The sequence below is a fragment of the Candoia aspera genome, chromosome 3, assembly GCF_035149785.1.
Source record: "Candoia aspera isolate rCanAsp1 chromosome 3, rCanAsp1.hap2, whole genome shotgun sequence".
Classification (NCBI taxonomy): domain Eukaryota; kingdom Metazoa; phylum Chordata; class Lepidosauria; order Squamata; family Boidae; genus Candoia; species Candoia aspera.
The window spans coordinates 108,154,100-108,214,692 of record NC_086155.1 but is presented as its reverse complement, the minus strand read 5'-3'; the positions used below and the strand labels follow the sequence as shown (position 1 = coordinate 108,214,692).

The 60,593-nt window shown below is 40.7% G+C and overlaps 4 protein-coding genes across 5 annotated transcripts; 1 reads left to right on the top strand and 3 right to left on the bottom strand.

Annotated features, from left to right (window-relative positions):
* Positions 1 to 303: 303 nt before the first annotated feature.
* On the bottom strand, positions 304 to 16,097 carry MYOC (myocilin). Its single transcript, XM_063299892.1, has 3 exons — positions 15,536 to 16,097; positions 2,855 to 2,983; positions 304 to 1,131 (listed from the first exon to the last, which is right to left on the bottom strand). The coding sequence occupies exons 1-3, from the start codon at positions 16,095 to 16,097 to the stop codon at positions 347 to 349; spliced, it is 1,476 nt and encodes a 491-aa protein (XP_063155962.1). The 3' UTR covers positions 304 to 346.
* A 1,452-nt stretch (positions 16,098 to 17,549) lies between these two features.
* VAMP4 (vesicle associated membrane protein 4) lies at positions 17,550 to 30,303 on the bottom strand. 2 transcript variants are annotated; one of them, XM_063298535.1, is made up of 8 exons: positions 30,171 to 30,303; positions 28,031 to 28,124; positions 26,582 to 26,628; positions 26,188 to 26,238; positions 23,081 to 23,181; positions 21,538 to 21,617; positions 20,423 to 20,474; positions 17,550 to 19,818 (listed from the first exon to the last, which is right to left on the bottom strand). In XM_063298535.1, exons 2-8 carry the CDS (start codon positions 28,094 to 28,096, stop codon positions 19,790 to 19,792), a joined length of 426 nt encoding a protein of 141 aa, XP_063154605.1. In that variant the 5' UTR covers positions 28,097 to 28,124; positions 30,171 to 30,303; the 3' UTR covers positions 17,550 to 19,789. The 2 variants fall into 2 exon arrangements, with proteins under 2 accessions (XP_063154605.1, XP_063154606.1); XM_063298536.1 differs by lacking the exon at positions 30,171 to 30,303 and adding an exon at positions 29,758 to 30,096.
* A 1,197-nt stretch (positions 30,304 to 31,500) lies between these two features.
* Positions 31,501 to 39,859, bottom strand: ITPA (inosine triphosphatase). Its single transcript, XM_063298534.1, has 8 exons — positions 39,721 to 39,859; positions 38,655 to 38,712; positions 38,513 to 38,577; positions 37,598 to 37,671; positions 34,683 to 34,714; positions 33,706 to 33,821; positions 32,126 to 32,202; positions 31,501 to 31,739 (listed from the first exon to the last, which is right to left on the bottom strand). The coding sequence occupies exons 1-8, from the start codon at positions 39,787 to 39,789 to the stop codon at positions 31,616 to 31,618; spliced, it is 615 nt and encodes a 204-aa protein (XP_063154604.1). The 5' UTR covers positions 39,790 to 39,859; the 3' UTR covers positions 31,501 to 31,615.
* A 57-nt stretch (positions 39,860 to 39,916) lies between these two features.
* Positions 39,917 to 54,484, top strand: METTL13 (methyltransferase 13, eEF1A N-terminus and K55). Its single transcript, XM_063298533.1, has 8 exons — positions 39,917 to 40,265; positions 41,944 to 42,697; positions 43,549 to 43,748; positions 44,531 to 44,726; positions 45,409 to 45,576; positions 46,590 to 46,802; positions 48,368 to 48,499; positions 49,395 to 54,484. The coding sequence occupies exons 1-8, from the start codon at positions 40,104 to 40,106 to the stop codon at positions 49,667 to 49,669; spliced, it is 2,100 nt and encodes a 699-aa protein (XP_063154603.1). The 5' UTR covers positions 39,917 to 40,103; the 3' UTR covers positions 49,670 to 54,484.
* Positions 54,485 to 60,593: the final 6,109 nt, after the last annotated feature.

Sequence of the window (60,593 nt, the reverse complement as noted above, 5' to 3'; positions counted from 1 at the left end):
GAAGCTAAAGAGAAATTGGAAAAAAAAGAGAATTTATATCATTTTGATAGCCATATGCCTTTCTGTTCTAGTTAGCAAAGACTGTAGCATGCATAGGCTAATATTTTGAAGAAGACACACAGTGCTCTATTAAGAACAACAGAGTGGGAAATTACCCATGAGGTGCAATAGACTATTTTATTGTATGAACTCATTAAAAGGATTAAATGTTGATCCCACATTGCATAGTTATTTATTTCCAGAGGCATAGCTCAGGAGCAATTCTGGGTGATTTATGTCATGCTGGTAATTAAAAAAAGTCTTGCTGCCATATAATATTTTTCCATTATCAATCTCTCCAAGGTAATCACATCTTAGAAAGTCTGGTGTCATATGCAACCATGTGGAAGTTATCCCAAGCCATTATTTTCTTCTCTGTAGGGTTGTAGTCTACCATGCTGATGTATCTGTAGCGACTCTCAAAGCGGATCTTCAGTGGTGCACTGTTCTCTCTACTTGTGCGGTAGATGAAATTCACAGTGGCCTCAGGGGATGAGTAGCTGCTAATGGTATACAAGGAGCCACAGATCATGAAAGAGTTAGCCACAGACTGCTTGTGAATATTGGTTTCCCACATCTGTATAATTTCCAAAGTTTCTGGGTCCAGTTTGGAAAGCACAATAGCCCCCTTGGCATTTTCAGTGCTATAGATCACCCACAGTCCAATCTCATCAACTGCTAGATCAATATCTGTGTATCCACCCCAGGAATAGGGGAATTGCCCATGGTAGCCAGCATTGGGCAGCTCCTTTTGAACTTCAATGACTTCATTCTTCAGGTCATATTTCACCATTATTCTAGACTTGTGCCTCTGAAAATAGAGGAAGCCCCAATAAACAACAGCTCCAGTGCTCTCCATGGACCTGGGCAACACATGCACTTTGGAAGGGTAGCCTTTCACAAACTGATCCATACCATCATATTCAAAGACATGGCGGACATCCACACTGACAGTGTCAACTCTCCAAATTGTCTCATGGGTATATGGAGAGACAGGTTGTGGGTCCTTCATCCAGACGCCATACTTTCCTGTAATGGTGTCAGCCCTGCGGAAGGTCACTGGTGCACCAATCCAAACTAGCATTCCACAACCTAATTCAGGAAATAAGCAAGACAGTTAATCTGTCCAACTAAAGAATATGCAGCTATAAACTGTTGTTTTAAAATTTGCTGATCTCCAGATAGAATCCAGAAAGAGGGATGTCCCTAATTTGGCAGAGTGGCCTATATGAACACATGTAGCTGGGTTAATCAGACCCCTGTTCTATCTAGGCTAGTAGTGTTTACTTAGTAGTGTAACTAGCACCAGCACTTTTTAAAATTCTGAATAATATCTGCAATGTTGGCAGTTGTGGGGGGACGTAACAGTATTTATCTGTTCCTAAATTGAGTACATGGTGTCCTATTTTAGCCCAAAAAGGTTTCAAACTTCATATATGTACTTAAATAAAAAGGTTAGCTACCCTTAGTAAAAACAGAGTTATAACCCTTTTGACTTTTTTTTCTGATAAGGACAATGAGAAATGGACATAGGAGTTAACATTTTCCAACATTCTAAGTCAATGCAGAAGAAATGAAACTCAGAAGAAATGTTCACTCACTTATGGAACTGGGTTTTTTTAGATTTTTTATCCTGCCTGTATTATTTTTTGTAAATAACTCAAGGCGGGGAACATACTTAATACTCCTTCCTCCTCCTTTTTCCCCACAACAACAACAACCCTGTGAGGTGAGTTGGGCTGAGAGAGAGTGACTGGCCCAAAGTCACCCAGCTGGTTTTCATGCCTAAGGAGGGACTAGCACTCTCAGTCTCCTGGTTTCTAGCTTGGTGCCTTAACCACTAGACCAAACTGACTCTGCCTAGAACTTCAAATCTGGAACATGTGAAATGTAGGGTTGGTTACTAAAGTTTGTTCCATGGGAAGGGAAGGGAGTGAAAGAGGAGAGAAAGAACTTGTTTGAGTGGCAGGGAGCTTTTGAACCAGACATGGTCTGTTTGTTATAAAAGAAGAGAACAAGAAACATATGGGGGGAGGAGTGCTAGATAGTTAGCCAAGTGCTAATATATTAATTAAGAATGCATTTTCTCAAAGTAAGCCCTTCGGAGTTCAACTGGCCTTATTTTCTAGTTAAAAGACGATTGCAATATTAATGCATTGGACACTGTGCATATTTACTAACCTCTTTGCAAAAATTGCTGTACTTTTTCCAACTAGTCTTGTCAAATGCCATTTCGCATAAATTTGGAGAATGCTTCTAACACAATGCCATCAAGAGCTGTACTCCCATCCATCTAACCATGAGTTTAGCCTTCTGGCAGGCTACCTGGGTGAACATGTGGAGTTTGAAAAGGGTAGAGGTGAAACCAGTTTGTGCGCCCCAGCCTCATGAGTTCAAGGAAATGCCTGAAATGGACTTTAGCCTCCCCTCATTTGAGTCTCTAGCCACAGTCGGTGTCACAGTATTTCAAGGACTGTTTTTTTCCAAATTGGTCTGGATGCTGTGAGATTGACTCTCTCACCAAGGGTGGGAGCCCATTTTAATATCTGCCTCTACTTGGCAAACAGAGCACGGGACAACATTTTTTGACTATTCGCCACTTCTGAAAAGATAACTTGGCAGGCAGAGAAACAAACATTTCCCTTTCTATCTTTAGACTAAAATGATGAGGATATTTCCAAATTCTAAACTAGAAGCTGAGCAAAATAAGTACTGAGAGGGGAAAAATAATTAGTGGGTTTGAAGGAAGAAAATGGCTGACCCAGGGCTAAAGAAAGCTAAAGAAAGAAACAGGAACCCAAAAAATAGTTAATACCTGATTCTTCAGCTTCTATACTAGAAGGAGAGGGTGAAGGGCCTTCCTTGATGAGATGAGATGCAGAAACCTCAGCCAAGTCTAACTTGAGCTCCTGATAGCCCAGATTTTCAGTATTCCACTTAGACACTACAGAGGGAAGGTGGAATGAAAACAACATTATAGGATGCCTAAAAGGACATTGTGTTAACCATTTATACAACATGAAAGAGCAGCTTTCCAGGTGGGTTGTGATTTTATCCGAAAACTTCATTAGTAGGTGAAGATCACTTTAATATGTAGAAAGCATTTCAGGTATATTATTCCTTGAATTCTTATAGTACTTTTGTAAGGCAGGTAAATTGCAAGTAAGGGAAACTAAGACGATGGTAAGCCTTCAACTGGCACTGTAAGGTCTGAACCTGGAACTTCACTTGGACATAATAGGTCATAAATTAGATATCATATGCACAGAATTGCTCATCAAGAGCTATGGATCTGATGTGACTTCTCACATACAGGAGAAATGAGACACAAATGTTAATTCTACCCTTCCACATGTAGAAATATCTCATCTGTGGCAAAGAGGCTTCTCTATGGTAAAGTGAATTGCAATCCACAAATACTGTAACAAATGTGTTAGGCTTTTCATTGCTTTTGGTCCATCCATGAAGGCTTTGCATACAGTTGTATGCAGTAGTATCCTTGCTCATATGGAAAGCTTCCACAGATAGAGGAAGCTCTCTGCAATAGGCAGGTACCCTTACACAGCAAACATTGCAATTACAAAAGCTACAGAAATAGTCACTTGGTAATATCTTATGCTGATTTTAACCTTCCTATTTAAGCCAAAAGGTGTATAATTAGTTTTTCTGTATATATGCATGGACATGGACATTGATGGATTTGCACTGGAAAGAAAAATAAAACCTTGAGATATGGGAATCATCAACCATTCCAAAATTCAAGCTCATCATGTACTGCTGATGTCCCCTGCATCTGAGAATCTCAATAATTTCCTTTGTTTAGGGTAATCACTGAGAGATCCTGTCCCTCATGGATAGGAACCAAATAAACAGTATCACATCTATCAGCAAAAGGAGACCCCGTGGAGTATAGTGATTAAGGTGTTGTGTAGGACCAGAAAGACCAGGTTCTAGTCCTCACATAGTCAAAGAAGCTGGTCAGGTGTGACCCTGGGCCAGTCACTCCTTCTTATCCAAATCAGCGTCAGGATCTGTGACAAGCCAGCTGAAAAATAACCCCCATGTCATATCATGTATCCACAGGCTTTCCTGTAAGCACTAAGTAAGAAGACCTTACAATCATGCAAGATAGATCCTAAAAAAACACCTGTCTGCTAAAGTATTTCCACATTTCTCCTTTTTCTCTGACACCTTCAAAATAATTTCCCAAAGTCTATTGACAGTTGGTTTAATGTTCCTATCTCCCCTTCTCTCTTCAAAAGACAGTACAGTAAGCCAGATCCCATCACACCCAAGTCAGCAGCTAAAACCTTTTCCAAATTGGCCCATTAGCTAATTAACATCCTTATTTCTCTTCTTAATTTTTCACCAAAGTCCAACATCTGCAGTCCTAAAGCTTGCAGCCAACATTTTTCCATCTTTCCTTCCCTTAGGAGTTGTTTCCAATTCCACTTGTCCTTGTTTCTTCTCAAATGCCAGAAAATTCTTGGCCTAATGTACTCTTTTCTATAACTCACTGCTTTCCAGAAGCAGTCAGACACAGTTTTGCTGGAATGCTTCAGATGTGACTTTTATGTCAAACTATGGCATCCAAACCTAGACTAATCAGAAGGAAACGTAAGGCTTCCTATCACAAAGATCTATTCCCCAGTTTCCATTCCAGCTGCATTGAACTAAATAGTAGGCTGGCTGGGGATTTCTGGGAATTGAAGTCCACACATCTTAAAGTTGCCAAGTTTGAAAAACACTGAGCTAAATGGATCCATCCTCAGAATATTTAGGGCATATACATACTTATGTGGGAGTAACAGTATTCAGTGCAACTTATTGCAGAATAAGCATGCATTTTATGCTCATTAAGTCCATTTTTGCAGTCTCTGATTGAGTACTGTATATGTATTTACATGTATGTGGGAGAGAAAAAAATAGTTTGCATAAGACAGAATGGTTTGTGTGTACATATGCAGGGGGAATCAGTTAATTTTACATATGGAATGAATAGATATAAATTCAAGTAATATTTTTGTCCTGGACCTGCCTTTTTTGGAGACTGGACACTGGCCAATGTGCAGGTTCAAATACATACAAGTAAGCACACCCATGCTGGATGCAGAGATCTCCAGGACTGATTTCAGTGGAAGATGACAATTCTAGCTGACAAAACAGAGAAATTGGCAGTACACAAGATTTTCTGTCTTTGTAGCATTGACAATGTCTAAGCTTCTTTTTAGAGGGGGATCTTCTTAATTTATCATTTTGGGGGGCAATATTTGTCATATTCTGAATTTACCATCTCATTCATGAATTTTTACAGGATTGAAGCAGTGGTGCTCTTTTCCTTCCTCTGATTTTTGCAGGAGGGCAGATCTATTCAGGAGAGAAGGGTGGAAGAGCTGCCAAATCATTTTGACTGGAAGGGCTAAGTGCTGTTTGTATGAAGCACTACGGATAGTTATACAGATGTTTTAAAGGTGGTTAAGATGACTTCTGAGAGAAGGTGATGACTGGGGAAGGCAATGGCAAACCATCCTGCTCTATAGTCTGCCAAGAAAACATCGCGAAAGTGGTGTCCCCCCAAAGGGTCAGACATGACTCGGTGCTTGCACAGGGGACCTGTCACCTTTCACAAGATGACTTCTAGCTAACAGCTGGAAGCAAATGATGGAGTGAGGGCTCCTCCAAGAATGCCCTGGTTGTGGGCTTTCTTGTTAGTCACTACTGGTATCAAGAAGCTGGACTAAATTAATGTAGGCTAGTTAATTAGAAGTACCAGAGATATGTCGGTATACCATCAGAAGATGAGACCCCCAGGTCGGAAGATGGTCAAAATGCTACTGGGGAGGAACAGAGGATGAGTTCAACTAGCCCCAGACGTGATGACGCAGCTAGCTCAAAGCCGAAAGGACGGCTAGCAGCCAGCGGTGCTGGTGGTAAACGGCGAATCCGATGTTCTAAGGATCAACACACCATTGGAACCTGGAATGTAAGATTTATGAGCCAGGGCAAATTGGATGTGGTTATTGCTGAGGTGTCAAGATTAAAGATAGACATTTGGGGCATCAGTGAACTGAAACGGACTGGAATGGGCCACTTCACATCAGATGACCACCAGATCTACTACTGTGGACAAGAGGACCACAGAAGAAATGGAGTAGCCTTCATAATTAATAGTAAAGTGGCTAAAGCAGTGCTTGGATACAATCCAAAAAATGATGGAATGATCTCAATTCGAATTCAGGGCAAGCCATCTAACATCAGAGTGATCCAAATATACGCCCCAACCACAGATGCTGAAGAAGCTGAAGTAGAGCTGTTCTATGAGGATCTGCAGCACCTACTGGACAACATGCCTAAAAGAGATGTTATTTTCATCACAGGAGACTGGAATGCTAAGGTGGGTAGTCAAATGACACCTGGAATTACAGGTAAGCATGGCCTGGGAGAACAAGATGAAGCAGGACATAGGCTGATAGAATTTTGCCAAGACAACTCACTCTGCATAACAAACACTCTCTTCCAACAACCTAAGAGACGGCTTTATACATGGACTTCACCAGATGGACAACACCGAAATCAGATTGACTACATCCTTTGCAGCCAAAGGTGGCGGACATCTATACAGTCAGTAAAAACAAGACCTGGAGCTGACTGTAGTTCAGATCACAAACTTCTTCTTGCACAATTTAGGATCAGACTAAAGAGATTAGGGAAGACCCACAGATCAGCTAGATATGAGCTCACTAATATTCCTAAGGAATATGCAGTGGAGGTGAAGAATAGATTTAAGGGACTGGACTTAGTAGATAGGGTCCCGGAAGAACTCTGGACAGAAGTTCGCAACATTGTTCAGGAGGCGGCAACAAAATACATCCCAAAGAGAGAGAAAACTAAGAAGGCAAAATGGCTGTCTGCTGAGACACTAGAAGTAGCCCAAGAAAGAAGGAAAGCAAAAGGCAACAGTGATAGGGGGAGATATGCCCAATTAAATGCAAAATTCCAGAGGTTAGCCAGAAGAGATAAGGAATTATTTTTAAACAAGCAATGTGCGGAAGTGGAAGAAGACAATAGAATAGGAAGGACAAGAGACCTCTTCCAGAAAATTAGAAACATTGGAGGTAAATTCCAGGCCAAAATGGGTATGATCAAAAACAAAGATGGCAAGGACCTAACAGAAGAAGAAGAGATCAAGAAAAGGTGGCAAGAATATACAGAAGACCTGTATAGGAAGGATAACAATATCAGGGATAGCTTTGACGGTGTGGTCAGTGAGCTAGAGCCAGACATCCTGAAGAGTGAGGTTGAATGGGCCTTAAGAAGCATTGCTAATAACAAGGCAGCAGGAGACGATGGCATCCCAGCTGAACTGTTCAAAATCTTGTAAGATGATGCTGTCAAGTTAATGCATGCTATATGCCAGCAAATTTGGAAAACACAAGAATGGCCATCAGATTGGAAAAAATCAACTTATATCCCCATACCAAAAAAGGGAAACACTAAAGAATGTTCAAACTATCGAACAGTGGCACTCATTTCACATGCCAGTAAGGTAATGCTCAAGATCCTGCAAGGTAGACTTCAGCAATTCATGGAGCGAGAATTGCCAGATGTACAAGCTGGGTTTAGAAAAGGCAGAGAAACTAGGGACCAAATTGCCAATATCCGCTGGATAATGGAAAAAGCCAGGGAGTTTCAGAAAAACATCTATTTCTGTTTTACTGACTATTCTAAAGCCTTTGACTGTGTGGACCAAAACAAATTGTGGCAAGTTCTTAGCAGTATGAGGATACCAAGTCATCTTGTATGCCTCCTGAAGAATCTGTATAACAACCAAGTAGCAACAGTAAGAACAGACCATGGAACAACGGACTGGTTTAAGATTGGGAAAGGAGTACGGCAGGGCTGTATACTCTCACCCTACCTATTCAACTTGTACGCAGAACACATCATGCGACATGCTGGGCTTGAGGAATCCAAGGCTGGAGTTAAAATCGCTGGAAGAAACATTAACAATCTCAGATATGCAGATGATACCACTTTGATGGCTGAAAGCAAAGAGGAACTGAGGAGCCTTATGATGAAGGTGAAAGAAGAAAGTGCAAAAGCTGGCTTGCAGCTAAACCTCAAAAAAACCAAGATTATGGCAACCAGCTTGATTGATAACTGGCAAATAGAGGGAGAAAACGTAGAGGCAGTGAAAGACTTTGTATTCCTAGGTGCAAAGATTACTGCAGATGCTGACTGCAGTCAGGAAATCAGAAGACGCTTAATCCTTGGGAGAAGAGCAATGACAAATCTCGATAAAATAGTTAAGAGCAGAGACATCACACTGACAACAAAGGCCCGCATAGTTAAAGCAATGGTGTTCCCTGTAGTAACATATGGCTGCGAGAGCTGGACCATAAGGAAGGCTGAGAGAAGGAAGATAGATGCTTTTGAACTGTGGTGTTGGAGGAAAATTCTGAGTGCCTTGGACTGCAAGAAGATCAAACCAGTCCATCCTCCAGGAAATAAAGCCAGACTGCTCACTTGAGGGAATGATATTAAAGGCAAAACTGAAATACTTTGGCCACATAATGAGAAGACAGGACACCCTGGAGAAGATGATGATGCTAGGGAGAGTGGAGGGCAAAAGGAAGAGGGGCCGACCAAGGGCAAGGTGGATGGATGATATTCTAGAGGTGACGGGCTCGTCCCTGGGGGAGCTGGGGGTGTTGACGACCGACAGGAAGCTCTGGCGTGGACTGGTCCATGAAGTCACGAAGAGTCGGAAGTGACTAAACGAATAAACAACAACAACAAGGCTAGTTAATTAAAAACGAATCTTTTTAATTGTTGCCTGAAACTAATGCCATTAAATATAGCATGAGGTATTCAAAATAAAAGTAATTGCAGCAGCTGAGGCTTTCTACTCCAGAAAGTTTCACTAATAGACACCAGATCCCAATTCCAGTATCCTATCATTCCTTTTTCTACCATCTGGCTTTTTTAAACCCAGTGGGTAGACTAAGCAAATCCCAAAAAGGGGATGAGGGAAATTGTTCGCCTTTTTCAGATTTCTTTATAAATTCAACCAGAGTTAACATCAATGCCAAAGAAAATGGCTTAACAGAAAGAATGCCTTGTTAGCATCATAACCAAGATGACAAGCTGCTGGCAGTTTCAAGACTACCTGTAACGGTTGCCTAATCCCAAATACTCAGTCTCACAAGCTCGGGCTTAAAGATAACTGATTTATTAAAGGAATAGTATGCAAATACAGAGAAAGCTGAGAATGAGCAAAAGCGCGCCAAATACAAACTTAAAAGCCTTGCCTGTAAGCAAGTTCCGCCCCATCCCTCATCAGGACGCTCCCCCTCCCAGGTGCTAGAAGCCGTTAGACGCGCCTGGGAAAGTAACCTTGAGCAGGAGCGCAAACCCAAACATACATTCCAAGCCTTCAAAACAACGGAGGGTGAAGGAATGGAAAAACCCCGGGTGAAGGAACACGGAACAGAAGAGGACATGTGAAATGTTACAATGTTAACAGCACATTGAAATGAGAACATGACATATTGCCCCTCCAAAAGAAAAAAAAACTATGGAGCAGGTTTGTCAGGGTAGGCAGAGTGGAATTGGGCTACGAGACGAGGGGAAAGCACGTCCGGAGCAGCAACCCATTCAGGATGAGGGAAATGTTTCCAGCGGACGAGGTATTGTAAAGTGGAGCGCTGGCGTCGGGAGTCGAGGATGGATGTCACCTCGAAGTGTTGCTGGTTGTCGATCATGAGTGGAGGTGGTGGAATGGGTTGTGGATGCCAGCGGTCCGACGACAGGCAGGGTTTGAGTAAACTACAATGGAAAACAGGATGTAAACGTTTAAGGTTGTGAGGCAAATCAAGTTTAAACGTAACAGGGTTGAGTTGAGCAATAATTGGAAAAGGTCCGACAAATTTAGGGCCAAGTTTCTTAGAGGACTGTGGGGACTTGATAAACTTAGTGGATAAGTAGACTTTATCCCCGACAGCAAAGGATGGTTCTGGGGAACGCTTTGCATCGGCATGGCGTTTATAGGTAGCTTGGGCATGGAGGAGAGCCAGTTGAATATTAGACCATGAGTCTTTTAGAGAGTCCGCCCAGTCAGTAAGGGAGGCTGGTAGGGGTTGAGGATGAGGAAGTTCAGGAATAGGAACAAATTCACGTCCAAAAACTGTTTTAAAAGGAACTTGACCAGTGGTTTGATGAACGGCATTGTTGTAAGCGACCTCAGCAAATGGGAGTAAGTCGACCCAATTGTCCTGTTGGTAGTTAACAAAAGCCCTGAGGTACTGTTCCAGTGTGGAATTAACCGCCTCTGTAGATCCGTCCGTTTCCGGATGCCAGGCGGTGGAAAGTGACTGTTTTGTACCCAAAAGTTTTAAAAATGCCCGCCAGAATTGTGACGTAAATTGTGTGCCTCTGTCACTCACCAAACGGGCGGGGATACCGTGGAGGCGGTACACGTGGGTGAGGAAGAGGCGTGCCAGCTGTTGTGCGGTGGGGATAGACGCGCATGGAATAAAGTGGGCTTGTTTGGAGAAAAAGTCTTTGACCACCCAAATGACAGTTTTGCGTTGACTAGGGGGTAGATCAACGATAAAGTCCATGGAAATGTCCTGCCAAGGGACAGACGGGGTGGCAACGGGTTGAAGGAGACCTTGGGGTTTGCCTGGTTTGCGTTTTATCGCAGCACATACAGGGCACGCAGACACATATGCCTTCAGGTCTTTGAGTAAAGTTGGCCACCAGAATTGCCGGCGAACAAGGTGCAAAGTTTTTACGTAGCCAAAATGTCCAGCGAGCTTGTCATCGTGGCAGCGCTGGAGTATGGTTTTTCGCATAGCATCGGGTACATAAAGGCGATCGTTGCGCCAGGCAAGATCGTCGGTGAAAGTTAAAATGTGTCTATTGGTTTGCAACCAAGTATCTGTTTTAAGGTGGGAAAGCAACTGTTGTTGCAAATCGGAGGGAATTGACAAGTGCGGCGAGCGGCTGGAAGGCAGAGCGGCTGGAGGTTGCGTTGATTGCGCTCGGGTCTGGCTGCGAGTCACTGCTGCCAAACTTAATTGTTTGTCGGTCCAGACGGTGCCTTGGACCGTTGGCCCTGGGCCAGCATCTTGGGGTCTGCGGGAGAGTGCATCAGCTAAAAAGTTTTTCTTGCCTGGTATAAATTTAAGGGTGAAGTCGAAGCGGCTGAAAAACTCAGCCCAGCGCAGCTGTTTGGGACTGAGCTTTCGACTGGTGCTTAGAGCTTCCAGGTTTTTATGGTCGGTCCAGACTTCAAAAGGGCTTGAAGTGCCTTCCAATAGGTGTCGCCATGTTTCTAAAGCCGTTTTTACAGCAAAAGCCTCTTTTTCCCAAACGTGCCATCTTCTCTCCGTTTCAGTGAATTTGCGAGAGAGGTAGGCACAGGGTTTTAAGGCGCCAGATTGGTCAGATTGTAACAAAATTGCTCCTATGGAGAAATCAGAAGCATCGACTTGTACAACGAAGGGTTTAGAGGGGTTTGGATGCTGTAAAATTGGTTCTGTGGTAAAGATTTGTTTGAGCGCTTCGAACGCTTGCTGACAGGCAGGAGTCCATTTAAGGAGCGCGCCTGGGTTTTTTGAACGTCGCGTATCCCCCTGTCCTTTAGTTTTTAACAGTTCAGTAAGGGGGAGGGCGATTTCAGCAAAATTTTGGGCGAATGCCCGATAAAAATTAGAGAATCCAAGGAAACTTTGTAATTGTCTCCTGGTACGGGGAGGCTCCCATGCCAGAATAGCCTCTACTTTTGCAGGGTCCATTTCAATGCCCTGAGCTGAAATTCGATAGCCTAGGTAGTCAATTTGGGACTGATGAAATGCACATTTTGACAGTTTTGCGTACAACTCTGCTTTTTTCAATTTAGCCAGTACCTGACGCACCAAGTGGATATGTTCTGACATGGTTTCAGTATAAATCAATACATCATCCAAATATACCAGTACCCCCTTAAATAGGTGGTCATGCAAGACCTCATTGATTAGTTGCATAAAAACCCCAGGTGCTCCGGATAAACCAAATGGTAAGACTTTGTATTGGAAAGCCCCAAGAGGACAGTTAAATGCTGTTTTCCACTCATCTCCTTCCCTTATGCGAATACGAAAATAAGCTTCTCTCAAATCCAGTTTTGAGAAAATTTTGCCTCTGGCCAGATGTGATAACATATCTTTGATCAGGGGCAAAGGATATTTATTTAATATTGAGACCGCATTGAGCCCGCGGAAATCGGTACAAAGCCTTAATGACCCATCCTTTTTTGGCCTGAATAGGACAGGGGCTCCTACCGGGGAATTAGCCGGCTCAATGAAACCCCTAGCCAGGTTTTTGTCAATGAACTCCCTTAGCGTAGTGAGCTCTTTGGGAGACATGGGGTATATTTTTGGGTGAGGCAATTTTACGTTTGGTAAAAACTCAATGGCACAGTCCGTTTTTCGGTGGGGTGGCAAGCGATCCGCTTCCTTTTCCCCAAATACCTCAGCAAAATCCTGATACTGATTGGGTAGTCCCTCAAGAAGTTGAAGCGTTTGCACAGTAGTATACGCTACCCCTCCACCCTCCATGTCTTCCAGTAGGTCCTTTTCGGGTACTTTGTAAAATCCATCTGCAAAAGTCACAGTTCTATGCAGCCAGTTGATAAAAGGGTTCTGTTGCACAAACCACGGCATCCCCAAGATTACCAGAGGACCCCCCACAGGAGCTACCACAAATGGCAGCTTTTCTTGGTGGGAGCCCATCTGCAAGGCGACCAGTCCTGTGGAATGATTGACTGCTTTCCCTCCCGCCATAGTTCCATCCAATTGGGTGAAAATCATAGGTCTTGGCAAAGGGAACGTGGGCAGTTCCAGAGCCGCTACGACATCAGGGTGCATAAGGGAACGGGAGCAACCCGAATCTAGCATGGCCCACACTTCCACAGTTTTGGTTTTTGAGCTCAGTTTAACTTTAACAGTCAGTGTGGGGAAATTTCCACTCACCGAATCGTGGTTACGCCCGGTTTCTTCCACCTGCCCTAGGGCGCCCTTCAGGGCAGGTGGTAGGCTTTTCCCGCCGGCTGCTCGAATTGCAACTCTTCTTCCTCTTCTCCGAAGGGTAGTTCTGGGGGGTCCAGGTCCAGTTCCGCGACGGCTGCTTTCAGTTTTCGCGGTGGAGCAGGAGCAGGCGACTTTACCGTAGGTTTCGTCTGTCGTTCCTCTGGACGGCGTCTCGGGCACGACGTGGCTCGATGCCCTTCTTTCCCACATCTGAGGCACTGACCCTTGGAGAACCGTCGCTCCCTCTCCTCTTCCCAGGTTTTTGGTTTGGGGCGGCTGGCAAGTCCAGATGTGCGCGCTCCTCTAGCAAGACGCGTTTGTCTAAGCTCTTTGGTATGGGCATAGGTTTGTAGGGCATTTTCTGCGCTGCCCGCCAACTGAATCCACCCATATAGCGTTTTGGGATCATCTCTTCCTAGTGCCCATCGAAGGATTTCGGGTTCTAGCCCCTGTTTGAACAATTCAATTATTGTTGGCTCAGACCAGTCTTCCACTTTTCCTGCCAAAGCTTTAAATTCCAACGCATATTTGGCAACTGAGAGGGACCCTTGGTAGAGTTTCCGCAGGTCATTTTTAGCTGTTTCTTGAGCTAGGGGGTCTTCGAAATGCTGTTTAAGTGCCCACAAAAAGTCATCGAAGTCCTCTAACTCAGTTGCCTCAGCCTGGCATAGTTGCACATACCAATCCGCTGCCCTTCCTCTCAGCTTGTTGGCAATGAAATTGATCTTGCCATGTTCTGACCGAAAGTTCCGACCCCAATCTTCTATATAATGCTTGGCATTAGTGAGAAAGAAGGAGAGCGTTGTGGGATCCCCATCGAATTTCACTCCAAATGGTGGGAAGGTTCTTGCCGGCTCAGCTGGCTGTGGCGGTGCCGCGAATGTCAGCGTACGCCGAGCCCCCATGGGTGGTCGATCCCTAGGAGGTCTTGCCTCTCGCTCCCCCCCTTGACGGGCTGATCGAGTCTTGCTTCTCCCCCGGGTTGATAGGGTACTGTGCCTGGGGTACTGTGACGGCTCTTCCTCCCAATCCTCCGGGGTGGGCTCTGCCTCTCTGGGTAGATCCTTAAGGATTGTCACTATTAAATCCATTTTATCCTCTAATGCCCTCATACGGGCTGGAGTGACCGGCTCTTCCGGAGGTTGGTTGGTTACCACCACCCTCGGTGACAAGGGGACTTCGGGCTCCCAGGACAATTGTGGAGACCCCCTCCCCGGTGCTCTTTCCATAACAGTTCTATGTTCACTCCTGAGACTCTCCTGCATGGATATCAGCAGCTCGTCTAGTTGGATATCTCGCAACTCCCGACGTGCTGCTCTTTGCGCTCTCGAGGTTAGCGCTGGCCGGATTCTGGCCGCCTCCCGTTCCTCCTCGCTTCCCTCACTTGCGCGAAGCTGAGGTTCTGTCATCGCTAGCGTTCCCTCTTATCCAACGATTGGATGGGGCTAGCGGAAAATGGATGAAATGATTCTCAGCTTTATGTAACGGTTGCCTAATCCCAAATACTCAGTCTCACAAGCTCGGGCTTAAAGATAACTGATTTATTAAAGGAATAGTATGCAAATACAGAGAAAGCTGAGAATGAGCAAAAGCGCGCCAAATACAAACTTAAAAGCCTTGCCTGTAAGCAAGTTCCGCCCCATCCCTCGTCAGGACGCTCCCCCTCCCAGGTGCTAGAAGCCGTTAGACGCGCCTGGGAAAGTAACCTTGAGCAGGAGCGCAAACCCAAACATACATTCCAAGCCTTCAAAACAACGGAGGGTGAAGGAATGGAAAAACCCCGGGTGAAGGAACACGGAACAGAAGAGGACATGTGAAACGTTACAATGTTAACAGCACATTGAAATGAGAACATGACACTACCTTTACAACTCTAGGAAGTAGCAACTTAGATTTTTTTTTCTTTCCTTACTTGCTTTTGAACCACAATCCTGATCTGCTGCTGCCCTTGCCCTCTAAGATTTTCCCATAATCCCAGGCAGCTCAAAACCAGATCATGAGGCTGGGCATACAGAACAGAAGGGAATTAGCAGAGAGTCCTTAAACTATATAACCTTACTGTATATCAGGTGGAGTATAACAAAAGGGAAGTTAGGGATCAAATATTTACCTAAATTGTTTTTAGTATTTTTTCTTCTCCCCCCTTTTTTCTATGGTATCTTTAAATAACAGAATAGTGGAGACCCTGGAACTCAGCTCAGATTCAAAAAGACCTGTAAAATCCTTTTCCTTATTGTTAAAAATAATTTAATGTATTTTGTTTTTATGGTTAATTTTTCATAACTTTCTGCAACTTCTTTTCATAACTTCTTTGCTTTCTCTTTTTTTAAAAAAAGAAATGATTAATTAAAATAAATAACCTATAACGGAAGGCATCTATACGTTTTTAAGGACACACCTCCTAGCTGAAGAGCCTCCAGATTTACCTTCCTGAGGATCTTGAAGGACATCACTGCTGGCTTCTCCAGTCTGAGGACAATGGCTTGCTCTCAGCTGAGCCGCCTCCTGAATGCTTTTCTCTAGCCTTCTTTCCAGCTCCTTCTTTTCTTCTTCCAGCTGCTTCTTGTGTTCTTCCAAAGCTGACTTGTCTTGAAGGAGGTTGTTTATGGTCAATTCCAGCCTGCTGGCTTGGATGTCCCTCTGGGCTTGCTCCCTCTTCAGACTCTCTACCTCCCTTTGAAGCAAGCCAGCTGTAGATAAAGAAGTCCTCCTAACTTGGCTTCCCTGTAGCTGATTCACCTGATTCTCCAGAAGGCCAAGCCGTGCTCTAGTTGACTCTAGTTCCAGGTGCTGAGCTTTGCTTTCCTGCTGGAGATCCTGGATGGCTATCAGGACTTCACTTGAGCCAATACAGCTGTCTTCATTTTCACTGGGGACTGTGAAGGAATAAATGCATCTGCCATCCTGGTCATTGCTTTTGTTAAGATGGACATTACTCCCAAATGCTCCACATGCCATCCAGACCGAAATCAGGCATGTCACCAGCATCCCTGTGATCTCACACACCAGCCCCTCTCCTTTAAAGTGAAGCAAGTTCTTTGAGAAACAGAGCATGGATTAATTCATGCAGTGCTCCCAGACCACAATTTTATACAGTTGGGAATTAAGGGAGGTGCAGTAGAGGGTGGCTTTGCTAGAAGCAGCAGCATTCACAGAACGTTTTACACATTTTAAAACTCTCTTAAAGGCACAGTAGTTTTTCTTAGAAAAGATTCCAAGATGAACTGCCAATTATTGGCTCATGGAGGCAGATCTGCAAGGTTTGTATCTGTAAAGTCAACTTATGTGTTTGGGCATACATACATGACAGAAGGGATTGTTCAGGATTACTCATTCTTTGAGCAATTTCACTTTGCAAGCTTTTGGGACAGTGTGGGTCCTTGTGGAAAAGCAGAGAGTAGGCCTCTTGGCCACAAGTGCACCTGGGCATCGCTTCCCCTTATTCTGTTTTCTTGAAATCCAAAGGAGTAAAACATCATCTGTTCTCCACTGTCACAAACAGGTTGATGGATATGGGTAGGGTGAAATCTCCTGAAATCTCTCTGGGTATGGGGCCCATTCTTCCTGAGATGGGCTGGTGACTGTCTGTCTGTTGCATTTAGCAGCCCTTTAGTGTATCCCATGGATGAGATGCTAAGTGCCACTCTCCTTTATCAAACACGCAACCTCCCTTTGGAGGCCCTTCAATCTGTACCATTTTTTTCTTTGTCATTTCAATTGAGCCGAGTGGAAAACCCTTCTTCTGTAGATTGCAAACCTAAAAAAAGGGTCTAAGCCCTACTTTCTGACTATAAAAGGGGGAGATAATGCTTCCTTTCCTGTGTGCTCCCTCTTGGGTGACTGAGTGACAGATTCAATTGATAGAAGTGAGGGTGACTGGTTCTCTTCTCTTCCTGATTGATCTGGAGCAGCTCCTGTCCGTCAGCCCCTCTAGGTAGACCAGAAAATCAACTTCACAGAAAGACCAGAACTATATTTTATTGAAGGAGACCACAGTAACAGAATCTTGCAAGTCTGGTTTTCCTCCCCTCCCTTTTATACCCCAGTCATTTGCCTGAGCCACTTCGGAATATTATCTTGTTTCTCAGGACTTAAAAAATGTTTGAGCCCCCTTTTGCCTAGGTAACAGTTCTTGTATATTTCTGTCAGTCACCTTCCTTACTCTTTACACCCATGAACAGGTTTAGTCTTGCCCGTAACTTAATTCTAGACCTGCTCTTCCTTGTGGTGGATGAACAGGTTGACTGAAGCCCATGTTTTTTGTTGCCATCAGGTGCCTCTCCCTGGATCTTGATTACAGTAGTTTTCATAACAATAATCATAGACATCAAATAATTCAGATATTAAATAACTGAATTTGGAAAATGGATCAAATAATTGAATTTATATTATCCTACAAATAATATCATATAATCTTCTCCACCAGTGATCATATTTACCCCAAATGTTGAAAAAAATATGAATAGCTTCTTTGCTATTCATAGAATGAAACAACAGGAGGACACTATAGAGGAAAATAACTAGGAAGACTGGATTGAAGGCATAGGAACAGAAAGCAAATTTAGCTGTTATCAATATAAAGGTAGCAATGCAAAAGAAACAATGGGGATCCTCCAGAAAGTATTTTCAGAGAGAAGTATGCAGGATCATGAGGAACAGCAAATTACCAAAAGTTCACAAAGAAGGACCAGGAAAAGTTTACAAAGTGGAAATCAATTTAAGAGGAAAGGAAGATGTCTTAAAAGAAGTTTTTTGAATCAATGTCAGAGCAAAAATATTGTTCAATTTCCGTTGAAAGGAATGAGTAAAACCAAGGACAGCAAAGGATTTTGAAAAAAAGAACCACTGATTCCTTTGGCTAATTGTTTTAAAAAGAAGGAAGTAGGGGTTGGAAAGGCAGCCAGAAGGGGGAAAAAACAAATAAAAAGAAGTTTCTTTTTAAAAGCTTGGGAAAAGTTTTGGAATGAATATAACTGAAGACAGATGGATAAAGATATGGGGATACAATGCAACCATGGGAAAGCTGGTCAGTCTCTCCAGTAGTTCAGGGCTACACACTGATTTCCAAGTAAATATCACACCAAAGCATTATTGCAAAAGAAGTATACTACTCATGACATTTACACAAGAAAAATGATTCATTATATAGAAATCTTTTTCTGTGACTCAAACCATCATTTTGTGCTCCAGCATTACCATAGTGGTTTATAGATCATGGAATATAATTTGTCCAAGTGCTTTAGAAAAAGGTACATTATCACTTGAAGAGGATGCAATGTTTTTCAGTATTGTGTGAAGACATTTTTATTTTGTTCCCTGATATTATTTTGCTGCCTTGCTTTGTGTGATTGACCTTATTTTTATTGTACTTTAATACACTGTTCAATGCTTTGGCAACCTTTTGTATCATGGAATGACATATGAACCATACAAAACACATTATTTCAAATGCACATACGTACATACATATATACACACACCCCTTCACACCTCCATATGAGTATGCTACCTTGCCAACAAACATTTGAAGTTATTTTAGGTCTTGAATCTGGAAATTTAAATGCATGAGGCATGCTTTCATGGTGCACCAATGCTTGTTCCTTGTAATCTTTTTTCATGCCAGTAGTTCTGCACTGATGTTCATGCTTACTCAGAAAGCAAAGAGTATTGATCCCTCTGCACATAGCAATGCATGAGAAAGTTTGGGAAGGTCCTAGCCAATAAGGAGTAATGGAGGAAAGAGAGATGCCAGGGAGTCCCAACACTACTGCTGACAGCCTAGATGAAAACTCAGGCCAAAAGTAGGTTTCAGAAATAGAAAAGAAATGCTGCATTTCTGTCACTGTTAAAAAGTAGACAGGCTGAATGTACAACATATGAACCTCCTCGAACCTATGTTAACGTTGCAGCAGAAATCACTACTATTTTGGTTGCAGTTGCATGAGCTAAGAGCATTCTTTTTTGTCTATATGTTCAAAGTTTGCAAACCTCAAGTTGTCTTAAATGAATTAGCAGTTCCTTTGCTTCAGTAATGTACTAAGAGCTACGTAGTTGCAATCAAAAATAGTTTTTACTGGAATGCTTTTATAGAACAATCATAAGCAAGAATACCAAGAACACAGAACTTCAGGATCCCTTAAATACAGAATGTTGGCTTGCAAACCCATATTTTGGAGATGTTTTCTCCCATAAGAAAGTCATCTTTGCAGGTATTCAGTTGAAGAATTAATGTTTTTTTTAGAACAGTGATATAGACTATACACTTCTTCCCTCCGTTATTCTTTCCTCCACTACTTTACCAATAGCCGTAGGAAATTATTTAAATTATAAATAACATTATCAGTTTGCAATATATATATATATATATACACGTATATATAAATGTTCTTTGAAAAAACAAATGAAATACTGACAAGTATCTGATTCCATATAGGTCGCCTTCAAAAGAGCAACAATGAGGTTTTGGATCCGATGTTGACAGTATAGTTAATTCTCAACTGAAAGCCATCTGTTCGCCAGGTCCTCTGGATGCTCTTGGTAGAACTGGGCACGTGCCTCCCTTGGGAGTGGGGGTGGGATGCACTTCAAAGCTATATACATAATACATTCCACTGAAATCACACAGCTGCTTGCTTTGCTGTTATCCTGAAGTGGTGTCCACGAGGATGTTCATTAGCAAGTCAAGTGTGGTGTTTGAGGATGATGGGAACTGCACAAGACAGAAAAGCACCATCTTTAAATGACTCATAAAAGTAATAGTCAACTAATAGCTTCAACCCTAAAAAAGCTGTCTCTTCTAGTCACTGGAAGTCATTATTGCAGTTATTGGATCTGCGTATTGTGCTAAGCCACGGCTTGCTTAACTATAGTTTGTTTAATGACTTATAACTAAATTGGTTAACATAATATAACATATACAAGAAATTACGTTTATTACAGCTAAATTTGTCTAATATATTAAACCCCAGACAAGCAAACTACATAAACCCAGTTAGTTAATCTTAGAAAGTGTTTACTTCTGGCTGAATGATTCCCATTCATTTTTAAAGCAGACACAATTCACATCTAAAAGTTACTGAATTGAATATCTCAAATATTCTAGCATTAAGAGTGTATCCCCATTAAAGGGAATGATCTGGGGCAAACTCAACGGCTTACAACAGAATGCATCAAAGTAGAAAGACTGAAGGAATGGGGAGGTTTTCTTTTTACCAATCAAGAGTGTCACCATGCTATTTCAAAGGACCATCACCAATGCAGAACATTTTACTTATTTTATTGGATTTAGAAGAGTATCAGAAAGGAATACGAACCAATAATGACTAACAAGACAACAGCAACAACCAAAGCCACAATTGCCTTCATCTGCAAATTAAAACACAGAGGAAAATATGTAATTAATTCCCAACTGTAGACACAAATGATCAGCTTAATCCAGCATGCCAATAATAATGAGTGCATTCAGATGATTTAAAGTGGCTACACATTTTCAAAATAAGCTACAGTAATTTAACCTAACTTAATCTCAGGGATCACAATCATGCTAAGACAGAATGTGGGAGTCCCCATTCAGTGACCGTTCAAAGTTATAACGGTGCTGAATGAGGAGACTTACAACCATTCCTTGTAGTTGTGGCTGTCGCAGCGTCCCTGCAGTCATGTAATTGCGATTCGGGAGCTTAGCAACAGTCCAACAGTCACGTGATCGCCATTTGAGACCTTCGCTGCTGGCTTCCAACAAGCAGTCAATGGGGAAGCTGGCAGGAGGTTGCAAATGGTGATCACATGACTGCTGGACACTACAACCACATGGGATTCACCTAACGACGGCTACTGAGACTGCCACAACTGCCATTGTAAGTTGGTGTGGTCATGTGACATCACGCTTTATGACCGCATCGCTTAGAGACAAAGTTGCCATTCCTAATTACCATTGTTAAGCAAGGACTACCTGTATATTTATTAGGGCTCTTCAGCAATCTAGATTTGAAGGGGAAAAGTTGATTCACAGCACATGGAGGTGCTTATATCATATCTGTCAGCAAGTCTTTCAAAAAGCTGTGTCTTTTCCTGTGCTCACTTGGTTTCCCTGCACTCTTAAGCACCCTTCAAATTCAGATCATGGCACAGGCACAATATACTTTTAGTTAGTATAAAGTGTGAATGGAATAAATCATGGAGTAAATCATGGTTGCTTTTAAGCAGTAAACCACAGCTTGAAATTGAAGTTTGTTTTGTACTACTGATTACTACAACATAATGTGAATATGGACTTTTTTTTGTGGTTTCTTGACATAACTCTTATTTGTTTTTGTATTCTGCTGAAACTTCACAGAACTGCAAAGCATAGAAAAGTACAGGAAATAAGCCAGAACTGGTCAAATAAGCCACAATTACAGTATTTAGGAAACAAGAAAACAAGCCTTACCTTACAGCCTCGCCACCACATTTGCCTTCTGAGCTGTTTGGATCGATTACTAAAAGCTGTTGCATTATCTGACAAGCTTTCTGCACCAGATAAAAAGATAGAGAAACTGAAGGGTCCACAATACTGGTAAGATAAAGCTTTTGTCTCCTGATTTTTGTTTAAAAAAGAACCAATCAAGGGTCTTGCACAGAAACAGTGAATTCTTGCCTTATGGGGCACCTAAGCAAAACAGTCAAACCTTATAGAGGTAATCATCACTTAACATCCACTCATTCAGCAACTGTTCAAAGTTATGATGGTGCCGAATAAGGGGGACTTACGACAGGTCCTCATAGTTGCGGGTGACAGTGCCCTCATGGTCACATGATCACAATTCAGTTGTTTGGTGACTGGCTTGCAATTATGATGTCACGGTGCCCCATGGTCACATGATCACCATTTGCAACCTTCACAAGCAAGGTCAACGGGGAAGCCAGCAGGAGGTTGCAAATGGCAATCATGTGACTGCAGGATGCTGCAACTGCACGGGATTCGCCTAATGACAGCAGCTGGGACTGCCGCTGTAAGTCATGTAATGTTGCTTCTTACGACTGCATTGCTTAGTGATGGAGTTCCCGGTCCCAATTAACATCAATGTGAGAACTACCTGTAGTCCATGTTACTAACAATGCTCTTTTCTGGATAATTTGTTCTGTAAGTATGTCCGGAAATGGAGGCAAAGTTATTTAGGAGAACTTCTGAGTTAAGAAACATTGCTCTTTACTGGTTGTCACCTCTTGGCAGTTACTGTGGATGATTTTAATGTATTCCAGTTTTATTTTTCAATTCCAGTTTTTCCTATTATTGTACCATGAATGTTTTAGTGTATTTGATGATACTACAAGCTACCAAGAGCTTTTGACTGCTGTGGATGGGAATGTAACAAATAAAGGGGATCATCTGTTGCATCCCAATAGTAATAGGCACAATCAAGGGAGTAAGTATCATGATGCCCTCTAGCATGCTGTAATCTGCAACTGTAAGGGAGAGCTGACAAACAAAAGAAATGATCTGTCTGTAGCACAGCAAGGATGGGAGGTCTATTCCCTCAATTAAGCCACCTGACTAGCTATTTTTGGCTCTCCATATCACACTGCAGCAGCTGTTCCATCAGGCTACCTGAAGCCCCTCCATTTTTAATAAATGTTGTAAAAGATTGCATTGCATATTCTATATAGTATGAGTCTGAAGGCAAAGGCTACCCTTTTATAGACCTGTGAGATACTCAAAGAGCTCTTCTGCTTGGAGAGCGTGGCAAAAATATTAAGAAAATACTCTGAGCAATAAAATCAAGAAAAGGTACACATGTTCACTTCTTCCATGAACAGGCTAGGACTCTAAAACAGACACAACAGTATCACTGGACCCCATGCGTGCAATAGGGAACCTAAGAAGTAAGAACAGGTAACGAAATGCAAGTATGCTGAGGACCGATAATAGGAGAGACACTGTGTTCCTGGAACTCTTGTTTCACCTCCTGAAAGAGAAGAGGAAAAGAACCTACCTGACTTATCCTGCAAGTCATCCAGCCGCTCTCCTCTCTCTATCACCTTGGTGATATTTTCTTGCATGACATCAATAACTTCATCAACCTGGTTTTGAACCCTGGTTCAAAAATACCAATAAGGATGCATCACATGATCAAGGAATTTATCACTAGTATTAGCAAATGCTACTGACAGATACCCTGCAAATGTAGTCTAGATGCTGAGCAGGAATGATGGGAGTTGTAGCCCAACTTAGTCCAACAGCTCTGGGTCTGTACTTAGTGCAGTGTTGTCCACATCAAACATTTTTAGTGAGCAAAGACTTTAAATTCTTTATAAAACTGTTAAATAGCAAAAGCTCTACTCTTTTTCAAAAAGGCAGCTGAATTGATAATTATCTGCCCACGCCCAATAGTGAATCATAGTTAAGGCAGAACTTGAATTGAAGTTAGGTTACTGAATAAACTGGAAAACTCGCAAGCAAGCATCTAAAGAGTATACTGTATATCAAAGAATATACTTGTAAGATCCCCACTCATCACACTGGCCATCCTTTCTTGAATTCTCAAGTGCAATAAATATAAATAATATTTATACCCACAACAGTTTCACAAGCAATATTTCAGATATTATGGCATCTTGGTAGATAAGAATAAGAATCTTGAATTGTGTCTAGAAACAAATGAGCAATAGAACAGTGGCTGCAAAGCTAATATACATTGATCAACAAAGAACATCAGTAACTAAACTAGCTGCTATATTTTGTATTAGCTATAGGTAAACATTTTTTAAAAGCAGCCAGATACCCAGCATATTGCAACAATCTAAATAGAGTTTACTGTACCCAAATTTGCCTTCTCTAGGAAGATACAAAAAAATCATGATGTGCTCTTTAAAAATGGGGCGGGGGGGGTAGAAGCTTGTGACATATGGGAACCTGCAGAGTCTTTACAGTATCTTCCCTCCCTCATCTCTGGCTGCTAAAAAACACTACCAGACACTTGCTGCTCTGTCTAAGAATTTAACAGATAGAAAAGTCTAAGAAAGGAAAAAGAAAAAGAAAAAAAAACACTTGGAAGCTTTTTGATGGGAGGCAGAGCCAAGACTGGGCTAAGAGATGTTTTTCCTTTAAGAAAGCTAAAAGGTTCACAAAGTACAGTAAAGAGTTAACTTGTTCTTCCATGACTGACCAAGAACAACTGGCAAAGAATCAGTCAAAGCTGGATAAAGTGCTTCTGGTAACCACATCCCTGTGCCTACCCAGATACAACACCAGATCCAGAAGCACCCCAACCTTTTAATTACTCCTTAAGTGGATATGCAACTCCATCCAAAACAAGCAATAGCTCTAGATCAAAGAAACTTATTTAATGACTATGCTGCCCTGATTTGGTCATCTCCAGATGAAGACTCAGTTCAATAACTCATACTTAACTCCATCAATGCATCCACCATTCAGGATGTCTAGAGCATACATGGCACCATTTGACAGGAATACTGGGCTGGGGATCATCAACACAGTGATGAAATCCAATTCTTCATATGACTTCTACCAGCCAAATTAGAACTAGGCCAAAATGTGACATTTCAAACTAGTACTCCTAGTGACTAGTAAGCCAGATTCCAGATTGAATTTCCTGCATACCAATTTATTTCTTCAAATACAGCAGTGATTATAACAGGCAAAGGAAATGGCTGTCCATGCTACTAATTAGTAACATAATTGGACATTACTTCATTTCCTGTGTTCTTCATTGCATGAAGCTGTGGTAACAATCAGAGCATCACATATTCTATTGGCACTATAAGGGAGACTCTTGGCAAGTTGGGGAAAAAAATAAAACTAAAGCAGAACATAAGCTGAGAATACACTTGACAGGGCGGAGCTCCTTGCCCTCTAATGGTTGTGATATGGGAATACATGATAGTATTCCAGTTCCTTTGCCTTTTCTGCACACCACTGCAAGTGAAGGGATGACTTAATATGCAACACGATACTATGCATTTGGACAGTCCAAGAATTACAGACAGGTCCCAGCTTTCTACCCTTCTAAAGCACTCTATTCCTGCACTACCTCTCAGGCTGCTTGTGAGGCCCAATCTTAACCCTATATCAGGCAATTGGGCCTTCCAGAGCACTGCAACAGAAGGGAAGGGATGAATCAGCAAGAAATGCATCCCTGATGGAACGTATATGGGCCTCACAATCTGGGGAGAATACTGAGCCTGAGGACTGATTTCTACCCATTCTCCAGATCAAATTCCAAATAAAGTAGCAGCAGTAATAAGCAACACTGAGAAAGTGGATAGAATACAGACCACTGCCGCCCTCTTTTTAGCAATTACTGTACATCATCTTTCAAAAATATATATCTCCATGCCACATCATCTGCATCTCTTAAAAGTGGTAGTTGTCTCTTACTTTAATCATTATTAGATTTGATTTCTTAGATTTATATCCTACTTTTCTCCAGGAGCTTTAGGTAATATCCCCCTCCTCATTTTTCCCAGCAACCCTGTAGGGTATGTTGGACTGGGCTGAAAGCTGGTGATAGGCTTGTGGTCCCTAAACGAGGGCTACCTGTATTTCTATAAGGCTGCTGATTCTGTCCTGGGTTACAGTGGATATATATGATGCTGGCTTCAAGCAAATAAACTGAACTGTTGTGTAATGAAGGAGAAGGCTGGTTTTTCTAATCCCCAGCAAAAGGAACTATTGACTAGGACTTCTCCAAAGCATACAGCATAAATTTCTCCAAGCAATTGTGACTCCTTTACCATTAGTAAAATTATTTTCCTACTTTTAATTTATTCCTTTTTCCCTACTGCTTTGAATTTATTTGTTTATATTTTCCTGTGAAATTACATGGTGACAAGAATGTACACACAATGATAGAAGAGGGACGTTTGTCTAAAAAGAAACAAAATTTTAAAATGTTAAAAAACTGCAAGAAATGTTACTTTTCTAATGTACAGTGTTATTATTTTATGAACAGGCTTAGCTCTAATCTTGGAAACAGTAATTCAATTCACTTGCTATAAAAAAGTGCGACCATAGGATGGTTATATTAGCTGGACATGCAAATTTAGCAAAAATGGATTTCAAAAGGCATAAAGTACTTACTGTCTGACCTTGTCATTCTTGGGCCCAAACCTTGGACCTGATGGCCCTCTCCTAAAAAATGATTAAAGAAGTTAAGTTGCTACCTTTATCTCCTGAGATGAGTGGCAAATCATATGGATGATTAACAGACAGATGTTTGGAATCTGGAAACATTACATGTTCAGAAGAAACAGCCCACTCTTGGAAGCTGCATAAAGATGTCTGGCAGGGTTTTCAACCTTAGACTGAAGAGTTCATAGTAGCTGTTACTGACAAAGAACCCCAGTGAATTGTGCAATGCTTTCCCTAGTCTTTAAAAGGAACCCTTGAGATCAAAGCATACAAAGTAGGCAGGAACAATGGTCCATCTAGGATTTGATACAGTTATCTCTGCTCTGGTCTTGGAGACACTTACAAGAAAAAGTCCTCTTCTTCATCTGAATCTTCCTCTAGGAGGTTTCTCTGCAAACACAGAAGATTGATACATCTTTGAAATAAAGGTTTCTACTAATGGGTATTTTCATTCAAAAAGGAACTTCAAAAGAATGTTTCTAGGCTGAGTCTTTAATCAATACAACTTTTGTCGAATGTAATCCCATTGACACAAGGTCAATGTAAGGTGTCAGGTTTCTTCAAAAAGACAGTTCAAGACAGAACTTAAAAGTTTACCATTAGGTCCTCTTTTTGAATAAATTGTATATATTTGTGAATAAGCCCATCCGCAGATAAGCAGACCTTTTTAACCAAAATACCTGAAAAATGTGCCATCCATGGATAAGCTGATCTGCATTTTTGAAGGTCTGCTTATCTATGGAAGGACTTATAAGTAAGTATATATGGGAAATACGGGTACTTTTAAGAAGTATTACTGTATATACCCGCAGATAAGCCCATCCATGGACAAGTCGAATCTGATTTTTTGGATATATTTTGGCACCTAAAATCCTTGGCTTATCCAGGAGTATATATGGACTCTGAAAAATTGCTTTGAAAAGTGGGGAAAAAAAATAAGACTGCCAGTCTTGATTTTGTCAAGTGCCTTGTAAAGTTTTGTTTTCAAGATTTAAAATAATATATAATATTTGCTTCACTGCTTCTGCTTCTTAATATTTCTAGTTAACTTTGCCGGAACTTCAACTTTTTTCCCCATGACCTTTAAAAAAAAAGAAAGAAATTCCTTTGGGGGGAACAAGCCACCCAGCACTGTCAACAGTTCTATCAATCTAACTGTACAAAATGTATACAACTCCCATAATACTGTCTCATATTATAGTGAACAGAGATCAGTCTCATCGTTCAACCAATGGAGGATTGAAAGGACCCTGCAGGTCATGTGCCAACAAGAGCATGATTGCAAAAAGGAAGATATCTGAGCTCCAACAATTTGAGAAACAACAGCTGCAGGGAGTACAGCTTGCTTTTTCCCTTCACACACACACCCCTCCAATGGTTGCTGGATAGTGAATGTTGAGAGACTGCAGTGGATTACATCTGGCAAATCACTGCTTTAGACTTTTAACAGATCTTGCTATTCTTTTGAAAAGTTCAGATCAATTTACATAGCAATACTATCCTATGTATTAAAAAACTAGGGATGGGGATCTGTAGACCCTTCAGATGCATCTGAAGTATAATTCCTGTATCCCTCATTAATGATAGTTCACCAACATCTTGAAAATCACAGGTTCACCAGTCCCAAACTTGAAAAAGAGCTGCTTGCTTTAAATATCACATGACTCGTAGCAATTACATTCTGAATGAACTAGACTTGCAGAAGACCTTCTCACTCCATAACTACAGCCATTTCACCAGCAGGTCAGCACATTTAAATCATACCAAGATAACTATCCCTCTATGCACTCACCCTCTCACTTTTGACTGACCCAGTAACATCATCATCGTTGAGGTGGCGCTTGAATTTTGGAGGCATGTTTTCATACAAGTGTTACCTTTTTGTCCTAGCAGAAAAAAGAAGACATTCTAGTCATTCTGTCAGGTTTCAGTTTCTCAGTCAAATTGCAAGGACATAATGACTGGCCACAGTGATGCCTGCATAACACTCCAAATACAAATTGTTACGTGGAAAATAATATGAGGTCAGGGAATCTCCAGCATAGTTTAAAGTACCGTTTTATAATTCATGAGTTGATTATTTTGTATTTAAACCACTGCAGAAATACTGTATTCAAATCAAGGAATGTTTTAAGTTTAGATAGTGAAATATATCCCTCTTCTAGCCAGATGAGTATTAATTAACCTCATCAGTTCCTAAAGCCTTCTATGTATGCACAAGAGGTTTTTGATAAAATATAAGGATTTTAAAATGTCACTGTTAGTAGTTCTGATCAAATGACTGGAAGAGACGTACAGGTGGTTTTAAAATAATTTCTTCTACCTCTAAGATAATGTGCAGCAATTCTTCTTTAATCAGCAACACTTTTGAAGGGCTGGTTAAGAAAAAAAGTTGGTTTTCCATATACTGTTTAAAACCTGAAACTGAAAGCCTTTTCAATCCAATGACAGTTCCAGCAACAGCTTTTGTGCACCCCCAAATTAAACACTTGAGCTAGGACTGTATTTTTGGATCAGATCAATTATTCAACAGATTTCATTTTCAAGAATAGTCAGATGCTTTAAGGAAATCCACAAAGCCTGAAAGTAACACTCTCCCCACTGATACTCCCTCAGCGGTTCATGTTCAGAAGAATGTGCCTTTGAATGCGGCAACGCCACTACTTCAAGTGTCACCCAAAACACTGATCACACATCTAAATACAACTCGCAAAAGATAAAATGTCATGAACCATTATATTATTACCATCTATGGCGTCTTGGATACTTAAAGAATAAATTCAGTGAAAAGACAGCACTGTAAATTGCTCAATTACAAGTATCTCAAAGTTGAAAAGGATGTTCAAATATACTGCATGCATTCATGACCTACACTGGCCAGACCCAGGGTGACCGGAGGACAAATCCATTTGTCAATCTGAAGCTTAAGTAGCTTCAGGAATTCTATCTTCCTTATTTGCATTACCAACATGGAACGTAGCCTTACTGCTTCATCTGCATTTCACCGTCATTACACATAGTTTTATCATTCTTCTATACACAAGTGTACACCAGCTGCCCAGTTCTATGTCTTTTATATACATTTCTATCCAATCCTACCTCTTTAACATTTCTTTTTATAGCTTCCTTCCCCCTCCCGACAAGCTTACAGTGTCCCATCTAGAGGGCTTTTAAATAATTAAATAATTGCTCCTCTATTTCCCCTTTTCTTCATCTCTCCCTACTCCTCCAGGGGACCTCCTACAAACTTTTCCCACTTCCTTTTCCAAAGACAGATTCCATTGAACATATCTTATGCCATCTCGCTTTGCCCCAGAGCCTTCTGCATTCTTTATTTTCTTTCCTCCCAATTCATGTACTCCCACTTCCTCAAAACCATCCTTCCCCTTCCTAAATTGAAGACCTCCAACACCCTTAATTATCGATTTCCTTTCCCAAAGAGGCTGCCTACGGAATAACCTCCCACTTTCCTAACTAACTTTCGACAAAAACAGTGTTTTGCTATTTTGCACAAGATACCAGATGATTCCGGACCTTTTGTGGGTAACTCCAGCAGAAGCTAGAAAGGACGCAGTCCTTAAACCGATCCTCCCATGTTCCTCTCCTCCATATTCCAACCCCTCTCATGCATGCATCCATTCACACGGTCCTCCTCTTCGGAGGTCTTAATTCTCCGGCTGTCCACCCCGCTCTTCCATAAGCCCACACACGAGACACTCTTCCTCTCCGGACTGCGTAGCTTGCCTGTTCCTTTCCCAATTGGCCATTTCACCTCCCCTCACTCGCCCCCGGGATACTTGCTTTCTCCCCTCCCAAAACGATCCTCGGCAACCCCCTAGATCCACTTTCCCACGATCCAGCGCCCACCAAACTCGAGGACCTCCTCTTATTATTGGCCCCCTCTCCCCGCGCCCTTTTATTTTCTCCCTCACCTGTTTCCCTTTCAGGCCGGTGCGGAAATGGCCGGTCCGAGGAGGAGGAGTTGTCGTCAGCTGTTGCTCCATCGATCACTCGGCGCGCCTAGTAAGGGGTGGAGCCGAGTGCCCAGGATATCGATGAAGACGACTAGCGCGCTAGTGACGTGGACCCTGCCAGCTACCGTAGTAGCGAATCTCGCCTGCTAGGTGGCGGGGAACGCGTACAGCCGAAGCAGCTATTTCTTTAGAGGGAAGCGGAGTGGCCTGTCAATGAAAGTGAGGTTGGGAATATGAAGTGACTCTCCTTTAGCCTGCAATCTTCCTTCTGACCAATTGAAAAGGCCGCGTCTGTTCATGGTACAAATGTTTTTATTGAGGGTGAATGGGTTTACTCATGACATTAAGCCTGGCTTGCTGAACCAGCCATAATTGGCTTGGTTCTCCTGAGGTGCTAAATTGTATTTCTACAGTGGCTGGATTCAGAGAATTTGGTAAACCAAAACTACACGAAATACATTTTGATGTAGTGCAGTATACAAACCCAGGTGTATGGTTTCACTTGTATAGTGGAATATTTACTGGGTTGAGTCCAATGTATCTGGAAGACATCTGCTTGGGAATGGTAGATAAGATTATCTGTTCTCCTGAAGACACTTCTGGAATTCAGTGGGTTAGACTCCACCAGCTAACCACTGATGCCTGGAGATCAGCTCAGTTTGTCCACTGATTTCACAGACATTAACTCAGTTTTCCTTTTATTCAGATTTTGTCACAAAATTTGCCTCTTCCTTGCACTTGCCTATTCTGTTTGCAGAATTATAATGGCTGAAAACAATGTTCCTGCTTTGGAACAGAAGGAATATTATCAGTGTAAAAAAAAATCACATTATAGCCTTCCATTTGCTGTTTGGACAGTTCTTACATGTCCTTTGTTAACCTCATGAGCAGACATTAAATCAGAATGTATGCATACTGGTTTGTTTGTTTTTAAATCACTGTCTTTAAAATAAGCAATAGGCTGTTTTGAACTTGAGGAAGTTGAGCAATAGGGAAGTGGTTAGTAACCATGAAAGAATACAAGGGACTAAAGTTTTTATGCATCCAACTCCCAGGCTTCCACCAGTGGTGCCTACATCTAGAAACCAACCTTCTTATCTTGTGATAGAATACACATTCTGCAAACACTAAATCTTAGAACTGGCATCTGGTATTTGCTGCTTTCCTAATCCTTGAACAACTCACTATATATGTATTCTTGTGTTCTACTGTATCTGGAATTCCTCTGTTACCCTGAGTGAAAATCTTGGTATTTCACCAATCTCATGAACAGTAAGGCAAGACACACTTATCTTAAAGAAAGTAGGTTTACTGAACATGATTTGTACAGACAGGAAACACTCCTATGCTTTAATTACATTTTTATATACCAAAAAAAAAAAGATTTCATAGACTCAGGCAGGCTAACGAGGGCAAGATAGGGCCTCTGCTGGGTTGTGCTGTTGAACAAAATAGGCAGACAGCTCTTTCAGGGCTTTGTAACGATGAGAGATAGAGTTCTTCACAGACTTGGGCATTTCAGCATATCTAGGAAAGACATAACTTGTAAATTCAACATGAGAAGCTGGACAGCCTAATCTAGAGCAGCTAGTATTATAAATGCATTAACTAAATTAATCTCTACCTCTTGGCTTAAATATTGAATCCTGAGCTAGGAAGGGTTTGATCAAATACCCTTCTCATAGGAGATATGGGAATTGCCAATGGAATTATCTGTACTAAAATCCTTCATTATTAAAATGTTAGAATTATTCAAATGCCTGCTGACAAACACATTCATAAATACTTACAGCAAAATTGGCATTTTGTGGAACAGAATTTGCACTTTTCTTAATACTTTAATGTACAACAGAGACTGGATAATTTTACTGACCCACTGTAACTATTTAAATAATGAGAAAACACTCCCTTACGTCTGAGTGTAGCCTACTGGCTGGAAGCATGGATCCCATCCAAAATCTCGAGGTCCTCTCGGATCAACTATATGTCCCTGTAGGGAAAAGAGATGTTTAATGTTGAATTTTCATTAAGAGTTGGCCTTACATAAAAACTAGTTCAGTGTGAACATTCAGTGAACATTGACTCTGGGGAATTTGTTAACAACTTCAGAGAAGGCTAGAGGGAACTGCAAAGGATTGGTTGCCTTTTCTCATTCACACATTAGTTACTTAATCTTTTCTTAGTGGTTAATAATTGCTGTATCTCATAACTCTAAGATATATTGTTAGACAAGATGACAAAATCAACCAGTGGGCCCTGTCTCTCTATCTTCTACTATCCTGTCTGGCTTTCACTGTTTCTTTTTCTTGTTCTGGAAGAGTTTTAATTCTCAACATTCAGGTTTACTTATATTTGATTATGTTTGGTCTAAAGAATGTCCAAGTTCTCAAAGTACTGGCTATTAAACATTGGCCTACAAGAACCAAAAAGTCTTTGTTTTCCTGTGAATCAAGCTACAAAATTCAAATCAGCAAAAGAAGAGAGCTGACAAAGGCAAGAAATCAGCAAAATAAACAGCATAATATTTCTGAAGCAAATTGACATGCAGCAGTATGTGAACAGTAGTCCACAGGAACAGAGCTGGTCAGCTCACAGTCCATATTCTCCATATGGCCCTCCACACCCCATTTATGACTTCTCAGAATTCTAAGATGTATGACTAAAATTCAGCAGCACAAGCAGCCATTTTTTGGCAGGGAGAATTTTGTTCCTTTTCAATCATTAACCCTCCCCTGCAAAACTTGCAAAAAATTGATAATTTTGGGAGGTGCATTTTCCATTTAAACTCTTCTAGCAACCTTCGCGGACAGCCCCTGCAGCAGTTCAGGAGTTTGACCCAGTAGAAGTTGCCTGTCCCCGCCCTAAAATGAGAAATACTGCAAAGAGTAATAAAGATGAATCAGAGAGGATCACTCCAGATGATGCCATCACTCTTCATTCCCAGCTCAACACAGAAATGTTGAAGAAGTCAACACAGTTACCAAGCAGTGATACTCAATTCTGTTCACCCATCCTGGCAAAGGTGCACTCACAGCTCATCAGGCAGCTGCATGGAGTCATTAAACAACTGAATTGGAAACAGTAAACCTCCACAGTAGGCGCCGTTGAGATATTAAAGCTGTAAATGTACCTGGAAATATGTCCCAATGCTATCAGTCATGTCAATCCTACAGAGTAAACAAGCCAACTTACTTACCTTCCTTCATTCCTTCCCACCTACCTTCCTGTACCGTTTTTATATTTGCTAGAAAATAAGTTTAGTTACATCTCCCTGTATGTGATAACACCAGCCTACTTGGGCACTACTCAAAAAATAAATGAGATTAACATTGGTGAAGCACTTGAACCCTGTTTAAGATGTTATAGATAAATGCTGAAAGTGGCTATTATGCTAAGAAAAGGAAATACATAATCCAATTCATTGAACTAATAGTTCAATTCTTCTAGTCCTTCACATTTATTAATTCAGATAACCCAACATTCCCATACACACATGAGTCTGGCCTTTGAATAACTTTACAGGATCTTCTGGACTTCCAGTGCTGAAGGCAAAGGTGCAGAGAGCATAAGCAGATTTATCTTCAAATCCTGCTAACAGTTTGTACAGACCTAAGCAATGAGAAAAAAGAAAGTAAATTTTGCTTGACAGAAGAGAAGCTGTGCAGGACACAAAACAGCAGTTCATATATTTTGGAATTTGAGCAGGTATCCTTATGTCTAAGCCATATACAGTATATCAAACAAGAACCAATAGGACCACTGGCTTTTCTATCATTCTAGGACATAATGCTGTTTAAAATCCAATCAATCCTTTTTCTATTCCTGTATGCATGCTGCCCTTATAGGAGAGGAAATGCCTTTAGACACATTTTACTGTTTTATTGTATTTTAACTAATATTTTATTTCTGTTTTATTGTAAACTGCCCAGAGTCGCTCTCTTGAGTGAGATGGGCGGTGACTAAATTTGGTAAATAAAATAAATATTTAAATAGATAATGTCAACATAGTTCAGGTTTATGAGGAAATGGCTAAAAAAGATGTAAGATATGAAACATTAGGACCAGTTCTGCCAAATGGATGCCTTAGTATTAAATCAAATAAACACTTAAAGTCTTTCTAGTATTTTACAAGCTATCCTAGCTTTCTACTAGAAAGTACCATTCAAAGCAGAATTGAATAGGACAGAACGTATCTGCAAATGGAAACCAAACAGAGAGGATGGAAGTAGGGTAGCATGCAGAATACTGGAAAATAAAATCATCAGGAATAAAAGCATGCCACTTTAAAAACAGAAATAAGAGAAATGCAGAGTGAAGTGCATAACCAGGTGTGGGTTATGGCAAGGCCAGCAAAACTGCACTGCTGGCAAGAGAGAGCATCATGCAACACTTGAGTAACAGCAGATTGGTTCATGAAGGGAGCAACCCAATCCCAGAAGCAAGGTTATGTGAAAGCAAAGAATGAATTACCTTCTGGCTTTAGCTTTTCTAGGAACCATTTTCTGAAACACAAATTCAGGCACAAATCATATTCTTCATTATCACAAGCATAATAAAAACACCTGAACATTATTCAACAAGCAAGGCAAAACCAAAATTATCTGTTAAATAATTAACAGTTACCAAGTATTTAATTCAAATAACAGGTCCATTTTTGTACAAGAGTCCAAGAAAGTGTACAGTTTAAAGTAGAAGTATTAAAATCTCATAGAAAATTAAAGAACAGAAATAAAAGCCCTATCAATAAGTAAAATCCAGTAGAGATATAACAGCAACAGTGAAAAACTGTTGCTGAGCCTGACAAATTCTTGTCCAGCAAAACATTTGCACTCTTTTACTGTCTGCCTTACCAGAAATACAAGAAATCAAACGTAAGTTGAAATAAAGGCTTGCTTAACATGAGTTTAGTGGATTCCTCTTCTATTTTTGCACTGCAATGGGAACTAAAAATAAACAAAATGCAAGCACTTGGGCACAGCATTTCTTGTTTAATAGCCCAGCTGGATTAGGCCAAGTCATCCAAGATTCTGTGCCGCACTGTGGCCAACGCGATGCATTTTAGATGCTCATGAGCCTGGGTGGTGGATAATAGCCCATTTCTACCATCACTTCTCAGTAAGTAAGCAGTATTTAACCCATGTTGCCCATGATTCAGTAGGTGTAAATGGTCATCAGTATTAGTAAGAACTAGACAACCCATGACCCATTGGGTCATCGTTTCAGAGATATTTCCTTACCAGATTCCTCAATAGCTTCAACAATGGCAGAGCTTCTAATGTACTGGAAAAGTTCTTAAAAATTCAGGGAGAGATGTATCTGCCTTGAAAATAGCCAGTGTTGAGCTGTATAGCACAAACATCGGACTCAAACACAGGAAATGTTTTATGACATTTTGTATTATGTCATAAAATGTTTTGTGATAATTTTATGTCATAAAATGTTTGATAAAATTTGCCAAATTTCTATTCCATGAGAGTCATGGTCCCAGATTTTGGATGCATTCTTTAAGTTAGCCCATTTGAGGTACCTTGGTTTAAAAACTGTTGGCCTATGACACACTGTTTCACCCAGTTAGTTACAAAGTACAAACAGACACAAGAGTTTTAGTGGTATATAGATAGATTGATACATTTATCTTCCATGAAACGGCCCACTCCCTTTTTAAAATTATCCCATCTGGCTGCCATAATACAACAGTTAGCAACAACCATCACAGTTTAACTATGTATTTTGTACAAAGGCATTTTCTTCTCTCAGTCTTAAATCTTCCTACATTTAGTTTCAGTGGATGACCTCAAGTTCTAACAGGGTGAGGAGGAAAACATCCACATCATCTATATTATGCACTGTTTTATATACTCTATCATGTTTCTCTTTATTCTCCTTCATTCCAATTTAGAGCCATAATCAATAGTCTTTCCTCATAGGGAAATAATTGTGATTTCCTTTTTTAAATACCTTTCCTAGTTTATCATTCATTCATTGTTGTCCCTTTGAGTCAGTCTTGAATCTTGGCAATGGCCTGGACAAGTCCCTGCTATTTCTTGGCAAGGTTTTTTGGAAGATATTTGCCATGGATTTCTTCCTAGGGTTTAGAAAGAATGATTGGCCCAAGGTCACCCAGCTAGCTTTGTGCCTAAGGCAGGACTAGAACTTATGGTCTTTCAGTTTCTAGCCTGGTGCCTTAACCACTACACCAAACGGACACTCTAGTTTTGTAATATCTCTTTTATAGTGTAGTGTCCAGAAATGTTCACAATACTGAACTGAACAAAGGGGGGAGGGGGGCTTTCTATTCCAACCATCAAAGCACTCAGGAAATTACCAGCTATGCTTGGCAATTATAGGACTAAGTCCAAGTGCACTGACCTCAAAACTCCATTCCATCAACCTATAGTAAAGGAGGGAAACAATGGTATTCTGCTGGTTCAGCTGGGAGACCAGTAACTATATTTTGTGAGCTTTGGAGAGTTGTAACTTCATGTAAACTTGCGCCACTAGTCTAGGGTGCTAGGCTTAAGTCTGTAATTGGAAGAAGGAAGAGTAACATAAAGTAACTGGGATTCCATTAATAGATTCTATTACACAGCTGCCAAGGAATAGTTGAGGGTTTTATTCTGCAATATCTCATAGACAAGTATTTAGAATTGCTAGGCAGTTTTGTAGTCCGAACCTAGTAGATTCAATAAAGTTTTCAGTATACTCAGAAGTCACACTGTTCTCAATGGAAGTTAACTCTCCTGAATAAATGTCATTAAGATTATAGCCCTACTCATAGGGCTACAGTCCTATATAGTCACACTAAACTCAGGACCTATTTCCCCATTGCAGTTGCTAAATAAGGACTACCTATATGGTTTCCCCTCTCTCATTTGAAGGGGAAAAATGTGCTTTGAGACAAATGTAGTTGCTCACATAGCACCTGTTGGCTGCTCCTTAAAAGAGCTGCATCTTTTCCCAAGACTGCCCACTGCAGCATAATCCCAGGAAAAAAATGTGTCTGCTTTAAGAAGTTGCCAACAGGTCTTATGTGCATGCCTACATGCACTCCAAGGTATATATATTTTCTCCCAAATCTGAAACATTGTACCACCTTATGATTTTTTTTGTACACAGGGACATCCAGTTATGTGTGAAGTAGAACAGCCCAAGCACATATTTAGATCTCTGCCGTCTCTACTTTCCCTTTTAAAAAGGCATTATTCTAGGGATGCAAAAAAGGCAATAGAACTTTCAGTCTAGCTAATTATCTTTTGTATGAGGTCAACATAATCTCCTTTGTGCCTTATACTCCTTCTCTCCTCACCTGTTTACCTCCAACCTGCAGTATTTTCCTTCTTCCAATTATCAGCTACCCTCTCAGCAAATGCTTGAGTCCTACTTACATATATGGTCCTGGGAGACCTCCAAGAGCAGTGAAACACAAACAGGTATCTTCTACAATGACTGGTCCCTGGATCTATTAAGGAAAACATAATAAAAGCTATTAAGAAACAAAACAGCAATGAAAATCTACTGAATTAATTTTTGGAAGTAGCCCCACATATTGTAAATAGGCTTTGTAAAAAATTTAGACAACCTTTTCATTCCAAGTTAATCTCTGCAAAACTAACTGTGACAGCAATAATATAATTTGAAAATTTGCTGCAAGAACCACAGTTAGGAATGTGTATACTATAGATGCCAAATGGAAATAAACAGAATGCCCTCATAGTTGGGACTCAGAATTTTTAAAGATTGTGATATAAATGTAATCAGAGCTAACTTAATGTCATAGCAGCAAGAGAAATTTTACATTAATCTGCTACATGGGTACCATATTCATTACATATAACTGGAATCTTTGTAGTATTTTTTTTCCAGGGTTACAATTGCCTTTAACTGAAATGGGCAGCTGAGTCCTTTGAGTTGTGAAAAGTTACTAAATATAATTCTAATAATGCCTCATCATTATAAATATAAAATGTGTGATAGTCTGCTGATGATTTCTTGTTCATAACCATGTAGAGGATTTTTGGAAAAAATATGGAATCTATCACAGAAACTATAAAAAAAAGGAGAGGGAGACAATAGCAGAATATGCACATGTCAAATACAGTACAATACAAAGAGATCAGACTGTATCTTTTAACCATACAGCCAAACATTAAAAATGTATTCTTTCCAGAGTCAAAACTCCTCTCTATGAAATATACAGCCAAGTTTATCTAAGCATAAAGTGTGAAATCCCCTGGCTTTCTGAGTTTTTTATGGCTTTAGGCTGTGAGCTAAATTTTTATCTCACAAGTCATGATTAGAACCTGCTTAGCTGCTTCCTGGCACTTCTGGATAGAAATATCATCAGGCTCCCCTTGGTACTCAGGTACTACAAAAAAAAAAGAGTGAGATTAGTGCTGAACAGTAGTTCGCTAAGACACCAGACCAATGGAAACATGAACTCACAGTCTATTTTCTTTGCAACCAGTTTGTATGGAAAGGAGTCACCTAGAATCTGAATCACCTGCAAGATAAAGAAGAGTAGTTAGTTTTGCTACTAATAAGCTTTCACAACAGTTCCATCTCTTAACCATACCTTGGACAATGTGGCAGTGCCTTTATTATGGACTATGCTTCTCCAAGAAACCCAAATGACACATTCTCTTCTCGCATTTCAGAAAATCATTAACATCTTCCTACTTCATCAAGTATTCATCTCCAATGGCCCTGGGCATCCATCTGTGCATCTGTATATCTGTTCAATTTATTTTTATGTGGTAGTAGCTTTTTCCGCTTTGCTTTTACTTTCTTCTACACTGGCAAGAGTCATCTGAGCTGTTACTAAATATAGGATAAAGAAAATTTCTTCTGGGGATGGTATTTCTGGACTAACAGTTTCTATCTCAATCAAAAAAGTTTCCCCATCAGATTATTTTTGGATTTAAAATATGAAGAAAAAGATGGAAAAACACAGAAGTGTTACAAATAGAAGATGCCATATAATGGATGGTTTTGGATTAAAACTTCATTATTTTTCACCAGCGTTTCCTAGGGTTGCAAAACTCCAGACAACCCCTAATTGGCAGCAAAGAGATAAAGAAGACTTGGTTGTCTGGACTACTGCAGCTCAGAATGGATAGCCCAAGCATTGCAGAATTTTGCTCTAGAGCTTAAGCAATCAACACCCTAATTTCATAACCAACCAACTCATGTTCTGCCTATTTGTGAATCTTAGTGGGACATATGTAGAAATGCTGACCCTTCCTAGGGCTGGCCCCGTTTCATTCTTAAGCTTAAAACCGCGTTTCTCAACCTCAGCAACTTAAGATGTGTGGACTCCAACTCCCAGAATGCTCGGGAATTTTTAGAGTTGAAGTCCACACATCTTAAAGTTGCTGAGATTGAGAAACACTGGCCTAAAAGTACCAAGTTCACCGTTCGCAGCAACAGAAAAACAGCTAAGCACTAGCAAGTGCCATCACCCATCAGCTTTGTTAACGACGGCAGGACGCCACGGAAGGCCGCTGCCCACCTCCTCCAGTTTCTTAACGTTGCCGGTGACAAACACCACGCTTCGCCCAGCCGCCGGTAACATCGCCATTGTGCTCTGGCGCCTGCGCGGTTACTCAACCAACCACATCTCCTGAAATCCTCGGCGTTTCCCGGAGCAGCCTTTTCACTCCAAAGACGAGCGAGCTTTGACGACGTACGACAAATCACGCTGCTGAGCCCATTGCAGAGCAAATTCTGAAATCTATTGGACGTAAAGGGCAAAGATGGAAGGCCTGACCAACCAATGAGCTTTGAGCGTAGAGGAAGGTCTCGGGGAGGAAAAAAAATGTGGGAGGATGGAGACCCCGAAGACACTTCCGGCGTGTTTTTCGCTGGTGCGGTCGCGTCCTCGTGGCCTTTGCTATGGAAGACCTGCGGTTGCTGCCGAGACATGCTCGAGATTTTGCTTCGTCGGAGTATTGGGAGCGGTTCTTTCGGGAGCGAGGCGAGCGCGCATTTGAGTGGTATGGAGAGTGGCCAGGACTCCGATCGACTTTGGGGCGGTACCTGCGCCTGCGGGACTCGGTGAGACATGACGGACTGAACGGGGAAGAACAAAGTTAAGGGAAAGGAGGGGACTTGCAGGTTCGCGTTCAGCTGGGCAGAGCATAAACTTTATTCAATTAACGCATTACTTGGCTCCCGGAGGAGTTTAGAGTTTTCAGAGGTCAGCCAAAGGTTGTGTTCGCACGATACGTTTAACGGGTTATGATTAATTAAACTATAGTTTCCTCAAACCAACTTTCGGGGCTTGGTTCGAGCTACTTAACCATAAATCAGCCACACTGGTTGGATGTACATCACAACACACTGATCTACTAACTAACCGCCACCTTTTCGGTTACCTTGTAGTGTCAGCAAAGTCTCTGCATTCAGGTTTGCTATCTGACATCTAGGAAGGGAGAAAGAAAAACAAGCTCAAGAATTAGTTCTATTTTTTAAAGTCACAGTTCTTGCCCTGATCAGCTTGGATGAAAGCAATTCAGACAGCCTGATCTCTTACTAGAGGCCATGATTCTGGTAAACTCCTGATTCTGTTCACCTTAGGCATTGGATGGAGAGAAGAATTGTTAATTTTAATTTGATTTGATTACCACCTAATAGAAAGTTCCATTTAAAAAATCTGTTTAAGGTCGTGGGATTTATACCAAGATAAGTGTTTTGCAGTGTGCATTTTATTTATTTAAATACATGTATTATGTATTTAAAGCCTTTACACTTCACTCTTCTGCTGGAAAGGCTCCCACAGTAGCTGACAGATTAATACTAGCAAGACAGTCTCCTCCCTCAGTTTTACAATATAAAAGATGCAGAATGAAAGGGCTGAAAAGAAAACAAGAAATCCCAAGCACATCTTTGTGTACTACATAATTCTTACAACTACTGGCAACAGAGCCATGCAGGTGAAAACTCTTGGCTGAGCTGATGGACTCTCAGACTCTTGGCTGAGCTGATGGAATGGCTCTGCTTTTTGTCTCTTTGGCTGATATAATCTCTTGGATAACAGCAGTCTTCATGGGAAAGATAATGGTATTCCTTCCCCATCCCTCCAGTTATTACACCTCTGTAGACTAAAGTGATAAAGAATGAATATAGGAGGAGTACATCATTCTAGAAGTAATCTTAAGCTTTTGCCTTATATCTTTAAGTTATAAGCCAAGGGATGGGGTGAATTTTTTATTGATCATGTAGGAAGTCTGTGGGAGTGTTTTTAGTTGAAATACAAAATTGTGTTAAATGTCTGTTTATCTATGTGGTCCATACAGTCTGATTGAGTCTAATATAGTCTGATAAATATCACTTTATTCCTATTCCATTTTCTGCATATGCAGATAAGTGGTGAGAGGATGCCAGCCTCTTTCTCACTCCTCCTTTATAAGCTGAAGTCTAAAAATACGGGTTTTTTGCATGGACCCTGAAGAGGACTGACTTGAGACCTTTTGATATCTCAGGTGTAGCTTACAACTTTCCCCAAGTTGACCTTACTAAGTTTATATTTCTCTTCATTAATTTCACTGGCCTTTATTTTAAAATATCCAGTGAACTGTATACAAGTTATCTGGGATCTACTTTCATTTTAGTTTCAATACATTTTATTTACTTTTGGAGAGCCAGATGCTGGAACACTTTTTATGAGCAACCTAAGGAATAATTTTGATTTACCTAAAAGAAACATGACATTTCTTCCCTAATTTTCCACTAGATTCTTGTTGTTGGCTGTGGCAATTCAGAACTAAGTGAGCAGCTCTATGATGAAGGGTATCATGATATCATCAGTGTGGACATTAATGAGCTGGTTGTCAAGAAGATGCAGGAACGCAGCACACATCTGAGACCCAAAATGGCTTACATGGCCATGGATGTACTGCAAATGGATTTCCCTGATGGGCACTTCCAGGTGGTGTTTGACAAAGGCACTCTTGATGCCCTCCTGACTGATGGAGAAGAAACCACTCTGAAAAGAGCTGAAAGAATGTTGGCTGAAATCGGCCGAGTCCTGCAGTTTGGGGGGCGTTACCTGTGTGTCTCCTTGGCTCAGGCACAGGTATTAAAGGCAGCTGTGGAATATTTCTCTCAGGAAGGTTGGATGGTTCGAATACACCAAGTCTCTGGCCAGGAAGCAGGCACTTCAGAGCAAGAATTTGCTTTGCCTGTCTTTGTTTATGTTATGACAAAGATCAGGCCGGTCCCAGGCTCTGCTTTATGCATTTTGGAGCTGTGTACTGAAGCACAAGAGAAACCTGCCCGGTTCAAGAACAGTGAGCATCTGATTGACGCGGTGAAGGAGAGACAGCACTACTCTCTGCTGCGGAGCCAACTCAATAAGAACTCCAGTGTAGGGACCATCTCTCTGGATCTCTGCAGCAAAGACACTGGCCAAGCCCGGTATACTTTACATGTAGTGCATAGCCCAAAGGTGAAAGTGTCACGTGACAAACAATTTGCCATCTTTATCAGTGAGTTAATGTGTTCCTTATTCAGCCCACTTTATGGAGATCAGATAAAATTCAAACAACCCAAGATCCTTTCTGTCTTTAGATTCTCAGACATTGCTAATGTTGTTTCAAGAACAGACTGTTGAGCAAAATTTGCAGTATTTTCAGGTATACTGAAAAGCAGTATTTGGAAGGACAGCAAAATCTATTCCAATATTATTTATGGTTTTGGTGAATTTGCCAATGCTAGCTAGCAAGTGACCTTTGAGATTTTTTTCCCCTTCTTTTATCCCCAAAGAAAGCACCTGCAACTTTGAGTAGGCTCATATGAGACAGGAAGGAAAGGGTTGAAAATGATTAAACATTCTGTATCATAAAATTGCTTTCAGGTATCAGTTCATATTCTGATATCTGATCTCACGAATAGAGAAGAGTTATCAAAATAATATTTACTGCAGTTTTTACAGACGATTTTAGATATTTTTTGCTTGTCCTCATTTTGGTAGATAAAAGATCTTAATATTCCCAGCACTTGCTTCTAAAACATTTGAGTTGGAACCCAGAACTAAATTAATGTGACCATTTGTGGGACATATGGAGCTTGTCTCCATTTTTAGGTGGCCTACAGAGCCATTCACACCTTTCCAGTATATCATTAATTAATTGTGAATAATTGAATATAATATATATTGCTCTAAGAAACTAGAAATCGGAGCTCTAAGCAAGGATAAATATCAAGAACCATGGTCGACACAGTATGAATCACCAAAATCTGTTCTGATTTAAATATCGCATGAAATTGAAATATAGAATCTGCATTGAAAGGCCCAGATTTTTGATGAGGCACAAATCCCTTCTATTGCCTGTTCCAGTACCACAGGGCAGAGAAACTGAGTGGCTCTTTGGTACGGAGGAGGGACGGAAGCAGTTGGCTATGAGTGCAGGATTCTGGCGTCTGGTAACTGTGGCCTTGCACAGAAATCAACACTATGACAATATGGGAGCCATCCAGGCAGAACTGTCAGAAAAGGTGATGGAACTGGCCCCCCCTGGTCTTCCAGCCCAGCAGCAGGTATGTCTTCTCTCTGGCTAATGACCAGTAAAAGGTCTGTTTAGTCCAGCGTTCTCTAACAGTGGCCCACCAGATGGCTAGGAGAAGCCAACAGGCAAGATGCATTCACAGCAGCACTTTCCTGATGGTACTTTTTAGCAACTAGTATTCAGAAGCCTACTGCTTTTGACAACAGTTAATATATAGCAGTCAGGACTAGAAGCTCTAGGTAGTTTTTTTTTTCCCTCCATGAATTTGTCAATGATGATTTGAAGTCTGCTTTGAGCAATGCTGTGTGAATTTGCCAGGCATATTTGTATAGCAGAAGCCAAAATTAATTTGTTCCATGACCTCTTTCCTGCAGAAAGGAGAGCCACTCAGAACCTCCCTGGCCACTGCTACTGCTAGACCAGGGAGGAACAGCAACCAGGTGACCACGTGTCTTGGCCCAATGCCTAAGCTTCAGTTTGTATGTGGTAACTGATGGCAAAATATGGGTCTATTCAAGCCAGATACACTAAATGTCTTTAGGAAAGTTAGGTGGATCAAGTGTACTTAGAATAAAATTGGCATTGCCTCTTGCCTATAAGAATACCAAAAACACAGTGTAGAAATCTTGTTCTGCCATCTCAGTATTGGTGCTGGGAAAGACTACCACCAAATCTAAGACCCTAGAAAGCTGTAATCCTAGGTCAGATGGGCAGAGTAGATGGCGTTTATAATGTGCTTTGTATTCTATTTCCCTGCTCCTTGACAAAGCTTTCTGTGGGGTGGTGGCCTCATTAGATTGCCTTCTCTTGCAGGTGCCCTTTCTGTCCGTGGATGGAGACATTGGGACCCGTACCATCCAGCAACGTGATACTAGTCCTTTCAGTGGGGAGTATGTTATTGAGGATGTGAAAGGAGATGATGCCTGCTATTTCCGCCGCCTCATCTTCCTCAGCAACAGGAATGTAGTGCAGTCAGAAGCAAGGCTTTCATCCAGGGTATCCCACAAAGGTGAAATGAAAGCTGTGGCTACCAACTACCAACTGTCTTTTAGAATGGGGCTGTGAGGAAGGGTATTATGGGGAATGGATGTAAGTGGGAGGCATGTACTGCAAGGCTGTGCTTTTCTCTCCAGCTTTCTGTTGTTGATCAATTTAAGGAAATGGTAGAAAGAAGCTCAGAGACGGGCTAGTAAGGCAAGATGATGAGTTGAAGTTACTGAGTACGATATGCATTGCTGTCCCTCCTGTCTAGCACCTCATGTATTAAGATGCACAAATCCATACCAGTCTTTTCTACCAGGTGAATTTATGGCCCTTCAAATGTTGTTAGACTACAACTCTCAGCATCCCTGACTACTAATCATACTGACTGGGCTGCCAAGAGTCAGCAACATCTGGAGCGATACTAGTTTTGCACAGCTATCTTGTGAACAAAAATGAATTCCACCTGTTTTGAAATTACTCAGTAAGTTGTTGAAAACAAAACTATCAGAATTGGCTGTTGTGGGAAAAAGGGATAGAATTCCAAACTTGAACCCATTGGGGGAAGCATTCTGGGGGGCGGGGGATGGAGTATTTTGAGCAGTTGTCTCCTATCCCAGATAATTTCAATAATCAAACTTTTCCCCCCGCTTTTATAGTTATGGCAATATGCTTGCCCATATAAGCTTGCTTTGTTTTCCCTCGACAAGGAAATAAGCAGAAACAGAAGCAGAAGAAGAAAGCGGCCTCTAGGGACCATTTCAAACTTGGTGTTGAAGCAGCCGGTCAGGCCATTGACAAAAGCTACTTGTGTTGTGCTCACCACAGAGCTATGGTTGCAGGACTATGTCTGCTGAAGAACCCTGAACACCTTCCAAGTGAGTAGGAAGCCACAGAACTGATTTTTTCAAGTTTGGCCCCGAGTATTAATGTGTGTCAGGTCTCTGTCCACCATAGTTAAAATGATAGGATCCTGATGTCTCTCTGTGTGAAGCATTTGTAAATAAGGTTATGCCTCTAGTCTCTTCCATCCTCAAATTCATTAGCAGTAAGAATGGAGTTTGAAGTAGGATCATAAGGGTGCTAAAATATATAACGCATATGCATTGACTAGAATTCATTTGGCCAGATTAAATTGGATTAAATGAGGAGATGCCTCTGGGCAAATGGTAAAAAGAAAGGAAAAAAGTGAAAAGCAAACAGACCCAAAGTGCAAGCTGCAGTAATTTGTTTGGTCCCCAGAGCTCTCCAAGGTTGTTCTGCCAAAATGTGCAGCAAATTATCATACTTCTTTCGTCTGAATTTTTTTCCTATCCACCTGTGATTAGGGTTGCTCTACATATAAGCAAAACTTAGGGCTATCAGACCTGAACTCTGAAAATCCACATGGTCATTGGGTGGCAGCAAAGACTTAAAGAGTTTTCTGTATGTTTTCTTTCCTGCCATGTAATTCGTTGTCTGGATTTTTTCAGCCCAGATCTGGTAAACTTACAGCTGGGATGCAGCTTTCCTTATACAGGGGTGATCTTGCTGCATTGTGGTATGTGTGTCGATATATACTCCTCCAAGGAGGCATTCTCAAAAAATGGAGGTGTCTTTGTCAGCGGTATCCAGCACTACTGGGTCCTTTGGTGCTCCAGGGAATGGACTGAAATGCAGCCTCAGAAAATCAGAATATGGAGCAATGGACTTAGCTTCTTTTCTGCTCTTAGATAAATCTCCCACTGAGTTGGCAGTTATAATAGAGCTATAAGAAGTTTGGGCTTTGCATGCATAATATTGGCATTCAGAGTTATGACATGGGAGTATCACATGCCACACTCTTTCATCAGAGCAGGATACCCTGCTAGTTATGCTTTTAATGTGTAACTACTCTGTGCGTTGTTTCCAGAGGCTCAGATCCATGTGCTAGTGATTGGCCTGGGCGGTGGCAGCCTTCCCCTCTTCCTCCATGACCACTTCTTGCAGTGCTATATTGATGCCGTGGAGATTGACCCTGCCATGCTGGAAGTGGCTACACGCTGGTTTGGTTTCTCGCCAGGAGACAGACTCAAAGTTCACATTGCAGATGGCTTAATTTACATTGCCAGTCTTACAGCAGAAGGTAATGGCTTTTCAGATCAATCCACACCAAAGCCATGATTTATGGACGTGGACCTCGTGGTGTTGCTTGTGTCCTTTGACTTTCTGAAAGCAAGTATTTCAGAAGCCTTGCAGAAGTCTGTACAGCGCTTACTCTTTTGTGTAGTTAAGAACGAGTCGTTTTGAGCATGAAATGGTCCAAGAAGAAAAGGTTAATAAGCTCCCTTCTATTCCTGTAGCTTTAGCAGTAATACTTCTGCATATCAGACGTTGGAAAAAGAATTCCTAGAATACATGTTACCTATAGGTGCGTCCTGTGATGCTGTAGATCTGGTACTGATACAAAACCTTTTATTTTTCCACAAGGAACACAGAAGCATCTAGCTCTTGTGGTGTCAAAAATGTTTAAATGTTGAGCCTTGAGAACCACGATGCTAGGTAGGCTATGTAACTCTAAAACTTGCATTTACGGCTGGGCTGTGTCCCCAACTGGCACATGTGCATATGTATGTGTGCTGTAGAATCCACTTCCTGCTTTGGAATAATGTGTCTATGCTATTAGGGACAGAAGTAAAATGCTGTGTGTGGGCCATTACTTTATCAATGTGCTGATAAAATAGACCTGTACTCTGATCCAGCAAGACAGTTCGGGTGTTCTTAAGGTAAAATTATGAATATTGTTATAGACTGTTTTAAAACACAAATTGATGTCATACAGAATGAGATTGGGAGGAAGTTCAAGTGGAGAAGCAGCAGTGAAAGCTAAACTTCTTTTGATGTTTACATTTTCCCCATTTTATAAAGGAATAAAACAGGTATCAACTGCAACTGTGTCTGTATGTATCATAGTTAGGATGGTAACTGGGGGATGTATAGTGCAGGTCAGAACATATGCTACTTCCGGTGAATCATGACCTAGAAATCATAAGTATACTTTTTTCAAAAATCACATAACAGTAGTCAGCTAAAATAAGTTTGATTATTGTGCTCAGTTTGATATGGCAACTTTTTTTTATGCAAGCAATATGCATCTGCTTCCTAGATTAATTTATAATGAATTCCTTGGGGCAATGGTTCATTTATCTTAGAGGGAGATGGTTTATGGGAAGTTCTGGTCAGTAGATAAACATATCAATTTAAAAAAGGGGGGGATATGTGATTTAATGCACTTGTATAAAATGTTTCTCAACTGCCTTTGACTTTGGTTGTATTTTAGCAACGCCTATACCAGTGATTAGCTAATGTGATAGATAATATCTATAGAGAGAAATCTTGAGATGGATATGTTTCAATAACTGATGTAATGGGGAGCAGATTCTGAGGTGCATAGGTTCCTCATGAGGGTATCCCTGGGTAGGGCCAGTCTTACTCAGTAAAATGTTTTTTTAGATGCTCCTGGGCATGGATAGTGATTCTTTTCAGATATCTGGTCTAGTTTGCTGTCTGTGTATTAGAATACAGAGCAGATAGGTTTGAAAAACAAAATATACTGTTTCCACAAATGTAATTGGCACCACGTAAGCTCTATTTATCCTCATTGATGTTTTCTGAGAAATATGCTTCCATTTTTTTCCCTTTCCTCCCCAGCTTCATCATCATATGATGTAATAATGTTTGATGTGGACAGCAAGGACTCAACTTTGGGAATAAGCTGTCCACCACCGGCCTTTGTGGAGAAAACTTTTATTCAGAAAGTGAGAACCCTTTTGAAAACAGAAGGTGAGGACCAGTCAGTATTAAGTGCCTGAGCAAAGTAGAATGATGAACTGTCTCTGTGGGAGCTATCCTGTCTTTTTATTTCGATCTACGTGGTATGAATTGTTCTAGAATCAGTGCTGAGTTTGTGAATTTTTAAAAATTGTTTGCAGTCCTGCAGTACCGTAACCCATAGTGTGATCAGAATGACATCTATTAATAGATAAAGAGATTCTTGTTAAACAAACAACACAGAAAACACTGCACTGTGTCATGTCTTTACAGAATAGATTGAGTCAGCATTTATTGTCTTTATTGGAAAAGTAAAGCCTAGGATAATGTACTCTTTTCAGGGGGTGAGCTGAATTAGATGTTCTAGTCAATGATCTGACAATTGAGTGTGAGGTTGAGGGGGCCTCCCACATAAAACTATACATTGGTTGCCACATCAAGTCTGCTGTTCATTACACAGGTTTGCAAAATGAATCATGCCCCTATCGAAAGAGATTTCTGCAGACCTCAGAAAAGGGTTGTTGATGTTCATAAGGTTCGAAGGGTCTACAAAACTATTGCCAGAGATGTTGGCCTCTATCTGTCAGTGGTAAGGCAGGTAATGTACAAATGAAGAAAATGTAACATCTGGCAGAGAACAAAAGTAATGAAATAAAGTCTTTTATAAACAATAGAGTTTTTATATCAGCAGAAGCAGAGAGTAACACTGGATATGTCGATAGTTTGAATCAGTTAAACTCTACAGTATTATCTAGTGATTAGAAAAGATGAGGTGGATTCTTGTACATTAAAAAAAAATGAGGAGCGCAGAAGGTAAAAGGGGGATTCCACTGGAAGGAAATATCCTGTTATGTAGTCTTGCTGAGCATAATAATAAGCCAAAATGTTCTATTTTTCCCACCTGCAGGCATTTTTATTCTCAATCTGGTGTGTCGAGACTCCTTACTTCAAGAGTCTGTTTTGGCTGCCCTCAAAGAGACTTTCCCTTTACTTTATACCCGGAAGATTGAAGGGGAGGTAAATGAGATCATCTTTTGCCAACAGCAGGACAAACTCAAATCATCTCCCAGAGACCTTCAAGAGAAAGCTCAGATTTTGGAGAAGGCACTGCGGCGACCTGGGCAAGAATGGGATAGCACTTATGTCCTGGCAGAAATGCTAGAAACAATAAGACTGGTTTGAGGAACCATGTATTTGATGTTACTGCTAGAGTTGGAGAGAAAAGTACAGTCCGCTACATTCTCAGGGTAATGTGTTATACCAGTTGCACCGCCATATTTACTGGATAGTGATTGGCCGTTAGTTGAAAAGTTGGAAGAATAGGAAATGCCCATTCTTTTATGGCTGAATTGGAAATCTATCATAGAGAGATTTTGATTTTGAGATGAGGAGATGCCATAAAATGCTTCTCTGGAGCAACTCCTCGCTTTGGATTTGTCTGTTTTGTGTAGTCATTGAATGTTGAACATCGGCTGCAGACGAAGAATACCCCTTTGTCCAAACAGCTTCTGTTTTATATTTTGTTACAAATATAAGGTAGTGAAAAAGGAAGTGAAATTTCAGAAAGTGAAATTTCTGAATACAAAATGGATCGTCGTGTTTATAAAAAGGAAAGAACCAACTGTGAAGTAGATCATTTCAGTTTTATAGGAAAGTGCGATACTTGAGAGAATCCCTTTGAAAGTCTGTCTTGTATACAAATATATTTGAGTTTGTTCCCGTTTCACAGTCTCTTGCACCATACTTGTGCATTCCTTTTTGACACTTTTATGGGATAAGGATGAGGCCCTTAGAAAGTAGAATCCTCTAGTTCCATTTTGCATCATCGTCTGAGAAGCCACTGTCTAGATAGAAGCTCCCCTGCACTGTCTTTGGGCCCCTGTGGCAGGATCTGTTCTGTAATCCCTAAAGCAAGAATTGATGACTTGGGAAGTACCAAGGAGGGGCAAAAAAATTCTTCTGAAAGCTGCCCAGATGGTAACAAAGGGAAATATGGTATAGCCAGGCTTTACACTGAAGAATAAAAGATAGAAAAAAGTTTATCAAGATGAAATTTATTTTATCTGTGTGCTTCCCACTTCAAAGTGGCTATGGCTAGCTAATAAAAATGTGGAATTTAAATTAAGACACAATTTTGAACTGTCTTAAGTAGGTAGCAGGCAAGGTCCCTGTGGTGTAGTGCATTAAGGTAGAGTAGAAGAGTGTGGGTGCAAAGAAAAAGTGTTACCTGGCTTGCCAGAGCTGCTCTTCTTAGTAAGGTCATGTCAGATCTTGTCCAACTGGTCAGAAAAATAAATGCCTGGTTTTTATTCTTCATAGTTTCCTTAATTTCATGACACTTGTAACAAGAAGGTTCCTTCTAATAAAAAAGCACAGCACATTCTCACTAAACATTATGGACAGCAGAGTACTTCTAAAATGCTAGCCATGCAGCAAGACAGCTTCCTTTCTACTCTTCCTCCACCCCTGTCCCTTGGCAGGGAATAAACCAGTTTCTTGGAAAAACTTCCTTTCCCTCTTCTGTCCTGTCTAAGGGAGTACCTGACTGAAAAAGCAGCCGGCTGACCATGGTTCTATAAGTCCTCAGCAGCCACAGTATGATATCTAGAAAGAACTATCCTCTTAACAAGATTCTGGATTGGAGTTGTGTGTTAAAATGGCCATTTGGCCTTTGCCATCTTACCATGAACAATCAGCAAAGGCAGTTTCCCTGTTCAAACTGAGTATTTTCTGGGAAATGGATGCTCCTTATCTGTGATGATGGACCTGCTAGACACAGTACAATAATTGTAAAGTGCTGACTTAGACAATTCAGGTACAAACATGTCTCTTCTTTCTGGGGTGTTTTCAGCCAAAAAACTTCTGCTAGTATAAACTAATTGTTTTTTCTGCTGTAAGCAGATTTGAAACTGATTGCTGAAGTTCTACTTTATCCCTCATTAATAGATTTTCCATGAATCAAAAAAGACAAGTGGAAGGAAAATACCTGTGTTTTTTTAACTTGTAGCTTTAATTCATTCAGTAACCAAATTTTGCAGTAACCAGAGTTTGTAATAGTAATAGTTACAAGGGCTGTGTAGATTTTGCAAATGAATCAGAATGCTTCGGCCTTCATGTGAGCTTAGCACCTCTCTGTTAATTTCTTGAAACAGCCTGACATTTTTCAAGCTTGGTTGGGAGCCCAAAAAATGTGCCACTGCTTTATGAGTTACATTGATTTTTATAAGTAGATTCTTTAAAGCGCAGCACCTTTATAAAACCTAAAACTGGGAGAAGAATGCTTTAGCTTAGAGCTGAAAAGTCAGCAACAAAATGACTTTTCCTCCAAGAGTCTTGTATATAAGGGTCCCTACAACTGAAGAAGCCTTCTCCCTTGTAACCTTGTAGATACACAAGGGAGGAAATACCCTGCTGTAAAACCATTCAGGGCTTTAAAGATCAGCAGTAACGCTTTGCATTGAGCCCTGAAGCATACTGACCACCAGTCAGCTGATAGAGCATTGGCCACACATGAACATACTGGCCAATCTCAGTAGCCTTGTTTTGGACTACCTGAAATTTCTAACCCATCCTGAAGTAATCCCTTGGCAGGCTATGAAAGCAGTCCTTCCTCAGAAGGGAAGTTGGCTGAATGGCAGATTCAGACTATCATTAGAAAGTCCATCTTGAAGCTGCATTTGTGTCAAGCTTCCAGGATAAGTTTTATCTAACAGAGCTAGGTGCAAGATTCTTACTTGACTAAACCTTGAAGAAATCAAATAACTTAACTGATAAGGCAGTATCTATATTATCCCATATTGTTAGGGAAATATAGGATAATCCCAAGTGTATTTGCCAGAGGTTCTGCAAGACAACATAAACAGGTTAAATAATATTTTCCCCAAAATAATACTATTTGGTCTTTGGGGTGGATATTGCTGAGACTGTGCTAGCTATGGAAACAGCTGCTACTTAGAGCATTTTGAAACACTGTAAAGTGTTTCACTTTGCAAGGAGATGCTGTGAGTGCAGCCCTTAAATCCATAGCTGCCTTCTGGTGAGCATAGCTCTGTATACTACTGTGCTTTAGCCAAATTCTAATCCTTCAGGAGCAAAAGAAAGAAAATGTTAAAATATGTTTTTGAGTAAAAGCAATGTTGAGCAATGTGGGCTTTGTTTCCTTGCCATGATGACCCAGAGTTAATTTAACTCAATTTTTTGCAGTTGTGCCACGCACTGAACCATAAAGTTGGCTAACTACATGGGGACTGCAGTAAAATAGGAATATTGCAGACAACTGTTGTCACTTGAGAAGGGACAGGATGGAGACGTTGTCAAAAAAACTATAGTCTTATTTGTATTTTTGTGTACTTGCTTGCTTTTCATCTAGAAAAGTCCAGTATTGCTAAGAGCTGCTGCCTGTGTCTGTTCTTTCCTGCATGTGATGCAGATCACTTTCCTAATGATCTAAGCTGGTAATAAATGTCTCCCAAAGGTAATGGTGGGTACAATATCCAGGGTCCTGAGAAAGTTTGTATTAAAATGGAGAAGCTGGATTTTTCTTCGAAATTTATTGTGGGGCAAGGTCTAAATGTTTGCCATGGAAAAATGCCAGTCATCCATCCATTGATATTCAGCATTGCCAGCCTTTGAAGGAGCTTCAGGTTACCCTTCCTCTGTTTCTGGTTCCCTGCTTAGTCAACATCTCAGTGCTTCTGCTTCATATACGGTAGTTAGCACTTTAAAAGATAAATCAGCTGTATCTTGTCCTCACCCTGTTCATAGCCTGACAGAATACAGGGAACTATTTCACTGTGGCTGGTTCATGGTAGACTAAAATGTGGTTCACTAGTTTATGTTGGGTGTTGTGCAAACCCAGCCTATAGCTACAGAAAGCCCCACCTAAGAAGTGTATCTTGCAGTTGCTGCATCAAACAGCAGGGTTGTTACGCTTTTAAGAATGACGTTTGTGTCAATACTAGCAGATCCTGTTAGTGACTCAATGGCCACTAGACTCCAGGGCACAGTGTCAAATAAGAATCCAGTAGTTAAATAAGTGGGACCCTGAAGAATTGTGATATTCTATAAACTTATTTTTGATGTAATACACGCCACTGAAAAATAAAAATTAAAGAATTTTCTGACCTCCAATCACAAGAAGAGCAGAGGTAGGGATTTTTTTAGTAAATTTGTATAACCTTTTAATTACATGGTTTTGTACAGTTTATTACACAATTTAGTGTTAAAGAAGTGACTCAGACAAAATTCTTTATAAATCTCATGGGGTAGGGTGGAGAGAGTTTAGCAATATTTTGCCTGTTACATTTAAAATCTAGCAACAGACTAGAGCTGCTGGATTGAGACAACATTTTTATTTATAATATCAGGGCAACCAATAGCCATGAATTCTGTGTACAGTTTTCAGAAGCTCTTACGTTAGTAGAGTAGACACAACAGAAAATCTCTTACGTTAGATATCATCCTTTCCAAATAAAGAATCCATCTTCAAAAATTAGTTAAGCAAGCACTGATTAATATTGTATCATAAGAACTTGCTGATCCCATTGATGTGAACTTTTAATCTTGCTCTCAGGGCCAAACTAAATGTTAAATAAAATGAAAGATTTAAGTATTGTTTGTTTTTCATTTTGTTTTGTGGGAATTTTGCCAATTCCTGAAAGATTGGGAAATGGGGAAAAAACGTGATCTGGCTGACTCAACCTTAATTTGCTTGGTGAATCAGTATAAGATAATATATTTTCTCATGATGGAGATTGTTTGAAAAGGTGGTTAAATATATCCCTACTTTGACTTGCTAATGTATTATTGGAGAAACCCAGAAGCTAAGAAAATAATTAGAACTAATATGAATAAATCCTCAAAAAATCTCTTATTCCTTTCTTGCATATTGCTTTGTTTCATAGTTAGCTGACCATAATGGAAAGATTAGTATACCTAGAGAAACAGTGGAAATACAAATATTAATGCACAAAAATGAGATATTTCTTGTTTTGCTTTCCTTTCTAACTACTTCATTATGGGTAAAATTCATCCAGCTTCTCCAAGAAATGGGTTTTCTGCAGCCACACCCAAGGCTGGTGAGATGATTGCTTTAGATCACTATGAATGGTTTTACGGCACACTACCCATATATTTTTAAAGGGCAATGCTATTCTGTGTCTGTCTCACTAGCTGTTTAGCTATCATTTGCTTAATGTAATGATGGGTAGCTTAAAGTTAAAAAATAAACTGGTGTTGGAAATGTTCCCTATGTAAGGAAAACTATAGGCAGTTAATTTTCCATATACAGAATCAGCTTCTGACTTAGCAAACATTGCATAATCAGCATTATAACTTTTTTATTTAAACCCTTGGTGGTGGTTCATAACCATGTAATGAATGACTACAGAGTGTTTCAACCTCAGGTCCTCAGCTTTCAGTGCTCCTTAACACTCTGTGTTCTCTGTGTTCTCATAACAGCTCTCACCCTGTGTATCCATCTCCTGTGCGGAAGGAACCCATCTGGTCAGATCACCCAACAGTTTCTGTGGCTTATATGTCAGACATTGGAATGCAAATACCTAACAATGACATTTGTTGTCAACGTGGGATGAGATGTGTTAGGAAGTTGGGAATTGAGATAATTGGTATAGTAGCAGCAAGGGGAAATTTGGTGGGAGGTGGCTTAAATTTTAACATTTTATATTACTGTATTGAACTAATTAGGATATACTATTGGGGTACAAAAATCTGAGCAGCCACTAGATAGCAGCAGAGTGATGCACAGAACCTCAGTTCTGCTGTCATCTAATGTAGATTTTTGCAGTCTTCATATGGCATGCCTAGAATTAATCAACAAAAGAAAAATATACATGCATACCAGAGTTACATGAAAAAAGGGACTGCAAATCATGTTATAAGCAGCACAAATGTTTAAAAATTGACCAACTTACTCAAAAAGTCTATTTTGTCAAAAAAAATCATATGTTGATAAACAACACATATCACTCAGTATTTTATTATACTTCTTTCAGCCAACCCTTTCCCTGAAAAATCTATAGTTCCTGATACATTCCAATACCTGGACAAGGACATAATTAGGGTGGAATGGGCCCCTCGTATTATGCAGACTGGCATTGAACATGCACAGAGTGTAATAACATCATCAAGCTCAGCACACAACCGAACCAAAGCAGTTGTTTTCTGCCTTTTTAAAGACCAAGAGCATGCACAGAGTGCAATGATGGGAACACATCCAATCAACAAGCCAAACCTGAAAATTAAAATGGCAGCAGCAGTACTTTATCTTCCATGCAGGTAGCCAGACAATGGCATGAAGAAGTCAGTTGAACTTCCTTCCTTCCTTCCTTTTCTTCTGCGTGGGCTTCCTTTCGTCTGCTGGCCAAGCCTTCCAAACTGTGTGGCCTGTGCAGCATGAGAGACCGCGCACCTGCGCAGGACAGTGGCTCGGTTAGTGACAGGGCTCAGCAACAGCCTCCTTAGCCATGTACAGGTAGGGCCTTAGGAGTGGGGCTGTAAAGAGTTACTCAAAGGTTTCTCTTTTGTGCCTTTTCATCTGCAAATATACTTACTACCTTTGGAATATCCAGTTTTCTGGTATGCTCATTCTCAACTCAGCACGCTGACAGGTCACTTAAACACTCTTGTGTCACGTTTCTTTCTAAGCAGGTTTTTTTGTACACTTAAATTTTGAGGATGACTTCTACAGTTCCTTCCGTACGAAGTAAGCAGTGCAGATTTCCATTAAATCTGGTGCCAAACCATGGATGTTCTGTATTGTTATTTGTTCAGCAATATCAGATTTCAGTAATGATCAGAGTAAGTCTACCAGAATAAATTCTCCACCTGCATATAAAGCCACCTCAGTTGCTACCATCAGGATTGCCAGTCAGAAAATGTAGAACTACTTTATTAAGCCCTGCAAATCAATTTTATCTGAAAGGCTGCTATGTCCACTGTTATAAAAAAACTTGTTTGCACTGAAATGGTGCTCTGCAAATGTTGGTCTTTGATCCTGACAAAGGTCATCATGAAGCTTCTTCACGTGGGTCTTTAAATTCCTGAAATATATGTGAAAATCTGGCCATCGCCACAGCACTGATATGCAGGATGTTGTACTGACTTCTGGAGGAAAAGTATGTACTCAAGGAAAAAAATTGACATAATTTTATAAACTTTTTTTTACTAATGTCACCCCCTCGTAAGTGCTTATATAAACAAAAAGATGAGGTATAAATTTAATTATAAATAAATGTCAGTCCTCTTTAGTTTAATGGGCTTGAAAGAAGACAAATTCTATATTTTGAGCTTATTTTTGAAAGCACATCGTGAAAACTGAGATGTAGCAATTACATTTTTATCCAGAAAGTGTGATTGTAGAAAGCTGGAAGCCACTTGTGACTGCTGAAAAAAGACAAGAATTGAAGTTAATAACTCCTCCTCCAAATTAGTTGCCAATTGTACTGTCATATGTTAAAGATGGAAGTTTGAGAAGTCCTTCTGAGATACAGATATGTAATACTGAAAACACTGTCCAGATCACAGAACACCAGACAAGATTCAAAAATAATGGGAAAGAAAGAGGTTGTGATTGTTAAATCAATAACGGCTTATTATGGATGGGATAAAAAGGAAGGGTGAAGATAATGCTTCAGAAACATTGCAGTTCAAAGGTTTGGGTCTATGATGGATAATGCTGGGGGATTGATGTGAATACTGGAGAATGTGTAGTTCTGGGGATTTTTGTTAGAAAAAGTAGTCTAGAAATCTGACAAATTCACCTGGGCATCACAAAACAGTGGCCATGAGAACATGTCTAGTCATAAAGGATAAATAACAGCTCCCAGAAACACTCCAAGCTGTGGCTAAGCCACAAAGAGCAACAAAATACCAGCTTCATGGAAGATGAATAAGACATCTTATCTAACAAAAATAGATAATCAAAACTGACTGAGTACACTTCCAAGCAAAATTACTCCAACACAAGAAAACATTATTTCCCAAAAAAACCAAACAGACAGCAGAGAGGAAAAACTATTCCATTAGCTAAGGAGGCAAAGCTGCCTTTTCACAGATGTGCAGATAAAAAACAGTTCTCTGAACATGCAGTACAAATACACATTCATCCATCAAAAAAGAGGGTGGACGTGCTTTGTGATTATTCTGCTGCATCTTTTAGTCATTTCCTGTTTGGGGCAGACAAGGAATATTGAGTTTATTAATATGTTGGATGAAAATGTGTTGTGATTAGGTTGAGAGTCTCAGCATTATTATGATTATTAACCAAGTTTTTCTTCTGCTGTGAATGCTGATGGCCTATAAGAAATCATGCTCTGAATTTTGATTTATTTTGAATGGACTGCAAATGTTACTTGATATATGCATTTAAACTGCCTATTGTGTAAACACTGCTCTGAGCATACTGTAATCTGTTTGTGGAAAACATGATGTAAAAAAGAAGAACTTAAATCCTGATGGGAAGTCCAGTAGGCCATCACACTTGCAACAGCAGAAAAAAAAATGTCCCTTATCCTCATGTTCTCCAAGGTTTCCAGGAAGTGGTAGGATCTTTTTTCTGTCTATTTGTTAAGCTTCCTTCAGGTAGAGATGCTGCCAAGGACATTAGAAGCCTCTAGCTACCTCACTTGGATCCTTTTCTCTTAGGACCAAGAAGAATTCACAGGATCTCACATGAAAGCCCACAGAAAACTGGATAGAGGATAGGCAATAGGTGGGGTGGCTGCAGACCAGAGAGTTATGCTTTCTTTAAACAGTCTTAAAATATTTGTTGAAACTAAGAAAAGCAGCACGCTTGGTGGGAGAGTAAGAAGAGTATTCTGGGCTTAAGCCAGCCCCAAAACTCTGCTTAATATTACTTCCTCCAAGGTGTTTATAGTAGTTACCAAGGAGATAGAAAAAGTACCACATATCATAAGTAAGCCCCACATAACATGAGTATCAATAACATTTCACTTAGTTCCAAGTTGAACCCAGTCATTCATACCATAGTGGAAAGTCTCAAGCATCTGCATTCAAATACTTCCTTCAGGAAGGTTACAGCATCTGATGGCACAATTCTATAATTATGTAAATGAAAAGAACCTCAATCCAAGTAATGGAAATGAATATTTTAGTTTAGCAGCCAGCTCAAAGACTGTTTTGTGGTATCCATAACAAAAAAGAGAAACCCCAGTGAAACTTAGGAAATTCTGATTTTACTCCCTCTGAACTGACTCACTGACCACCAATTTATGCTCCAGATCCTTGTTAAGAAACTTAAAAGCAGAAGCTCTCAAACATATGCTTGAAGGCAGGGAGGAATTGCCAATATTTCTTTTTTCTAGGATAATTTGTTGACTTGATTATGTGCCATCAAGTCGTTTTTGACTCCTAGTGCTCACAAAGATAGATTTTCTCCATGACAGTCTATCACTAACCTGGTCTTTCAGGTAATTTGTTGACTTAGCTTTTCATAAAGATTGAGTCTGTGGTTGGTTGAAATGAGACCTCTTTCTAATGAGGCCTCTTACGTCACCTGAATCTGGGAATATGAACAAAGCAGATTGTAACACGTTATCAGTGCTGCAGCCGGGCCTGAGAAGAAGAAAGGCAAACTCTTGAGTTTTTTTACCTGCTATACTCTATAAGCCTCCAGAATATTCAATTATAAACCTACAACTTACTTTTGTCTTTGTGTGTGTATGTGTGTTTTCTGGATTGGTAGGCACATTTACAAACCAACCACTGGACTGCAACAGTTCACCGTTTGTTTTTGAAGAGCTCCTCTTCGCAGCCATGTTAATGTGCATTCTCCAGTCTCTGAGCCAGGAGAAAAACATGCTGGCATAACTTGCACTTCCCTGACAACCAAGCTCTAATCTGCCACAGTAATGAGACTGGCAAGTGGTCTTGTCCTCACAGCTTTATTGCAGGACAATTTAAGGGCAATACTTGGTAGATTTTCCTGGCTTTGCTTCCCCTCCCACCCAACATCAGCAGCCAGTGGCAAAAAGCACTACTTTCCTTGAAGGGTGGTCGGACAAGCTTGGATGGGTATGGGCACATGCCTGGAATGCAAGTTTTAGCCACCTTTCACATTGGCTAATTGAGAGGTCCCCAGTAAATTATCACCAATGTTCATCCTGAACACAGTTCTGTTCTTCTGGAAGCCTAGTGAACCTATATAGAAAAGTAGCCTTGATGACAGGTAGGAGGGATGCAAGGTGAAGCAGGAGGAGCTCGCACGATGCACTTAGAGTATTTATTCCTACTTTGTCCGCAACCCCCAATCTTTTACTTAGAGATTTTTCAGTCTTCCAGAAGATTGGTACAATGGTTGTCAAGTGCATTGGTCTTGCTGTCACTTGGGCTAGAAGGAAAAATTGGCAGAACTTTATCTGTTTCACTCCAGCTCCCAGGTATCCCAAATTGACTGAGTGCTTTAGAAAACCTTTAAAGGACTCGTATGGGATAGACTATAGTCCCTTGCCCTTGAAGGGAAGATCAAGAACAACAAGTTCAAATCTCACTAGGAACTGAGCCATCCAAACAATGGAATGACTTACACCTCACCAACCATGGATTCATCAAGCCTATTGAAAGCATATGGTGAAAAATGTTTGGGGCCTATAATTTTGAGACAACCCCTCCCTCCCCCATGGTTGGCATGATAGACAAGAAGTTCTGAGCCAGATTTGAGTAAACAACCTCAACATGAACATTGAGGTTTCCCAGCACAGCTCTCCTTGGATTCTCCAAAACCCACTCGAGAGTTTGTCTTGGCCAACTCAAGCATGAGATTTGTTGGACAAGACTCTCTGCCACCCTCCAACCTCTCTTGGTGCTGCATCTAATATCTGGCTAGCAGAGCAAGGTTAGGTCTGCTTACCCAGCCAGGCCTCAGCCCCTTCCTCCATGATGGTTTCATGGATGTGTCCTGTTTTATTCTGGACTGAACTGGCACTGAATTTTTCTGAATCATCCTATTCAACACCAGAAACAGTATGACTTCACAGCTCAGATCATTTTTGTAAGGGTCTTTTTTGTACATTTTTGTAAGTATGGTAAGGAAGAAATATACTTTCAAAACAAATTAAATCTGCTATTA

What these genes read in the sequence shown, in the direction of transcription:
- MYOC (XM_063299892.1), bottom strand. Translation starts at nt 16,097, where the DNA reads ATGCTGGTGACATGCCTGATTTCGGTCTGGATGGCATGTGGAGCATTT. An exon ending in CCTTCAAGATCCTCAGGAAG is followed by an intron (nt 2,984 to 15,535) that starts GTAAATCTGGAG and finishes TTCCCTCTGTAG; the next exon opens with TGTCTAAGTGGAATACTGAA. An exon ending in TATAGAAGCTGAAGAATCAG is followed by an intron (nt 1,132 to 2,854) that starts GTATTAACTATT and finishes TTCCTGAATTAG; the next exon opens with GTTGTGGAATGCTAGTTTGG.
- ITPA (XM_063298534.1), bottom strand. Translation starts at nt 39,789, where the DNA reads ATGGCGATGTTACCGGCGGCTGGGCGAAGCGTGGTGTTTGTCACCGGC. An exon ending in GGTCTCCCAGGACCATATAT is followed by an intron (nt 34,715 to 37,597) that starts GTAAGTAGGACT and finishes TTTGTGTTTCAG; the next exon opens with AAAATGGTTCCTAGAAAAGC. An exon ending in CCAGTAGGCTACACTCAGAC is followed by an intron (nt 31,740 to 32,125) that starts GTAAGGGAGTGT and finishes TGTCTTTCCTAG; the next exon opens with ATATGCTGAAATGCCCAAGT.
- VAMP4 (XM_063298535.1), bottom strand. Translation starts at nt 28,096, where the DNA reads ATGCCTCCAAAATTCAAGCGCCACCTCAACGATGATGATGTTACTGGG. An exon ending in GGTCAGTCAAAAGTGAGAGG is followed by an intron (nt 26,629 to 28,030) that starts GTGAGTGCATAG and finishes CTGTGTTTGCAG; the next exon opens with AGAAACCTCCTAGAGGAAGA. An exon ending in TGTGGTGGCGAGGCTGTAAG is followed by an intron (nt 20,475 to 21,537) that starts GTAAGGCTTGTT and finishes TTTAATTTGCAG; the next exon opens with ATGAAGGCAATTGTGGCTTT.
- METTL13 (XM_063298533.1), top strand. Translation starts at nt 40,104, where the DNA reads ATGGAAGACCTGCGGTTGCTGCCGAGACATGCTCGAGATTTTGCTTCG. An exon ending in ACCTGCGCCTGCGGGACTCG is followed by an intron (nt 40,266 to 41,943) that starts GTGAGACATGAC and finishes ATTTTCCACTAG; the next exon opens with ATTCTTGTTGTTGGCTGTGG. An exon ending in AACCCTTTTGAAAACAGAAG is followed by an intron (nt 48,500 to 49,394) that starts GTGAGGACCAGT and finishes TCCCACCTGCAG; the next exon opens with GCATTTTTATTCTCAATCTG.